Source organism: Nothoprocta perdicaria, unplaced genomic scaffold, assembly GCF_003342845.1.
Source record: "Nothoprocta perdicaria isolate Ctin4 unplaced genomic scaffold, notPer1 scaffold_8, whole genome shotgun sequence".
Taxonomy (NCBI): domain Eukaryota; kingdom Metazoa; phylum Chordata; class Aves; order Tinamiformes; family Tinamidae; genus Nothoprocta; species Nothoprocta perdicaria.
Window position 1 is genome coordinate 9,524,091 of NW_020456087.1, and position 71,509 is coordinate 9,595,599.

At 43.5% G+C, this 71,509-nt stretch overlaps 1 protein-coding gene across 1 annotated transcript; it reads left to right on the plus strand.

Annotated features, from left to right (window-relative positions):
- Positions 1-5,610: 5,610 nt before the first annotated feature.
- GPATCH2L (G-patch domain containing 2 like) lies at positions 5,611-35,776 on the plus strand. The gene is made up of 9 exons (XM_026051877.1): positions 5,611-6,269; positions 11,692-11,756; positions 15,023-15,199; positions 15,745-15,824; positions 17,898-17,965; positions 18,833-18,887; positions 20,745-20,830; positions 29,513-29,604; positions 34,335-35,776. Exons 1-9 carry the CDS (start codon positions 5,611-5,613, stop codon positions 34,505-34,507), a joined length of 1,455 nt encoding a protein of 484 aa, XP_025907662.1. The 3' UTR covers positions 34,508-35,776.
- Positions 35,777-71,509: the final 35,733 nt, after the last annotated feature.

A 71,509-nucleotide genomic window follows, 5' to 3' on the forward strand; every position in this document is an offset into this window, starting at 1 on the left:
AAAAGGCAGCGATTAATAAAGGGCCCTTATCTGGCAGCGAGGAGGAGGCTGGACAATGGGAGGAAGATGGAGAAAATGAAAAACAATAAATATGAAGCGTAAAAGGAGGCGAGTGCTGCTCCCACTTGTTAGATCACAGCTGCATCTCCTGAGGGGGGAAGGCTCCAAATTGCTAATTACTGCCTCTGAAAAGACCTCGCTCTGATATGTTTTCCGCTGAAAGGTTCCCATTAATGAAGCAGCGATGATGCCGTTTCCCTTTGACTTGCCTTCAATTCCCTCTCTGAGCTTCCTCCCAAGCCGGGAACAATGAGGCCCTGGGAGCTGGCGGCTCCCACAGGCCTCACAGAGACTAGGCCGGGGGCAGCGGAGTGAGGGGAGCGGAGCCGGCTCTGAAATATGGAGGGGGGAGATAAGGCAGAGACAGAGGAAAGAGGCTCGCTCCCAGGAGCCCAGGGAAAATTTGCAGTTATTATGAAGGAGATGAGACAGATTAAAAGCCCTTGTGTTCTGCGCTGCCCTTTTATTTAGTGGCTTCATCTCCGAGATGAAAGAAGTTGGAAATGACTTTCTCCGTATTTTGCTGCAAGAAGCTTCACGGCACATTTTTTGACTTTATTCCTCCCTTTGTCTCTTGTCCCCTTTCTGTCTCTCTTTTTCCTTTTAACCCCTGGAAGGTTTTACTGAGAAGCATCATGGGACCATGCAGAGCATTTGCTTGGGTCGGGCAACAACCCCTTCACTTTTCCTATCAGACTGTACCTTTCTCTATGCTCGCTGGAGTGAGAGCTGGGCAAAGAGACAGCAAGGACTGGGCTGGCAGGATCCCGTGGTACTTCCTTCCCTGCTCCTCACCCTGGAAATGTCCCTCACAAGTCGCCTTGCCTCCTCCCTGTCCAGATCCAGCAACAGTTGGACTAAAGGGTGTAGGCGCTGGCAACATCAGCAATGCTACTTCTGGCAGGAAAACAAAAACAAACCCCAGAAAGGTATGTACAAAGGCCAGGAAAGGGTAAGAATCCAGTCAGGGAAGAGTGCTGAACATCTGGTAGACCCAGAGCACTTCACAAGCAAAACTAGTGCTATGAGGACAGGTCAGCTCTTGCTGTCCAGGCTGGGCAACAGCTGCACGAAGAGATTAAATGCAGTTGAACACAGCCAAAGATTGAAAACTTATAGTTACACGCACACTTCAGAAGCGACCTTGTAAAACAGGCCAGAAATAACGTGAGCTGCCCAAAAAACAGATGACTTGCTACCGCCTCTGTTGTATTTCTCCAACTCCTACTCCCAGCTTCTTGATTTTTCCCTGTACTCATAAATGCTCCGCTTCCACACCTTTTCTGTTCTTGTGTCCAGATTGTCAAGGCAGCTTCTGCTGCCACTTTTCCTCTGTCCCCACATCAACCTGTTGTCCCAACCTGCTGTCCTTACTCAGGCAAGATGCTGCTGACATCTGTTGAAATTCGCTCTGAAATAGTGATCGTGGCAAAAAATGCCAGTTGAAGTAAAATTCATACCAGTTGCAAAATACCTTGTTCACCAACAGAATAGTGGTGAATTATTTAGAAGAACAAAATAATAGAGAACAAAAGAAATTAGAGTGGGTATCTGTTGCTGTCTCCTGAGGACATTTGAACGCAGAAATTCTTTTACACAACTGTTTACCCAATTTTTTATCCTGCCTAGAACTGTAGGCAGTATGAAGTGGTTGTTATGAAGGTATAAGAGGCTCTGAAGTAGATATTTACAGAATAACCTTCCTGTCAGGAAAGTTTTTCTCTAATCAGACATTTTGTAGCTGTTTTATATCCTGAAGCATGGAAGAAAAAAAGAAAAAAAGGAAAAAAAAAAAGGGATTGCAGCAGTAAAATAAGATTAGATTTTTGAAGGGATTGGCTCCCTTCAGATCCCAAAGTAAAAAGAGCTCCCCTATTTTGGAAATGAGAAACTGCTAGGGGAAAAACAAAATACTATAATCAAGCAGTGAACTACTGCCATAGAAAGGGTTAAAAAAAGACAAAAGGAAGGAAATTTACAGATGCATCAGTGCAGTTAAAGTAACTTAACTGAAGTCAGCAGTTGAGGAGGAGATAAAAACGATCCACCTAATCGCTGATTTTCTTCTTAAATATTATTTTTCCAAGTAAGTTTCTTAGAGAATTAGAAAGTAATGAAAACATTAAAATGACAGCTCAAAACAAAATATAGGACTATTTAGAGAAATTGCATAAAGAGAACTCAGTAAAGCTAAACAATGAGTGTCCTATAGGGATATAGGAATAAACTACAAATTCAAGGACTTTCCTATGGCTATTTTTGAAATATCTTGACAAACTAGGGAGGGTGCCAGAGGACTAAGAAAAATCAAGTGCAGCACCAGTCTTTAAGTGGCAGAAGCAGGGAGGAAGTATGGATCTTGGCAATTATCACCCTTTCTAAATAACTTCTGTTCCCGGTGAAGTAATAAAACAGAGGTGAGGAAAAACGTAAATATGCAAAGGATAAAAGACCTATGAGTAATAAGCAGCACTGCGGATTTATAAAGAACAAATCATGTCAGACAAACCTGATTACTTTCTCTGATTGAATTTAGAAAATTAGTGAAGAGAATGCCATGAACATAATATATCTGGACTTCAGCAAAGCATTTGATCCAGTGCCTCATAAAACGTTACTTGAAAAAATGAGCTAATATTGGTTTGAATATGAATGCTGCCACATGGATTAAAAAAAAGGGAAACACAAGAAACAAAAGGGAATGCCAAGCCAAACTGGATTGTGGGGTCACGCTTGGCTTTACTCTGATGATTGTCGGTGATCTGTAAAATGGGAAGGATTACAGGAATATGCTGTAACAGTAAGCATGAAAGAAGTACAATTCTTAAAGACAGCGAGTAATACAAAGGACTGTCTACCTTAGGAAATAACAAAACTAAGTTTTGATATACACAGTTAGTAGAAGCATGAGCAGTGAAACAGAGGAATGCTGGTGTCTCATTTACTGGTTGCGTACATCTTATAATAATAATAATAAAAAAAAAAATCAAGCTACAAAAGAGTAAGCATATGGCAAGAGCTGTGAACATACAGCTTCTATTAGCAGCTAATGATCTGTAGAGACATGGTCTGGGACTCCAGCAACGAGAGCTGCCAAAGCACAAATCTTCAGAAAATCAATAAGAAACATCAGCCCTTCAATAGTGGAGACGTTACTTTCATTCGAAAGCAGGCCAGAGGTCAGATAAGCTAGTCACTGATATTTCCATAAATAAGAACTTCACAAACCAACCTGCGGTGACTGATAATGTACACCCACTAAATCAAGGAACGCCTCGAGATTAGAGACTGGGGCAGGCACAGGGAGCTAGGGGCCGGTAACTGCCTAGCTGCAGAAAAGACTTCACATCCACGGACACATTTCTGCTGACAACTTCTACAGGCCAGGCCAGGACGTAGAGCAGTCACCGAGATGACGTATTAAAATACGGATTTGCTCTTCCTTTGGGAAAAGCCACGGCTGTTGTTTCGGCTGGTACTATTGCCAGGCTGCTGAACAGCTCCGTGCTCGGATGGGGCAGGTAGCCGGTGCACGGGGAGGCTCTCCGGGCCACCGGAGCCTGTTTGGCTGCAGACCTGGCCTTGTCCCCTCTGCTCTGCCCCTCTGATGGAGGTGAACATGACTGTGCCATGCGACATGTATGTATATGAGGTGACATGTATGTGCCACCACACAGCGAAACAGGCCAGGGAACTGATCTGGCTGAAAAGGAATGTGCTTCTACAGGGATGTTCTTTCTTTTATTCTTTTTTCTTTTCTCTCTGCTTTTCCAGTTCCCTGAGCTGGTTCATCCTGCAGCTGGAGAAGCTCTTCCAGCTGCACAAGGATTGGCACTGGCTTTCAAGGAAGAAGAGGAACTGGGAAAGAGGATCTCCCAAAGGCAGCTTGCCATTTTACACAGCCCTTGGCCTCCAGAGGCTGCTCCAGAAAGGTGCAGGTCTCCCACTAGGTCTTGCCCTATCTGCCTGCTGTAAGAACAAGTTTTCTTGGATACGCACTAAAATGTAGCTACACTTAGTCCCTTGATTTCCATTCCCACTGAATATTCAGTTAGAATTAGGCATGAGCCCACCCCTGGCCTGGTTTAGGAGCTTCTCCCTAGGCCACTAGTGCTTCCACCCCCTGACTCAACCCAATGCCAAGAGCCGGTTGCGGGTTCCCGGTGCAGCCCCTCATGCGGGAGACGGGACCACTTGTCAGGGCAGGCAGAGGCCCTGACCTCTACCCGAGCACGGGCCGCTGCCCCCAGCGGGGCACCCAAGCTGCAAGGAAGGAGGGAGCCCGTCTGTCCCGGTGCCCTGACCAGGCCCTTTGCGGGAGGAGTTTAATGATTTCAGGACGGCTAGGCTGGATATGCCCTGGGATACGGGCAGGGACACGGGGAGCACCCCACACCGCCATGGCGGCGCCCGCTACGGCGGGGCTCGCGCCTCACGCGGCGGCGGCGGCGGCGGCGCGGCGGGGCTCCCGCCCCCGCCCCCGCCGGCCCCGGCCCCGCCCCGCTCGGCCCGGCCCCGCCCACCGTGGGGCGGGGCGGCGCGGCGCGGCGGAAGTGCCGCGGTGAAGCCGGAAGTGCCGCGGCGAGGGGTCGGTGGAGAGGCCGTTGCTCGGTGAGTGCGGCTGCCGGGTCCGGCTCGGCCCGGGGCAAGGCGGCGGCGGCGGCCCCGCGGGGGGCGGGCTGGGCAAGGCAAGGCGAGGCGAGGCAAGGCGCGGGGCGATAGCCGCTCGCGGCGTCGTTTCGGCCGCCCCTTGCCGCGCTCGGGCCGCAGTGAGGGCTGCGGAGGCAGCGGCCGTGCCGGGGAGCAGCGGCGGCTCCCGCCGGGGAGCGGCGCGGGGTCGGCGCGGCGGCGGCCGCGCGGGCTGCGGGAGCTGAGCGCAGAGGCCTGCGCCTGCGGGGGAGGCGGCCCCGCACCCTGCCCGGAGGCGGGGTACGGCACGCAGCTCAGTGAGAGCCGCGGGCTGCAGGGGGTGGCGGGTTTGTGGGCTGGTCCTGCCGCTTTTGAAACACACCCCTAAGGAACATAGGGCTCTTGTATACATTCATTTATTTATTTATTTTTGGCTCCCAGGCTTCCTGCTTTACAACCCATCTTACTCTCAGTTCTACAGCCCTTGGAAGGCTTCAGCTCGCTTGCTGAGAAGGCTTGTGGCTCGTAATAAGGGACACAGCCAGATCGGACAGCAAACTAGTGGGCTCTTGTGCTCTTAAGGTGCCTAATACAGCACATTGTTTCCAAGCAGAAGATGCAAGTGTGAGGCCGTTACAGGCACAGAACATTTGGGCCCTGGGCTCCATTGGCCCCTTGGGCTAGCAACTGTGCCTCTGCTGCTGGGTTGGAAGGAGGATTTAACTAGTGAAGGAAGGAGTGAGCAGCAGCCCAAGAAACAGCGCTTGTTCTGCATTACTCCTCCGAGGCAGCTCCAAAGGGAGTGTGAACTGTAGTTATTGTTACAATGGCTGTAGTAGACTGGAGCTTACTGATGTGTTGGTAGCGACGTTTATGTTTCATGCTAATTGCTTGTTGTCTTTTTTTTAGTGGACGCTGCTAATGGATGAGTTGGTGCATGACTTGGCCTCGGCCTTAGAGCAGACTTCAGAGCAAAACAAGCTGGATGAGCTCTGGGAAGAGATGGCCCTAAGCCCGCGGCAGCAGCGGCGGCAGCTTCGCAAGAGACGGGGCCGTAAGCGGCGCTCGGACTTCGCGCACCAGGCCGAGCACGCCTGCTGCTACAGCGAGGCCTCCGAGTCGAGCCTGGACGAGGCCATGAAGGATTGCCGGGAGGTGCTGGCGGCCAATTTCAGCGACTCTGATGACATGGCGGTGGTCAAACGGCACCCAGCGCTGAGTGCCGCCCTGCGGAGCAAGCAGCACTCGTGGCACGAGTCGGACTCCTTCACAGAGAACGCGCCGTGCCGGCCGCTGCGGCGCCGCCGCAAGGTGAAGCGCGTCACCTCCGAGGTGGCCGCCAGCCTCCAGCAAAAGCTTCGGGTGTCCGAGTGGAGCTACGAGAGGGGCTGCAGGTTCAAGTCGGCCAAGAAACAGCGTCTTTCACGCTGGAAGGAAAATGCCCCTTGGACAACATCCAGTCACAGCCTTTGTGAATCGGGAGAGAACAGGCCCTTCCTCAGCAAAGTGGGAAGGAAAGAGCGGATGGAGTGTGAAGCTGATGAGCAGAAACAAGGCTCAGATGAAAACATGTCTGAATGGTGAGATCTCACTTTCTTCCCTGTACTTGAGTCAGATGGCTGCCTTGCATATCACTGCTTGCAATCCGGAGTCTTACTTCTGGAAGTTCTTCTCAAAACAATTCAGCCCTCTTCTTTTTTTGAAGTGGGGAAATTCCTCAACTCCTTTTAAACTGTAGATTTTTTTTCAGCAGTCTGTCCCGTGGATGTAGTACCTGACCCAAAACATACATTCTTTCAAGAACTGGCAAGCTGATCTATCTCTGACTCCTGTTGCACAAGCAGCTCTCTGAAAAGTGGGCCTTGCTGTTGCAAAGGGACGTGCCTGTGGCCTGAGCTTTGGCAAGTGAATCTGCTGCTGGCTGTTGTGTTATATGATCGGTATCAAGTGATAACAGTTTCTAATTCTAATTTACCATTAATAGTGCTAGAGAACAGGTCAGATCCCCCCTAGCCCTCTGTGCGAGTACTGTATGATCCTCATTCAAAATGTTTGGTTTGGAGTTCTGAATCTCTGCTCTGTGTGAGGAATAAGTTCCTGCAGGCCTAGGTATAGGAAGGTGTAGTACGAGGATAAAGAAGGTGGGATAAATTGAATTAATACTTTACAGTGAGTGTAGGTCTGCACACGCATTGACATCTTGCATGTCTTTGTGCCCAGGCTTTAATAAATTTGTGGCAGAATCTTGTACAAGAGATGGAAACTCGAAATGCAGGTGTCATCGTCAGAACTCATTTCTTTGTCACTCTTGGGAAGTTTCACCAATGAGTGTGAGCCTTTGCGGCAGGCTATAAAGCCACTTCTGTAAGAAGAGAATTCTCAGGTTGGGAGAGGAACAACTGCTGAGGGACAAATGGAAGAGGCTTCTTTATGAGTGGCTTACAGAAAGTGAGTAGGGGTGTACTGTGAATAGTTAAGGTGAATGGTTATCTTGTAAGAAATGAAGTATTCAGGAACAATTTAAAACAAGAAGGGTTTTTTTTTTAAGGCTGAACAGAGTCAATTAAATGTTACAGACCAAATAAAATACCTGGCTCAGGAAGTCCTTAAAGTGCTGGCTGCTAGAAGCTGGAGGAATGTACTGAGGAAATTGTCAGTCTGTATTTGTCTTGTTCTTAGATTCTTCTCCTCAAGTGTCCACTAAGATAGCCAGTATAAGAGAAAGGACAGGGAATTTGACAAGTACGATTGTTTGATCCAGTCTAATGGTTCATATGTTAGGGTTCATTTAAGTGTTCTGGCTGTCTAGCTCCTGTAGTTTGTTGGAGTGGACAAGCGGTACTTGGTTATTGAGGATTTTGTGAATAATAGCTTAAAGTGTGAACTTCTCAGAGCTATTTTCTGAGAGACTGTGAAAAGCACAGATGTAATAGGACCTTACTGTCCTGATCCAGGGCACCACTGCTGTGTTTTTACCTAGGCAGCATGGTTCAGATAAAACATAGCTTGAGTGGGGCATTTTTAAGAATAGTATTTTGGGTTTTGGGGAGGGTTTTTTTTGCCATGATTTAATAAAAGCATTTTTATCTTTCTTAATATTGCATGCTGGTAGTCCTTGAAAGAAAATGTGCTTTGTAATTCCTGAAGGCTACACATCATGGTGATGGACTGAGGGACCACTTTACTTTATGTGGCAGTATGTGGCAGTAATACAGCTGTCTCTTTTTTTTTTTTTTTTTCTTTTATCCACCAGTTATACTCTGTCCTGTCATGTCAAACCTGCACTTAAATCATCAGACATTGATCCAGCCTTTACTTGTGTCAAACCTGGAAAGAGTAAGCATGCAGCATTTGCTGGGCCCTTACCTGAGGGCTGTGTTGGGAGACTACTTCGTTCTGTCTCTATTGGCCCTTGCTCACAAACTAATTATTGTAAAAGTGTCTGCATCAAATACCATTTACCATCAGCTGCCAAATCCTTGCGATTCTCTTTGGAAATTCAAAGATCTGAGTATTTGACCTCTCCAGCACCTCATGTGTCATCTGTGGTATGACTCACTAGGGAGGCTTGAAGTTGGAGAGAGAAATACATACAGCAGCCCCATTCACTTGCAGCCTGTTCCTCAGAGCACTTTGCAGCTAGCAGCAGGATGAGGCTGGCGACACTTGACTCGCTTTCTCTGTGCTGTAGTTTTCTTTTTCCTGATAAAATGAGAAGCACTTTGCACGGATGTACAACAGGGACAGATCCTGAGGAAGGGAGAAGAAAATTTTGATGCTTAGCAGGAAGAATGGCAGCAATGTCATCACAAGCTGGTGGGAGGGAAGGTGACCTATAAAGCTTGTGGGACTTGCAAGCAGCCTGGGGTTGATCTAGACATTTACAAAGTACTTCAATACTGAATAGGTTTCACTGCTGTTCATGCCTCTGGTGATGGGGAGCATCAAAGTACCGGTGTGTTTTTAGGCAAACCAAGTTACAGTTATTCAGAATTGTTATCTTCGTATTCTTTTTCCTTCTCTTCCCTGACATTTGTTTGTCCTTGTTATGTAGGCAAGAATCTCTGTAAATGCTAAAATATTCAGCCTCCGTATCCTATGTCTGATCAAAAGCCTGCTGTATGAAGTGGATAAAATCCTAATCACTTAAAAAAAGAGAGAGAGGGGGGAAAAAAGTTAGGATATTGATCTTTAGAGAGGGGTAGTTCTGATAGATTCCTTATGGGGCCATGCCTGCCCAGGCCTTTCCTGGAGAAGGAAGCATTGCAGTTTTGTGATTCAAAGTGTGTGTGAAATGGAGCATTTGGAATTGCTTGCCAAACGTGGCAGCAATGAACACGAAGTGAGAGAACATCACGAGGAAACAGTGATGAGGATATGAATGAGGTAATGACCTGACTCAAAGCGTGATACATAAATAATTGTGGAAACAATTGAAACAAGTGATCTTAATTTAAGCAACAATCTGAATAATTGCTCATGGATGACATTTAGTTGAGAAGACTGTTAGGAATAACATGCCCTTGTGTCCCTGACACGGGACAATTTGAAGACAAATTATAGAGCCTTGAATTTCTCCATCTTGCTGATCTATGTGGGGTACTCTCAGAATAGTCTGGATTTAGCTTGAGGGCAGGAAAAAAAACCATAATCCAAGTCCAACATGCCTGGAAAAAAATCATGTTGGATGATGTGTTTATTAGTGGTAGGGGTTTAACTTGCATAATTCTTGACTTTTTCACACTGAGCATTGTCCTGACCGAGTGAAGCTGCAGTAACTTCCCTGGCCTGATGTTGATGTAATCTGGCCTGGCAGTGTAACTTGTGCTTGTGCTGAGGGTGCAGTCTAGATCCTCTACCCTTTGGAAGGGAGCTGGTTTGATGGCTGCCTGTGGTGGCAGTCAGGAGCCTGGCTGAACTGATGTATCGGAGGCCCTTCTCTCAGGAAAGAAAAAAATCTTCCCCTCCTGGAGGCAAGTGACAAAGACAGAGTGTTCAGCTTCCCCTCCTTCTCCAGCCCAGCCTGACCTTCTGCAGCCCCTCGGTGCCTCTTGTTTTCTTATTTTTATAGAAAATCAATACCCCTCGTGACACGAACAATAGCTCAAGAGAAGGAATAAATGGGGGAAACCTGAGATCTCTGTCCATCACCTCTCACTTTAACTCCCCCAAACTATTTAATTATAAGCGTGTTTTGCTCCAGGTGTTTGCGACAGTGAAATTGCTAAATGAGGACCATTTTAACCAAAGATTGGGTGATCAATAACACTCTATAGCAGTAGCTTGTCGGATCAATAGCATTCATTATTTCATGGTTAAGGTAAGTAGCCTCCTTTGCAAGTGGAGGTCATTAATCAGTGCTTACTGGACCTGCAAAAAAGGCCTGTGTAGGAGTCGAGTTTGTGTTCAACCCTGAAGTGTAAAGGAGGTGGTGAGAAAAGCTGTGAGATCCATGAAAGTTCGTTCCAGCAGGGCACTGGCAATAATATATTATCTACAAGGAACTGAAGAACTCTGTATACAACAGGATTCTTAAAATACTGTTGATGTGATCTGGAATTTCAACCTAATGCTTTTTCCTTTCTCAGGCACCTTTCCTCTGAGGATGCCAAAACCCTTATGAAGCAGTCACTCAGTCCTCGCATCTGCTGCTTGTGAGGATTATTAATCCAGGCTTTCAAAAGGGAAAACAGACACGCTAAGAGATTTGCCCAGGGTCATACAGTGAGTTGGTAGGAGAGCTAGGAATGAAACGAATGACTCGTGATTCTCAGTCCTTGGCCTTAATTGCTTTGCTTGTGTATGTGGGAGGATGTTTGGATGACCAGACTTGTAATGGACTGATTTGAAATTTGATGTTAACGTACAGCCTGAAATGTGGAAATGATGTGCAGACTCCTCATCCTCTTAAGTTTTGGTGTATTTTGATAAGAACAATAACAAGCTCCTAGAATGTGTATTTATTACGTGCCTGCAGTTCCTTGGATTGATGATCCTTGCAGTTTTCCCATCCTCCTGCCCTATGCATGGAGGGATGTGCTAATTTGGTAGTGGTGCCTGGTATGACCTACTTCCAGTCCAGGAGAGACGGACCCAGAGATGCTCTCTAACAGCATGGACTGATCAGACAGTAATTCTGGTGCCAAGTTATATCTGATGTTCTCATATCCTGTAAGGCCCCAGTGCTATGGGTGTAGGTAGTAAGCAGTTGCCATTTGTTCTGATATCTCTCAGCTAAGTCAAAAGAAGCATCATCTGAATTGTCTAAAGATTGGTTTAATATCAGCATTAAAGCCATCAGATGCTTGGCTTGTACTTCTGCATATATTCTTTGAGTTTTACAGCCAATTAACAGCTTTCTACACATTAATTTCTAGTATTTTTCGAAGTCTCTCACTGCAGCAAATGCAAAGTGTGCTGTAACTGGAGGCTGCATTCAGCAGCAAGTTGTGCTGTGCCAAGGTATTTAGCTGAAAAGCTGTGCATGTGCCAGTATCTCTTCCCTCCAAAAAAAGAAAAGGTGCTGGGGACTGCAGAGGAGGGTTGTATACCTGCATAACATTTTTGAGAAAAAGAAATCTGAAGTAGAAAACTTCAGAGGGTTTTTCTTTCTTGCGGTTAATTTATCATTAAGTGACCCAAGGACAGACGTTTTAACCGTTCTTCAGTTGCCTAGTGAGTATTCGGCATAGTTCGTTTACTACCCGAGGCAAGTGCTAGTGTGGTAATTACTTTTCTAAAACTTAGAACTAGACTAGATAAAATATTCTACCCTCTTTCAAAAGATGCTGCTTTGCTGAGGTTTAACAGAAAACAATTATGTATCACCCTAAAGCCAGCCATGTATCTGAAATGCAATGTATACAATTTGGGGGAAATATGTACAGCTTTTTGGGTTGAGAGAAGCTAGTAAAATGTGAGAAAGTGTTTTTGTTGTGTATCTATTGAAATTGTAACAATGTGGGGTTTTGTTTTGTTTTGTTTTGTTTTTTTTTGTTCCAGTGAAACCAGCAGTGTATGCAGCAGCAGTGATGCTGGCCTTTTTACCAATGATGAGGGGCGTCAAGGTAATGACTGTCCTGTGGTTTGTGGGTTTTTTTTTTTTTTTCCCCCCCTTTATGTATTGCTCTTGCTCTCTATGCAGGCAGGGAAGGATGTAAGTTTGAAGGGGGTCAGAGAAAGGCCATGAAAAATATGAGGGACTGAGCCACTTAACTGCTGTAAGTTAAGAAAATGAATTGAGAAATACAAAGGTAGGATTTTGCCAGAGCTGAAATACTTTATCAGACCTGTAACATTAAATGCAAGAAACTGTTCTCGCAAGGTACAAAACTACAATAAGAGTTTTAGAGCTCTGCACAATGAAAGTGCAAATTCTATGATCCATTGTTATATATGTATGTATTTATATATACATAAATATATGTGTGTATATATATATTTTAAATTGATGTCCACATACTGTTAATGTCCAGAATCTGTCCTTTTCTCTGTGGGCAAGAAGAAATAATTCTAAAAAAGCACCATTAATATTGACATATAACCTAAGAAAGTTTGCCAAGACAGCAATAATGTGATAAGTTCTCTTCCTTTAAGTACTTTGCTGTTATGTTAGTTGTCTTCAGTCTCTTCAATGTATATTGTAGTAATTCTTTCTTAGGGTTTTTTGAGAGTGAGGTATATGCTGGTTTCACTGGTCATTGCCAATGCAGAGTGCAGTGTATGTGGCACAGGGCAGAAGTAGGTGCAGAAGCAGTTGTAGTACACACATAGGCACTCAATATTATTATATATGGAACAAGTAGAAGGTGACCCTAGAGACCTGTAATTCCATGCAGCTTGTGCCAGTGCGCACTCTCATTCTGTCACATTTCACAAGCTGAGATTTGGATGAGATCTCTCTTGGGAATATGTGAGTGCTGAAGCAAATAGTATCAGTAATTCAGTAGGAAATGCTGCTTCCCCTAGCTTGCTACTGACCCAAGTATGTGTGAGAGAATACAGTGCTAAAAATATGCTCATACTTTTTCAGATGATGTGTTAAGTTGTAGGGCTGATCTGTTATGATCATTAAGTGACTGTAATGTCCTCCGTGAGAGTAGGAATTTCAAAGATCAGCTTTGTCTTGTGCTTGCTGACAAATAGCTTAAAGTATTTCCAGTGCTTCACTTTTCAAAAGCATAAAAAAAATATGAAGTCCTTTGTCCTCTCGTTTTGCTGATGACTTTTCAGGAGGAGCTGAAAGTGGGCACTTACCTATCAGATGATGAAGCAGGGTAGTGATTGAGGTGTTGAATTTTTACTTCATCACCTGAGACAAGATTGCTGCAGGTTGGTTTAGTATCGCTACATATTTGCCCCCAGTCTTACACTTTTTTTTTTTTTTTTTTTTTGATGTTAAACTTTTGGCTGCTACCAGAAGTAGGATATTGAGCACATATGAGAATGTGGAATATATTGACTAAAACAATAATTTAATTATGACCTTCCTTGTTTAGAGAGAGGAAGAAGAGGTTTGACCTCACAGTCAACAGGACTGTGTCTGTTTAAGCAGTTTACACCATAATAGCTTGCTGGCCAAGATGTTTTAGTTTATATCAAAAAGAATTGATGAGTTCTTTGAAAAGCAAATGTTGTTGCATTTTCAGGTTAAAATGGAAACATCTCCCTTTCCTTCTTTCTTAAACATTTTCCAATCATAAAGAAAAAATAACATAGCAAACAACAGCTCTTCACTTTGGTAGGATGGGGAGAACATAAAACAAATTTTTGTTATAGATGTCTATACCATCCTGAACTGAATAAGGGGAAATTTAAGTTATCAATACACTTTAGTGGAAGATAGATTTTTTTTTTTCCTTTCATTTTTTTGAGAGTATATCATGTAATATTTGTGATGTGAATTAAATGGGTTGTCTTTGCAATTCCAGCTACCAGTGTGGTTCAGCGAGGGGAGAATGATCCTAGTTTATAATTTGAATGTAAGTTTTTTTGTAAAGTGAATTGGGGCATCTCAAGGTGAAAAGAACTGTGGTATCAGTACATGATCTTTATTTTTGATGTTTGTCTTACAAAAGTACTGTTTGGCTATGTGTGACCACACCAAGTTCTTAGATCCAAAATCATAGGGATATTGTAGCACAAATTATTAACACTGAGAACCGTCCAACATGACTTAGTTTTAACAAAGGTAGGTAGGATTCTTTGTATTTTAAAACGTATTTATTGGAAGCAGTAAGATAAGCTTACACATCAGAGAAGTAAAAGGCAGCATCAAAGCTTTGGGATGAAACTGGCAGTCCCGCCTCTTGCTGGCTGGAGTCGTTTTGGGGTTGAGGCTATGACTGAGCTGCTCTTCCTGTTGTATATAAATTGCATTGCCCTCACATGCAGCGAGGTGTTTTGGTCTTTTGGTCTGCAGATATAATGGAGTTTGGACAGGGATACTGTAAGCTGGAAGAGTAAGTGGGGTACTCGAGTTGCCCAGAAGTCATGCAGGACAGTAGGTTTTGAGGCAAGGTGAAAGAACTTGTAAGTACATGGGGCTGTTTTTCAGCTCAGATGCAAAAGAATTTAATGTCTCTGGATCTGCTTGCCTGATGTTGCCCTTGGGGGATTTCTGCCCAGGCTGTTTTACCATAAAAATTGTCTGATGCAGGTCAGTGTTGGGCTGCAACTGTATTCATTACAGTGGCTCTGCTTTACGGAGATTTCTGTTGCTACTGCACTAGCTTTGCAGGAGCTTTGTAGTTCTGATAGATGCTAAGGAATTTTAATAGAGCCAGGCACACAGCGTGGTTAGTACTGACTGTGAGTGAGTGACCATTTTGATTACTCGTGTGCTTTTTTAATTCTTTTTCCGCCCTTCTCTCCTGTAAGATGCGCTGGTTTTAGACTAGGAATCTGCCTCACGAGACTGTGTTCCTCCTGCTTACTTTGTGAGCCTTGTCTTCCACTGTTGTGAGGTCTCTCCTGTGGTGGCCTCTAACATGTGTCAAGTGATTGGGCTCTGCCTCTGTGATGGTAATTACTTCAGAGAAAGAGCTCTACATTAGACATTGTGCAGCACTGAACTAAGGTTGATGAGATGCAGCCATTACAGAGTGATAAAGCTGTCCTAGGCAGGTGTATACAGTATATATTGTGTAGATGGATGAGTTGGCTAGTTTAAAGTATTAGAGTGTAGTTATTGCAGATCACTGAAACAGAGTACATATATAAGGATCTTTAGGAAGGATTTTCTGATGAGATCTCAGCTGTTTTTTCTCATCTTTGTGGGGCAGTCTCAGGGCATGTTGTGTTTCTTGTGGATAATTCCTTCCCGTTTCTTTAGGAGATGACGAGCAGAGTGATTGGTTTTATGAAGGAGAATGTGTCCCAGGATTCACTGTCCCCAACTTTCTCCCTAAGTGGGGAGCTGACCACCGATCCGAAGTGGAGCGGCTTGACGCGGGCCTGGACAAGCTCTCGGATTCCACCTTCCTCTTGCCCTCGCGGCCGGCTCAGAGAGGTGAGCTCTGCAAGGAAGGCAGCCTGTCGATGAACTCCGACATGATGCCAAGATATCATTTGTAGGCACTGCAGCTTAAACTCATGTTAGTGGTGTGTGTGCTGCTCTTTCTTTCATTCTTACTTTCATTAATGACCTTTCTTCATGTGTCCCACCTTCTCAATGGAAAGATTGAAAGATATATGACGTTTGTGCGTGTGGGTTTTATAAACTTTATTTGTTGTTTGTCTGTAGAGCAATAAAGTCATGATTCAGAATAGCTGCACTAGTGGAGAGGATCCTGAAATAATCATTATCCTCACATCAGCTGACAGTTATCCTGACATCAGCTGATTCAGTTCTCGAGTCTTCTTTTCTTGTTTTATTTCCCTCTTTTAATGTGTTTAATTTATGAATAAATTGAATGAATAAATTATGGCTGCGTACAAAATGTGATCTCAATTCTGCACTGCATCTACCTAACCAGCTCCCTTTCATGAGTGTTTTATCAGCTGGAATCTCATTGCTCTCCATTTTCTTGTGCGTTTTTTTTTCTTGTTTTTCAGGGTTTCATGCTCGCCTCAATCGCCTGCCAGGAGCTGCTGCCCGTTGTCTCCGGAAGGGCCGCAGGAGGCTCGTTGGCAAGGTATTCATTTTGCAAGATAATAAATTTGTATTAACAATGCAGGTCAGCCTGAAGTAGTGTTTTAAGTAAGTTAGCAAGTGAATTGCTTTCTGTAGAAAGTGGGCCCTAGATGCTTTTTTTCACATGCTCTCTGTTTTGCTTAACTGCTTTGGCTGACTGAAGTAGATTCAGTGACAAAGTGGACCTTAAGGAACGTTTTGAATGGCAAAGAGAATTGATCATTGCTAAAAGCAGGGTGGAAGGATGTATGAGACTGATTGGTAGGGACCATAAATACCAGCAAGCTTTAGGCAGAATACAGGGGAAAGTAATGATGGCAGGACAGGTGCATGCTTATAATCTGAGACTGCAAGACCTGAGAGCTGACTCAAAGGTGAAGGAAGGTTGAATTTTACCGTAAAAAATTTAAAAAAAAGATGTAAAAATTTTACCACACAGTAGTGTGGTATGAATGACAGTAGAGGGAAGGGGGCTTTTTCAGATGCACTTTTAGTGACAGAAGGATTTGGTGCAAAGAGAGAAGAAATGTTAGTCCAGTTCCTGTTTGGTGGTTTGGCAGAAGCCTACTTACATAGGGAGGAAAATATCTGATCATGGCTGGATGTTGGAGTGGAAAATGCTGTCATCCACGATGAAAGACCTTTCTGAGAAGAAAAGTGTCAGCTGAATTGGTTTTACTTTAACTGGGATGTGCTCTTGCTGGTGTTTGTTTACATTTTGAAGTGGCTGCCCTTAGACAGTCTTTGTTAGAGAGGGATGTAGGAGGAGGCTGGGGGCTCTGAGTGCGCTCTCCTGCCTCTCTTCAGTCACACTTGCAAGCTCCTTGTTTGCCCCTTCTTCCTTCAGTCACCTTGCTTGGTTGTAACCAGTGTTTAAAATATGAGTCCTCAGCTGGCAAGAGATCAGCTCTGGGTACAGCTCCTCAGGCCACATGCAAGTGACTGGGCCTCTTGGCAGCACCTCTAATGATCCAAATGAGAAGGATAATATTTACTTGTTTAATTCATCTTCATCACCTTAAAGGGATCTTTGTCATTTGCAGTGGAGGTCACTGCTCCCCCTTCCCCATCTCTAAATTGTAATCATAAATAATGAGTTTCATTCAGAGCTCCCCGCCAGCGAGCTGCTAATTACCAAAAGTACGGCTTGTAATTTACACAGTAATAAACCGTAAATTTAAACATTACGGCACTTTAAGTTAGTAATTTTCCTGCTGTAACAAATAGCCCATTTTTCACCCCTGCTGCTACAACCTCCCCCAAACTTAGTATGTGTTTTGCCTGTGTAGCCTGGCACAAGCTATGAAGAATCTTACCTGTAAAAGCCTTTTATCCTCCTATTCAGACACACCACAGAGTATGTTTTTCTTCAAGGTAGTTGCTATGCAGATATGAACAGCTAATGCTTCAGGTTGTGTGAGTGCATCAGCATCAAGCACGTGAGCAGGGCAGCGTCTTGCGGGGAGGAATGTGCTCCCAGACCAGAGCGAGTCCTTCCTCTTAGGATGTACCTTTTTTTTGTTAAATTTAGAGATATTATCCTACCTTGCTGCTTTCAGAAAGCACAAGCTCCGTGCTTAGTCATGGCTGCATTCTTCTGTGCTCAATGAATCCCCTTCTTTGATTAGAGAAATTGGCTGTTGTTTATGAGGAAAACAAGGTTTTTAGATTTTTATTGGTGGGGTAATGTGATGTCTCAGCTCTCAGCCTGTTTCTCGCCCAGCCGGCTGCAGCAGCCTGTGGGTAGGCATTTCTCTGCCCTTACCTGTGTTCTGAGCTGCACCATTGTGTCACATACCACCTACTAATTCAGTCCTGGGTGCACACCTTTGCTAGTGTCACTAAAATGTCAGCAAACTTGCCCAGCAAATAGAATAGCTTTTTTTTCTTCCATTCTTATTAGTTAAATCAACTCACCTGAGGTTCTAAAATGAGAAGGTAGATAAGCTTAGCTGAGAGTGGGTTGGGAAGGAAGGGATGAGGGCAAAAGTTGTCTTCTAAGTGGCAGTAGCAAGCTGTTATGTCTGCTCACTACATGAGAATCTGCAACTGTTTACCTGTCTTTGTGTTTCAGGAGACCTCCATGAGCACCCTGGGCACTGAGAGGTTAGGCCATATTGTTAGTGACCCTCGCCAGAAAGAGTAAGGCCCTTACCAGTTGTGGTATAGGACTTTGGGAGGGATGGAAGAACTATGGGGCCCTCTTCCTTTCTGGGACTGGAGGGAATGAAAAGCTTTGCAGTAATTTTAAGAATGTGGTGACCTGCTGAATACGACTTAGCGCTTTAGTGATGGTTTCTTCATTATCTTATTTCCATCTCCCCCATGTTAAAGGTGCCCCTGTGTGTGGCCAGTATTCAAATGCTTTTCTGTTTCCAGTCATCTTTTTCTCTTCTCTTATCATATACCCTCATGCAGTAACTATGGCTCTCCCATCAGTCATGAGAAGAGCTCTTTCTGTTAGTTTTTTGAAAACTTCTATGTGGAGACACACTATGGGCATGTGCCCAGTAGCAGAAATTTTGCTCACAAGGCAGCCATGAAATTGCCTTCTCCATCACTGATGTTCTATCTCTCCTCTCCCAATTTGTGTATTATTATTATACTTGGCACCACAAATATGCCATCTGCCCCTTGGGTCCACTAATGCTGTTCATGCTGGACTATTGGCTAGGTAAGGGGGACTCCTCTCCACTGTAATTCAGTGGGTTCAGCCTTCACCAGCCCACAGCATCCACATCTTCCCTGGATCTGAAATTTGTTGTTTTCAGTATGAGTCCAGTTGGTGCTTAATCTCTCTTCTTCTCCCTCCATTTTTGTTCCTCTCCTACTTTCCTTACCTGCAACTGTCTTTTCCCTTGTTCCTTTCTTCCTTGGTTTTGCTCCCACTTCTCCTTTCTTCTCTGCCTTCTTCCAGTTTTTGGTTACCATCCATGGGGAAGAGAGATCGCAGCCAGGTAAGCTGACCCTGCTCTACCTTTTTTATTTTCTTGGTTTCCCTCTCTCTAGAAGGAACAAAGTGCCAGCCTCTGATTTCCCCCACACTGTGGCCCATGCACGTGAGGTAAGGCAGCCCTGTCCCTTCTCATTTTGGTAACTGATATCTTCTGGGCTTTGAAACAACCCATGTCTCAGCATCGTATTGTCTATTTGGACTGAATAGCCTGAGAACTCCTTTTGTTTATCTCCCTATGTTAGGCTTGTGCCAGTCTTCCTCTAGTGTATCTAGAGGGTATGGAAGGGTTAATCCTCTTGACAGGAGGAGCTTAGACCTCACCAAATTCCGTAAGAACGGGAACTCTCTTTAGATGCTTTGTTTTGCTTTGATTCAGACTTTTGCCTGATAATCTGATTAAATGAGATGGGAAAAATTGGTGAGCTGATTGTAATTAAATAGCAACTCCACCAGGGAAATGTAGGAGGTGATGAGTGAAATAGCTGCTCTTTTAACTCACTGAGGCTCTTGCAAGTGGACTTTTACCTTATTAAGTGGTGTCCAGCAAGTCTTACATAGGTTAGGTGTCAGGAACCTTTTTCTCTTGAGATAGAGCTCACCTTCTTCATACCAGCAAGCAAAATCATTTTCCAATTCAGCTGTTGTGTTGTAACCGTTTTCAGCCGTGCACACTCCCTCCTGTTCAATTACAATTTTTTTGGTTTGTGAATTCTAAGGTTAAAAGCCATTCCCTTCAGGTGGCTGTAAGGACATGTACAGCATGTCCTGTTTGTGACAATAATTCCTGTACTGCTAAAGAGATGAATGATAATTACAGTAAGCTTTAAAATGACAAAAATAAATGCTTTTGTTTTTCTCAAATGAACTTGCATCAGCTATAAAAGACTGTTGGTGATTCTCCCTACTGTCCAGCTGCAGTGTTACTTCGCTGATGATAAGCCCACAGTTTGAGGAGGAGCTCTCTGATAACAGAAACTGTATGGCACAAAGTGCCACACTTTCTGTCAAAAAGTTTGAAGACAAAGGCCTTGTACCAACTTTCAGACTTGCAGATAGTGCTTATGTCTGAGAGTCCTGCTACAGCTGTGGATTATTCATTTTTTCTTTTAAAATGCGTGGGTGAGCCTAGTAATACAAGAACACTGGTTAAGAAGTGGTGGTGAGGGGAGATGCATTGCAGGCATCCAAGAGCAGCTATGAGAATGAACTTTGAATTGGCCAATTGAGTAAGGTAACCAGTGCTTACTTTGGTTGGATAGATGAATCCATCTCTGTCCTGTTCCTGGAGAGGAAAACAAAACAAACAAAAAAAACCCCCAAAACTCTTCGAGTTGCATCTTCTGCAATGAGCTGTCTCGATTAGTCATGCTGGCCTCAACACTTGTTCGGTATCTGAAATTATTCTGACCAACCAGTTTCAGAAACTTCTTTTAAGCAGTTTGCAGAGAAAGAACTTACAAAGGGAGTGGGAGGAGCGGTGTACAGTTAACTTTCTATGGAATTAATGGGGAGCTCATTATGGACTGAGCCTGGTAGGCCTGAGTCTCCTAGAAATCTCTGAGATGACATTTCCTGCAGTCACATATTGGAACGTTCTGTGTTTGCACCGTTCATAGCACTGACTGCAATATGAACATGGTCAAAAAACTTCCTTAAAGGGAAGCAGACTTGCTCATAGTGCAGCAGAGGAGTTTTTTGAGGATGCTCTTGGTCAACCAACGTTTGTGGTCATGTGAGGTTCATGAAAGAGGAGTGTGCTGGTAGGGCTGCCTGTGGTGAGAAGAGGGTTGGTTATTGGTGTTATGTTCTATGCCAGTTTTTCTTCTGAAGTCAGCCTCACCCTTTCATGTTTTGGAAAGGTCCCCATACACTATATGAACACCTATAAGGCATAGACCTTAGCAGCTGTGTATGGAGACTGTTTCTTTTAACACTTTGTTTAAATAAACTCTCTTGACTTTCCAGTTCAATCCATTATCTCCTCTGTACTCTCTGGACATGCTTGCTGATGCTTCCCACCGAAGATGCTCTCCAGCACGCTGCACTGCCAGGTAACTCCCTTGCTTTGCTCTGTGGGGGTTGTCTCACTTCCCTCCCATGGGTATCTTCAGTAGCACCGTGCAGTGAGTAGAGTACTCACAGGCCTGGAAGTTAATGTGCTTTTCCTTGGTGAACACCGGAGGCCTGTGTTCAACCTGAGTGTAAAGCAGTCTCTGTACACTAAATACTCAGAGTGTGAAACAGTGTATGTTAGGTGGAACATGCTGTGTTTCAGAAATAAATGTGTTGTGTTGTGTGTTGTGCAGTGAATTGCTGCTGGTCTGCTGTGTGATTATCAGTGTGTGTAGTGGTGGTGCTGGATATTAGATTCGGAAAAAGAACGGAAGCAAACTGCTGGCAAACTAGTGAGGGTGAGATAGTGAGGCCTTTTTGGGGTCCTGAGTGTCTAGCACAGAGATCTGATATGACCATCAAATGCTTTGATATCTCTGTATGTTGCTACAGTTGAAATCAAGGTCTGGACTGGCCAACTGTCAAGATATATTTGAGTCTGTACAGTTTGAGTTAATACTATTTGGGTACCTGGTGTTGGCTAATTCTAAATTAAACGTAAGTATCACCCCTGAAGGTTGCTCCAGCTCTTGCACTGCAGGTGGCTGTCCAAAGGTAAGGTGCCCTTGAGCTTTAAAGTGGAAGGAGACGAAGCCTTGCCTGGGGTTCAGCCCTGTTTATATTCGTGTAGAAGGACTTAATCTGAAAGAACCGCCTCGACTTTCGACTTCATGGTTTTCTTTCACTTGTTAATTAGCAAATAGAGCATGAAAAATGTACTGAGGTTGTATGTGCCTGAAGGAAGGCTTGGCACCCACCCAGCAGAGCCTCTCCTCCCACTGGCTTCTGTGGGAGTTGTGTGATGTCGCACCATGACCTCATGCTGCTGTAGCCAACATGCTGAAGCTGGAAAACAAAGCAAAACAACAAGAAAAAAACCCAGTTTGTAGAAAATCAGCTGTGAGAAAATAAAAAGAACTCAAAAAGACTGTGCATCAGCATGTTGGCTCCTTTCAGTGCTTCTGCCCCAGTTTGCGTATTGCTCTGGGACAAGTGGTCTTGTCAACTGCAGTGAACTTGTCCTTTCTTGAGCCTTGAGTATTGCGCTGAGTTCTGCCCAAGCTCCAGGTGGCACCAACTCGTCCCCATTCACAACACAGGTCTGGCCAGCTCCTGTTTACAAATTCATACAGGTCAAACTCTACCTTTATGATGATCTGTGGAGGCTTTTTTCAAAGCCACTGCTTGTGGATTAGTTGAACAAGGGATTTCTGAAGCTGGGGTAAATCGTAGTGGCTACTTGTTTTTATAACTTATGTTTAGCAGCTGGTGGATATGCTTGGTTCCTTCTAAGTTAGCTGATGTCCTGACAAACATAATTCCTGAGGAGTTGTCAGCCAAGTTGTTTGTCCCATCCCAGAGGTCGCTGCGTTTCGAGAGACCTATAGTTATAGGTAAAGTGGTTCCTATTACAGTGTGAAATACGCTCTAGAATCTTTATGGGGGAAAAATATGATGAGAATGAAAGTGTTAATGTCCCCATGTGGGTAGCCAGGATTGAACTCCTGAGTGCAAGGTGTTTGCCCTAGGTAAAGATGCTGCCGGCAGCAAAGAAGGAAATTTGTTCCTTCGCAGAAACGTTCTCCTGATGATGCTTGTCCTTTAATGCTTCAAGATCAAAGTCCACTAGCAGTCTATTTTCTCATTCCTTGCAGGAGGTTCAGATACTCCAGATACTCAGAGCGCTCTCTGAGTGCTCTTTATCTATCGCCCCACTTAAAATATTCCTCTTTTTCTGTGGATGGGTTAAATTCTAATATTTTGTGGTTTTTCTAAGCTCCCTAGCAGCTTGCATCTCATGCTGGAGGTACTTGCTCAAAAACAGAGGTAGGAAATTTACTCAGAATAAGGTAGGAAAAGAAGCACCAATGCCATGAGAATGATGGGAAATGCCTTGGAGAAGAGCCCATCTTGATGCTGAGGACAACCAGTTCCAGCCTGAGGCCTGCTGTGCCATGCAAAGCTACCTCCCTCTACTTGGTTTCTTGTCCTCTTTAATGAATGCAAATGCATTCAGTGGAGTTACGAGGTGGAATCCGGTCTCTGCCATTGAAATGGTGGGTTTTTGGGGTTTTTTTTGCCTCTGTGGATTTTGGTCCAGTTCACCCCATAGTGCAGTGAATGGATGGTAACTGTAAGCAGAGCTGTTGGCCAGAATGCTGAGCATGGAGCCAGGGTGTTCAAGAAGGGCTTTCCGGTGTCAAGGAGAAGATTCTGCGTGGAGGGTTCCTTGGGAAGTCTTATTTGAAAGGCCGGATAAATTGTACACTACCAAGATTACCTCTCTTGCTTTATGTCTGTGATGAGAAGAGATTTCATTCAAAGTGTATGCACAGCACTGGGAATTTCACACCCATCATTAGAAGCAGTTTCGAGTGTGTGGTGACTGTTATCATTAGTGGTATAATTTTATTTTGTGAATGTGAGTTTCCTGCTTTCTTGCAGCCCTCCCGAGGGACAGCTGGTGTATTAATTTGCTGTATTGCCTCCTGGCTGTTCCCAGGCTGTTTTTTCTCTTCATCATGGAATTTTTAATGGCTCTGCTGCCTCTCGGGAGGCATACAAGGAAGAGTACCTCAGGGATCTCTTCCCTTTTTTCACATGCCTATAATTACTCTCCTTTAAGAGCACAAAGCATTTGCTAATCATGCCTTGTCTGTTAAGGTTTCTGCTTGACAATGCAGGCTGTTAAAAGCAAGCAAATAGAGACTTGCATGGACAGACCAAGCAATCCTTTTCTTTCCCCTCTACCCAGTTGCCACTCTGGTAGAAGGGGATGGTCTGAGCAGAATTCTGTCTTTTTAAACTCCTTCTATTGAAGAAGATTTTGTCAAGACTCAAGCTAGAACATTTAGTTTAGGTTTTGGAAATCCCATGGCTTTATCAATGCTCTGTAGTGTTGGTTGACGGAAAGTTATTCCCTTGAAGCAGGGTGAGAATTTCAGAAGCACCTAGAGCCAACGTTCCCTTGGATTTGGGCTTAAATAGAAGATGGAATAAAATGAGAAAGTAGAAGATAAACTGTCCTTAATGTTTACTGTTTGTGTAGTGCTGGAATTAGAGTAAGGGGTGAAAAAATCAACTGAATGTTTTTAGTGAAATACATACAAAAAGTGGACCTAAGCACCTAATGGATGACGAGTAGATTTTTGAAGATGGAGTTCTTAACAATTGTTAAGAGAGACCTCTGAGCTATTCAGTTGAATCATAAAGAAAATGATTTGGCATGTACTCTTAATTAATGTTAGCCTTAAACGTAGCATTTAACAGAATTTAGAAGAAAAGTCCTTCTCATCTTGCCGGGAACATGGCATAGAAATCTAAAGGGTAGGTTATCAGCTTCTAGTAAACTGCCAGTTGCTGCACACCCTGGCATTGGTGGTGCTGTTAGGATGAAAAGGCTTGCATGTCCTCGAGTTCTAGAAATATGTACATATCTGAATCTGTTTTTTCTTCTTTTTCAGTCTGTGTGGCAACTCTGACATTTTTGCATCTTACCCAAGTGTGTGACTGCCTGCAAATGTCAGTCTTTTCCTGAGGTAGCTGAAGGAGTGAAGTAGTGTTCAGAATTTCATGCAGTCCCATTTGACCAGAACAATATTCAGCTCGTTCTGATCAACCGTTTCACATGTTTTCCTCTTCCTGAAAGCTTTCTATGTAGAATTGTCTTTGATTTCAGCTACTTTAGCCATCTGCCTCCCCAGTCCTTTTTAAACTCCTTCCATTTAGCTGGAGCACCTTCCAGGCTTCTTTTGCTAAGGTTTGGTAATTTACCAGCTGAGGATTTGAGTTCTGATGTACATGCAGTGAGCAGCAGCTGTCAAGTTAGTGTCACATGCAGTTGCTTGGGGCCTAATGCTCCCATTTTGGTGAATCCTAATTCTCCATATGAAAAGTAAATTCCTCTTCAGAGCTGTGTTTACTTACTTTCCTTTTTTTCCCCCCTATGAAGCATGTTGCCGTCATCAAGTCTATATATATATTCAGCAGGCTTGGCAGATACAAGGATTCTTTTTAGCACTGGTATCACATGATTCAATATGAAAATGTAAATCAAAATATATGGTAATGTCTCCTCTGTTTAGAAGCTTTACTTGGGGAAAATAGAAGAAAAGTGAGTTCACTTGTTTGTCACATGCAGAGCTCTAAGGACTGAATTGCTGCATCACTGCAATACTTGGGGAGTAACTGCTGCTGAATGAGGACCTGTGAGATTCAGGTGATTTAAGAAATGAACTGACCTGCTAGAGGATGAAAATCTTCTCTAGAAGCTCTGCAGTGAGGCCTTGCCAGGCAGAAGACACTCCCATTCAGAGAAAAAAATCCATCTGTGATAGCAAGAACCATGTGCATGCATGGGAGCTTTGCCTGCAGATTGCATGAGCAACTTGTAGTGATTTACACATGTGATGTGCAGATCAGACCCCAGTGCCCAGCTGCTGTATAGTTTCAAAGAGGAGGAGGGAGCCTACTCTCACTATTAATTTTGACCTTTGAAGCTACCATAAACAGCCTCAGGTAACACCCCAGGGCTCAGGAAAGGAACCTTTTATTTGGCCTGTGTTTGCTGGGAATGCAGCATCACAACAACAGCTGGGTTATGTGCAGCTTTAGTAACAGGATCCTTGTTAGAAGGCTCTCTCTTAATGTTTACTTTAAATGAGAATAATAGCACCTCTTCTTTGTATGTTGGTAGATTTATGGCCACCTCGTGCTCTCGTTACACAATTCAAGTGCTCTGCTTGCAAGGATATGGTTAGAATAAAGAATATCAGCAAACTGGATGCTGTGAGATTCCAGTGGGGGACACGCACTTCTAGGTGTGTAGGGCATGTACCTTTGCTTCTAAGAGAGCAGCAGACTTGAGTGTCGCAGTCATCTTTGCAGAGTCTTCTCAGAGGCCTCTGCCATGACAATGTGGTGGCTTTTAGCCTGAGTTTTGAGAACCTGAATATAACTTAACAATCTAGAGTTTTTTTAATCGGCTGTGAAGGGGGCCTGGTTGTGTTCAGGCAGGTTCTTGTGACCTGGTGTCTGCGCTCTGTATTCCATTTTCCACAGATGCCACCATTTGCTGATCATAAATCCTACAATTTTCTTATTTTAACCCCGTAGTACGGGTGAAAAGTGACAAGATTCTCTTAGGCCACTGTAGCACAATGTGAGTGTCTGTCAGCTGTCCAGGGCATGCATTTACAACCTGTTTAATAGTACAAAAAAAAGCCATAGAATATGTTTATGAGAATGAGGGAACAGGGGAGGGAAAGAAAATATTGCTCAATCTGACTCATTGGAGGACAGCAGTGAATCCCAGCTTTATGCCCAGCAAAGGCTGTTTTTTCTCCAGTTGAATTGTATGCAGAATCGGGTACCTTAAGAAGTAATGTGTTAAGCATGAAAGATGCATTTATATTTCCTGGGTAATTCTTCACTTGTGATTAAAAAAAGATCCCTGTCAAAAAGTAACTGTAGGTTTTTTTCATATAAGGCCTTTTTTTCATAGGTATTTGATTTTTAATTTGCAAACTTCTGGCAATGAGAGGCTGCAGCGCTTCCTCTGTGTGAGCTGGGTGTATTGCAGCTATCAGGGTAGCTGCACTTCACGCTCTGCTCTTTCTGTGCAGGTGTTCTCTGCTCTTACTCTTCTCAGAGTAGCATTCCAGTCCCCTCTGGGTATTACAGTAGTTTTTTGCATTAGGCTCTAGTCACCTAGTAGATCCAAATATTCAAGTGAGATTGAGCACTGCTTTTTTTATGATCCACCAACCCTAGCTCAGAAATAATCAGTTATTTTCCTTCTGTTGTTTGTGCAACAGTGAAGAACGCAAAGAAGCCTAGAAAAGAAAGGTTGAAAGTGAGGACGAAGTAGGAATGGTCCCAATTTCTCAATTTAGGCCTCTCTTTCATCCCATGAAATTCTCTGCCTCTTATTTCTTCACAGAAAAGCTTGTAACAATGAACTTGTTTATTTTATCTTCCTGTTTCCTCTCAGCCTTATTTAACTTATTCTGAATTATTTCTAAGCTGTTCAAAAGAACTGTTAAAAGTCAGTTTTGGCAGAAAAACTATCATGTTGCAATCTATAAATGAGATATTTGCAGTTCAACCTGTTGATTGCTGTAGCATTATATTGTACCGACCCCTTATCTGACTTTCTTGTTGCTGTTTCTAGGAATCTTCTAATAAGCTGGAATTAACTCTCTTCACTTTTAATAGTGCCCCTACGTGCTAGCAACTAGAAAAATAGGTTGAGGAGCTTGATATCAACCAGCAAGGTGTGTTTCATCTGCTGCACCTTGAATCCCTGTGCTGTGCGTGCCCGGCATCCCGCGTGCTCCCGTGCCGAGGTTGGGGTGCTCCGCCTGGCAGTGCCCCCATGCAGATTTATGGGGCCCCTAAAGGGCACCAGCCACTGGAAAATGACACTTTTACCACCAGGTCGGTCGGAGCTAGTGAGTAATCAATAGCTTCCTGATTTACTCGCTGGACTGTGGGTGATCAATAAGGGATAAACCTGAATGAAATACGTGTTACAGGGACAATTTATGACCTCTGAGGCGCTTGTGTTAGAGGCAGGGCTGCTAGATGCAGCATCCTTGCTACAAGTCTCCAGCTGGAGAATGCCTTGGGTTTATTTTCACTACAGGAAGGGACTCTGAGAAGCGCTTGCCCTGTTTTGATTTTTGTTCTTTTCCTGTGTAGTTTTGTGGCAAAGATGGATGTTGTTTGGGCATGGAGCTGAAAGCCAGGAACTCTTAATGTAGCTGTTACTTTTGTCAGTGGGGCAAATTGCATTAAGTCCCTTGAAAATAATAGTGATCCTTCACTAAGGATCAACTGGCTAGTGTTGGTGTAAGCACATAAAATTGGAAAGTGAGCATTCTTTCGAATAAAGAAATGAGTTGGATTATTATATATAATTATGTAGTCATCTACTTAGTGATCTAATCTATCACTGAGGCAAAGTACAGAACTGAAGTTACATTTAATTGAGCCTGTTTTCCTTGTTTGCCTGGATGTTTCAGAATACACATAGAAATGCACTATAATAATACATAGGTACTCATAATCATGTACAAAAGCAGTTTTAACATACACAGAGGTCACAGTTTAGTCATTTAAAATCATGAGATTTGTATGTCTCTGGTATTTCTAAAAATCTTTAGTTCATCTTTTCAGGAAACTTCTGTCTCTAGTTCTCTTAATATGTGCTCCCCAAAATGAAGGATTTGAAATACTAGCCCTCAGTGAAACTTAATTTCAAAAAATTTACATTTCTGCTATTCTTTAATGTCAGTTTAAGATGACACATCTTGCAGACTTCTTGTAGAAGTTTGGAATTTTATTTGAAAGTGCAAAATACTGGATATTCTATTTTGTCTTCCTTATATTGTTACTGTTTGATACAAATACATACATAGACTTGGTGATATTCAAACAATATCCGGTGCTGTGGAATTTTCTGTGCCCCATACACAGTCCTGTATAACTACAACAGCAAATTTTGCTATTGCATAAATTCATCTTAAATTTCATATTTTAAATTATATTAGCATAGTGGTAATAGTGGTACAGGCATTAGTGGTACAGAAGCATTAAATCACTCAATCTTCAGAATTTCTATGTTTCCAATCTTTACACGATGTAAACACCTCACGATCTTTAAGAGATTTTATTTGCCCTGTAGTTCTGCATTTGGCACACGAGATGCAGATGAGACCAAAACAAAGCAACTCGCCAAAGACTTTCTTCGGTGGACAACACAGGGATTAAACCCCAACATTGCTGCTAAATGATGCAGTCCTGTTTGTTATGGATTGTGTTGGAGATGGTTCTCTGGAGTGTGGCCAAGACAGTCTTCTCTGAATTAAACATCACTTCTTGCTACCTTTGTAATTTGGAGGAATATTCAATCCAGTCCTGGTCATGAAATGTTTCTTCTGAATTGGCAAACTGTTAAACTGGAGTAGTTGTCATTAGCCTTCAGACTTAACAAGTTGCTCCTTTCAGCCAGTTTACTAGTGCAGGAAAAAGTCAAATTGGGCTGTCTTTATTGCACTTGTGTAAGGAAATAATCCTTTTGAAGCCACATGAGACAGTTTTGCATTCCAAACTAAATTAATGAACTCTGCTGCTGTAGTGAAAGTAATGTGCGTGGCTATTTGAAATGTATGTGTGTCATAAGACAACTCTACACCTCTAAGTAGGCTCTAAAATAATTTCCTTATAAGGAAGTAAAGGTTGCTTACTTGCTTTAACTAGCAGTTTTGCGGATGTTTGTAAGGCCTGTGTAGCAATAATGGTAGGTCACTTATCATAATGCTGTTTGATCACAACCTTATTTATACAAAGAGTTACTTAAAAGTAAATACAAAGCCTTTAAAGGCTCAGAAATAAGTGTTGTGATTAGTTTGTGTTTGGGAGCTCTAAAAGGAAGAGGGAGCATAATAGCATGTTAATGAAGAGTTTGAACAAAGCTTACCTGAGAAGCTTTTGATTCACCTTCCCTGTGGGAGAAGGGACTGAGACAGAGGAGGGAGTTGGAGGGTTTTTGACCAGAATTTTTCCAAGGAAAATGGTATTGGAACAGATTTTAGTTTGTCATTTTAATTTCCCTACAGGCAAGCAAATGTGCACCTGGGACCACCGTGCTCAAGGGATATCAAGAGGAAACGAAAGCCAGCTGCAGCCTCCATTTCCAGCCCAACTTCAGGTAGCCTGGGTTTATTCTTTGCTGTGGTGTTTTGGTTTTTGATTTTTTTTCAATTAACATTCAAACCTTGAAAAAACAGAGTTAACAGACTGGAGAATTTATCTTCCATCCTAATACTCTTTACACAAAATTTGTGTCTTCTAGCGCTATATTAACAGCAGTGCCTTCACTTGAAACTGTTTTTTGCACAATAACAAAAATTGCTTACTGGACAAATCTTTGGTAATGCAGTTGTGGTAAGCTTGTGCAGTGCTTAACTGTGCAGTGGGTAATTATTTCTATATAAGGTATTTACATTATTCTTAAATTATGCAGTACTGGGCAGTAAGGAGGTGATCAGTGTAGTCTGTGCTTCTGTTCAGAGGTGATCTCTAGACTGGTGGGTTCTTGTGTGGTCACTGGATGAGGAGACCTACTCCCAGGGGGTCATTCAACTGTTAAGAATGAGAATAGACTTTTTTTCATTCTTCATTTAAGAGTGAAGTGGTTAAAATGCTCTTTTCTTTTATTGTAGATTATGCAGGTGACTGATTACTTATCTAAATCTGAAAAAGTACAAATCTGTAGCACAAAATGGTGTTTAGGAGACCTCTTTCTGTATTCCCACCCAAGTCCACCTCTGGAAACATTCTGCTTGCAGTCAAGTGACCCACATTCTACGACTTGGTTATTGACAACTATTGTTGTAATCCAGTAATGGGAAGGTAGATGAGTTTCTGGGAAAAGCAGTGATGTGAAAAGTGTGTGGACGGCCAAAAGACCTCGTGATGAAGTGGAAGAGCTTTTCATTAAGCTAGTGAGGAGCCAGAATGAAGTAAGAAAGTGCAAGCTGTACTATCCCTCCAGAGATGGTACAAACCTCCCTCAGATGAGGATTATGGATTGAGTGATTGACTGATTCAGGATGCTCTTTCCTAACTTTTGAGTATCCCATGCTAAGATATTTAAGCTTATGGAGTGAAAGGATTGGTAAAGTTGTGTCTTAGGAACCTCAGATCCTCAGTGCTAGAGTCCTGAGTTTTCTTGGTATAAATGCAAGCGTCTCACTGTCTCCTATTATGTGTCCTTTTATTTTTTGTTCAGAATGTAATTTCTGTACTGCATTGCTAGTCACTTTATATTTCTGTGCCTGCAAGTGTCATAATATTAATCTAACTTGTACTTAACTGACTAGGCAAATTGTAGAGTGAATGTTTTCTGGAGAAGGGAACCTAACTCTGGAGTGGAACTCAAGAGTTAGAAAGCAGCTCAGAGACCAGAAATTATTTTAGGAAGGAAGCAGGTGAGGGGAATAGAATATTTGTTACAAATTAATTTCGAAGGCATACTTGTAATTTTTAATCAGAGTATAGTGAGAAGATACTGGCTGCAAAGCTCGTGTATCAAGCTATGGCAGAAGTTCTGCAACATCCTTTAATGGTCAGAAATGCTCTCTTTGCCTAGATCCTGTTTTGAAAATGTCCCATCTGTGTCACTCCTATTGATGGGGTTTGTTACAGTCCTGACTTGCAAGTAGAAAATCTGTGATTGCCTGAAGGAAGCTGTGTGTAGGAAGCTGACCTCCCACAGCCATCTCATAATCCGAGTGGAGGTGGGGCGCAACTCGGACATGCCACTTGGAATCATGTGGAATTTCATACTATTTCCCTCAAACTGGTATGACAGTAGAATTACAAACTTCTAGAGAAATACCTAGCATTATGCTGCAGCACTGTGGGGTGAACTGAAGCCTTCTCTGCTTGTTGGCCATTGGTGAGACAGAAGTAGATGCGTGCAAGGGAGAAAATAAATGCATCCCTGTGCTGAGGTTCCTCTGTCCCTGGGAAGCAGGGCAGCCAGGTTCTCTCGCCTTCTGTTTGCAGATTTTTTTCTCTTCTGCCAGAATCAAGACACTGGGGTGAATCAGAATTGCCCGTGCCTGTGACGGTTCACACGTGCACATATAGCGCTGGATTTCTTTTCCTCTAAATAGTTCCTCAGCTGAGTCCAACTGCTCTCGTCTCACTTGTTGACCAGGTCCTGCTTCAGTGATCTCCTTTTTTGCAACCCGAGTGCCCCATGGAGGTGAAGGACAAAGCCCGAGCTGGCTCCATCAGTCAGCAGAACAAATGGGCTTGCTCTGCCGAACATCGGGCCATCTCGGATTCCACCTCTTTTATAGAGATGAGTGATGAAGAGGGTTTCGTTCCGCTTTGCCGCTGTATTAATACACATCAGGGGCCAGCTCCCAGCACTAAATCACGCCGCTGCATACATCTGTTATCGGACTCCTCACCAGTGTGATGAACAAGACTGCAGATAGAGGCTTCCTCGTGTCATTCTTTATAGGATTTTCCTAAAAGAATAAATAGCTCAAATCTCTGCCAACACTCTCCCCTGTCACTGTGATGAATTTAGCTTCTTTCTTAAACATGCAGCTACAAATCTTCCCCTGTCGTGCTCCCCCCGCTCTCCCCATCCATAGAAAGTTTTGAGCTGAATTTGACTGGAATCATAAGATGCTAACAATAATAAATTTTAAAAAAAGAGTGAAATGTGAGTGGTAGATTTTTGTTGTAGTAAGGGAGATTGGAGGTGTGTTTATTTGGGATCTAAGCAAATTAGGTTTGTTCAAAGTCTTCCCAAATCCTTTAATGTTAGTAGTTATGGGTTCTGATAGAGCATGTTTTGGCAGAAACCCTTGTGTTACCATCAAGAAGCAGATGCTACTCCAGCAAAAGTGCCTGGTCTTCATCGTATTGTTACAGCATTAAACTTCTGCAATTAGTCCAGACCTTTGAGGCTAATTGGACTAAATACGAAACCTGAGATGATTGTTGTTGGAGAGTAGCATTTTGGGTGAAATGTCTGCCTGTTGAGAGCAGCAAAAATGGGTAGAAAGTCCAGAAGGAAGCACTTGGGCTTTGGGAAGTGAACATCATTTTAAGAAATACATTGAACATTGCTATGCACATGTTGAGTGAACGGGAAAGTACTGGCCCTTGCTTTCCAAATTTGGTGAATTTGCAGTGTGCAGGCCCTAAAACATTAAGTTTTCTCCAGATAAGAAACAAAAATCTAGCTGGTGCAAATTGGTAATAGAAGGAGGAGGTCTTGAACAAGTAAGACTGGCTCTACTTGGTTAAACCAGTTTCATTCAACTCAGTGACCAGCAGCCTGTGCCTGGGGAAGAGGAATGTGGTGATGCACGTCCCCTGGCTTTCAGTGATCTATGACTTAGGTGCTTCCTAAGGCACAGTGACACAGTAGTGTCACTGTGTTTAATAGTCTCCGTTTCACTGCAATATGTTTGGAGTAATGTCCCACGTGGCAGAGTGGAGCTTGTCTGACAAATACTAGGGAGAACTTTATTTATACTTCTGTACCTGTTTTCTGGGTTGAAAGTGATCTGATTGTTGTTAATATTTTTAATGTTTCTATGGTCCACTTCCCTATGTATGTAGCACAGCACAGGGTATTCAGGTCTTCCTATTAAGGTACCACAGTGATGAATCTGGAGTAAAAATCAGCCTAAATAGTAGTTTGCCATGCATTCATACATGACGCATGGAAAAAGATAGTTTCTAAAAAGTGCTGTTTAAGCAGCCTCTGGAAGCTGTTCTGTTGTGAGTGTGAGCAGCTTGGTGAATTTTCTTTTTCCTCTGTGTATTTTATGCAGTCAGTCTGTCATGATGTAGTGGCAAGAAACTCATTTAATCCTTTTTATGAGCAAAGAAAACAGTTGAGATGATATTAGTGAGGGTCCCTGTTGTAGTATTGGTGGTGATTATTAATTAATGGACAAAACTATAACAGGGATTTTGACTTATATATTTTTTTCATATTTCATATGGCCTTTGGAGAAAATTGGGGGCATAGAGATGATAAATGCCATTACAAGCCATGTAGCTGTGGCTGTGTGGGAGTGACTCCACCGTTCTGGATGCCGAGGCAGGATCGTTAGGGTTTCAGTTCTACTGAGCAAGGGTTAGGCTTACTACTAGTACTGAGTTACGGTTTTTTAACCCATTTTTGTCCTGTTCTACTCTGCTTATTACTTATATATGCAAGATAGTTTACATCCTATCCTGACTATCTTACCCCTACGTTACTGACCATCCTGCTGGAAGCGCTTTTCGTTCTGTACTGGGAATGGATTCCAACCTAGTTTAGTAGGTAGCTTCATGTTATAATATGGTGCTTTATCACATTGGATATATGCCAATATTCATGGTGCTGTCTGTACTGAATGAAGATAAAAGCTGTATTTTCCTCCGAGTTGTATGACCTGATATCTGGCAAACTCCCAGAAACTTTGACATGCTCAGTATGAGGGTTAATAGAACCTTGGGTGAGGAGGTCAAGTTGTCTGTTAAGAGATTACAGATTTATTTATTTTAAGTAAGGGACTACTAAAGTTCTTGATACACCAGGAACTTTGACTAAGGGCTCTAGTTTGTGGACTGGGAATTTTAAGTTCTGAATGTGGGATTCACCAGGACAAGAATACTAAAGCTATTAAGAACCTATATTTCAAATAAATGCATGCATGTGTGGTAGTTAGGGAAAAGAAGTGCAATCACTCAATAAATAAATACTGCTTAGCCGCAAGAAGCGAGACATGAGGTCTGTAGCTGACAATTACTGCAGTCCTATGAGGAGATTGCCATGAGGTCACTAATTCTAATTCTTTTTTTCCCCTTTCCTACTTTCTTCCTCTCTTCTCCCTTTCCTCCAATTTTGTATTCTAGCAACAGTATCTGTCCACATGGATGCTGCAGACTCAGACCTACCAGCAACACTATCCCCAAGATCTCAGAGCTCTGAGGGGACTGGGAAAACACCAGCAGCTGAAAAAGCCACTGCTGCTTCCTCCACTAACTTTTTCAAAATGCCACTAGAGAAGAGCCCTGGACACAGCTAAAAGGAAGCATTGCAACTCATAAATGCATATTGGATTTTGGAAGTGTTGGGCTTTATATAATCTCCACCAAATGTCTTGTTTGGCAGTAATGGTATCTTCAGTATTGGTACGTGATGCGTGCCAGCACCCAGGCTGATGTGCGTGCCCCACATGCCTAAATAATGCTTGTGAATATGTGTTTAAAGAAAGGTAATCGGTGGTGTTGGGAGCGTATTGGCTTTTAAAACATTCTTGCTATTGCTGTGAGTATTTATTAATGCATTCATCTCTTTCCCTGGTGCCAGCGCATACATGCTGGGTCGTGCACAGAATATCCTGTGTTTTCACATCTTCATCTTGCATCAGCCCATGGACACGTTGCTTGTTTGCTGTATGCAATGCTTTTCAGGTGAAAGCCCTGCTGTAGCTACAAGGAGGCAGAGGCTTCCACCCAGTCCATTGTCAGGCCACAGGAATTCTTGGCTGGGGGATGAGGAGGGAAGCACACAGGTTGAAACATGGAACCTGCATTAACTGAATGTCCTGAATGTCTTTAGTCTTGCTTGTGTATGGCATGTTCTTTCTTGAATCTTCTGTTGGATAAAGAGTTGGGAGAACTACTTGAACATAAATGTGCAGGATGGGGTCATGGAGAGGAACTTGGACCATTGAATATCCTTAGAGTATGAGAGAGGACATGCAAAGCCTCTGTTCCTTAGCGAATAACTTCAAAAGTGACTGCCAGTGTATCCCGGGGCACTTGCTGTTGAAGTTGACCAACCACCTGAGTTCACAACCTTCTGGGTAATGATCACACCACTTCTGTCATATGTTGTCCCTCTCTTCAAAAAGTGTTGTCCGGGTGTCTCCACTACAGATGATGACGTTTCACACTGCAGCATACACAGGCAAGTCTCTCTATAACCCTCCCCTCGCCTCCCTGTTACCGTTTGTGTTGCAGAATATATGGAAAGTGATTTTACCCCCTCTTCCCGTGTCCATGATCACACTATATTTTTATTGAATGACTGGAGCTTATATTGGGCTACATTTTTTTAAGAGTATATACCCTCATAGCGTGTGTCAAGGAGGCAGTGGCTGCACTGGTTCTTAAATCATATAGAAATAGGAGGTATTTGTATGCACAGAGCTCCTCTGCTTTTCTCCCTGCGTGGAGCTTACAGACAGGATCGTTTGAGCATGTGAAATGCACTTTGAATGTGGAGGTGCAGTTAGCACTCAAGCAGATAACAGATTTTTGCATGTTTTTAGTGTTTTTGCAGTGCTCTGCTTTTACTTACTTATAAGTCAAGTAACTGAGAGACAATTTGATTGCGATATATGGCAATGTTTTATTTTTAATGGCAATGTTTTATTTTTAATTCTTAAAATGTTAAATGACTAACGTACACAAAACAAAAAATGAATTACTCCATCTAAATCATGATTGACAAATACAGTTATATACTGATGTCTATGTCTGATCCCCTAATACCTACTTATTCTTGGAGAGAAATCCAAATTGGATTTATGTTTCGCAGCCCAAGCAAACTGTCAGATCTGCCCATGTAAATCCCTCTCAAAACTTTTTTCTTTTTTTTTTTTTTTTTTCTTTAGGAGGGCATGTAGAGAGGGGATTCATTTTAAAACAGGGAAATCCTTTTTACCTTGCTAAAGGAGTGCAGAGGTCAGCTTGGATTACAGGACAAGCTGTGAAGGTTTTATGGAGAGGGTAATGTGCCTGCTTTTAATTAGTCATTGAGTTGTTTTATTTTCTACAGCACTTGGCTCAGTGGTGCTTAAGATGTAGTGCAGGAAGTCTCAGCAGTGGAGAGGCTGTAATCTAAGAACATATAAGAGAAGGTAAACCTGAAGAATGGTACTCGACTGCCAGCTGCTTGTGAGCACACAGAAAGGACAGCAAAATCACACAGAGTCACTGAATGATTAAGGTTTGTAGGCACCTTTGGAGATGAGCTAGTCCAGTCCTCTGCACAAGCACATTGCACAGTGTTGCATTCAGGCAGGTTTTGAATATCTCTAGAGAAAAAGACTCTGCAAACTCCCTGGGCAGCCTGTTCCAGGGCTCTGTCACCCTCACAGACAAGAAAGATTTTCTCAAATGCCAGCAGAACTTCTTGTGTTTCGGGTTGTAGTTGTTGCCTCTTATCCTTTCTCTGGCCACCACTGAAAAGAGTCTTGAAACCCTTAATATATTGTGTACTCTAATAAGGTCCCCTCTCAGCCCTCTCTTCTTTAGGCTAAACGGGCCCAGCTCTCTCAGCCTCTCCTCATAAAAGGGATGCTGGCAGTTCTCTGATCATCTTTGTAGCCCTACTCAGGGTTCTCTCCAGTAGTTCCCCATCTCTTTTACTGGGGAGCCCAGAACTGGACACTACTCCAGATGTGGCCTCACCAGGACTAATTAGAGGGGTAGGACCACCTCCCTCAGCCTGCTGGCACCACTCTGCCTAAAGCAGCCTAGGATCTCCTGGGCCTTCTTGGCCACAAGGGCACGTTGCTGGCTCGTGGTCGCTCTCTAGTCCACCAGGACTCCCAGATCCTTCTCGGCAGAGCTGCTCTGCAGCAGGTGAGCTCTTGGCCTGTACTCGTGCATGGGGTCATTCCTCCCTGGGTGCAGGACCATGTACTTTTCTGGGTTGAACAGAGGCTTGTTTTTTTGATAACCTGCTGATACATTTTAGGCTTGGAACCCTTGTAATGATCTTCCAGACTCTTTCACTGACAGGCAATATCCTCCATACCATGGTTAGGTTTAAGTCTATTCATCAGGCTCATTCAGATTGCTAAGCAGTTCTTGGACATCCATAAGAGAAAGATGTTTGGGCTATTAAGGTATCAGCATCCTTCATGTCATTCTTGGAAAGGGGGTCACCAGACTTCACATAAATTTTCTCTGAGGGCAGGGAAAGATAAATTATCAGATTTTCCTATTGAGGTCAGTAGCAGTGTTCATCTGATTAAGTCTTACTTAAGTTGTAAGCTCTTAGGAGGTCTTCCCTACTTTTAAAGGTTGAACATACCTGTGGCACTGCTGAGGGGTAGCTATAGCAGACCTTTATAAGCCACACTTCCTGCCATGGAAACTTCCTGGAAGTGCCAAGAGACTTTTTTTTTTTTTTTTTTTTTCCCTCCTCCTTCTCAGCTGCCATATCTTTCATATTTCTAGATTAAAATTCATTTGCAGGACAGCCAGACTCTGGACCAAATTTGATTCTCCTGAGTGTCTGACAAGCTAAATGAGTCGCATGTCATGCCCAATCTTGTTATTCCAGGGACATGTATCTAAATTTGTCTTCCTACTTCAGTAGGTTGATTTGAATTTAAATATTCTATAGCATTCTTGTGAACTGGATGCATTATTTTGTTTCTTTTCATCTAAAGAAAGTTCTCTTTCCTTTCTTAGCCCTTCCTATGCAGCAGGTTTAACATTGCCATTTCATGACCTGCTCTCCTTGAATGAGTGGTACTTATATAATGCAATAAAGAAGAAATGAAGGAAATCTGGAAGTAAATACCAGTAAAATAAATAAGATATGTATTTTTCCTGATAAATACTACTTATCAGGGCTGCAGGGGAAGACCTAAATCTGAGAACTGAAGTTAAGTTCCTTTATGAGAACCACTAGTATGGAATTGATTGTACCAGAGCTTTTTTTTCCTTTTACCAGCAGTGTGACCTCCATTTGGGAATAATGTAGGTCTCTATTTTTTTTTTTTTCCTTTTGCATGTATATTCACCACTATGAATCATCATCATAGAAAATTAACTGCATGCCAGCTGGAATTCCTAGCAGCAACTTTTTGGTGGAAAACAGACTCTTTAGTGGATAAATGCTTTCAATTGGTCTTTACTTAAAGTGGTAACATGGAGAAAAGAGGAAATTCAGTGTAACCACCAAAAGCAGAGACAACTACCATTGGCGGGAGCAAATTCATTCCACCTTGCAACTGTTCTTGCATTGGAGGGAGAGGGGAGATATAATTCAGTACAATAATCCACATATCTCAAGATTATTGAATAGCAGAAATTAATAGTTTCCCTTGACTTACATGCTATTTTTTTACTAAAGTAGCTCAGTATGAAGTTATTGCTGCAAAGCAATGCTCAGTTCAATCTTACGCTGCTTTTTTTAAAAAAAAACTTTTTCAGGTTTGTTTATTATTGGCTTACTTTTCAGCCTACAGGATTAGTCTGTTCCAGGTGCAAGAACCTGCATCTGTCTTTGCTGAACTTCATGAGGTTTCTGTCTGTTCATTCTTCCAATCTGTCAAGGTGCCCTCCAAATGGTTCTGCTGCACTCCACCGTATCAGCTGCTCTCTGCAATGTGCCGTCACTTATAACCTTGTTGAGAGTATACTCTCAACAAGGTTATAAATTCATCCAGGTCATTAATGTAGACATTAAATAGTATTGATCCAGTATTGACCTCTGAGGCAAGCCTCTCAAAACTGACCACCAACTAAATTTCAAACTCTTGATTCATCCAGTCCATAACTTCCCAATTTGACTACAAGGCTGCTGTGAGAGACTGTCAGAAACTGTTCTGAAATCAAGGTAAACGCCACCCCCACTGCCGTCCATTCATCTACAGAGCCTGTCATCTCATTGTACAAGGCAGGCAGGTTCACAGGTATGATTTTCTGTTGATAACTCTGTGCTGGCTGTTCCCAATCACCTTCTTGTCCTTCATATTTGTGGTAATGCTTTCCAGGAGAACTTGATCCATGATCAAGAGGTACTGAGGTAAGGCTGACTAGTCTTTCATTCCCCACGTCCTCTTCGTTTTGAGAAGATTATATGTTTTTTTTTCCCCAAATTATTGGAGACCTCTTATAATTGGTATGACTTCTCAAAGATGGTTTAATGACATCCTTTTGCAAAGAGGGCTTCATTTATGTACAGGGGAAAGGTGGGTATCCAGTGGAAGAAAAAGATGGGAGGAGCATGTTTAGTTCTTTGCATGTTTCCCTTAGTTCGAATGAGCTCTAATGAAGCTAAAGGTCCAATTTGATAGGGACTGGAAAGGCTCAAATAAAAAGAGCAGTTTCTGGCCTGAAGGATTTATGATCTTAAGATAAGGTGCAATAAAGAGTGAAGAAAGCAGGAAAACAGTAGTTTGAGAGAAACTCATGAGAAGCTGGGACTAATGCTACTGAATGATAGATTAGCTTCATGATTGTGGTATGCAGAAGTGTATCTTGCCAGCATTCTTAAATAGTGACATTGTGATGATTAGTGCTGTCCTTCAAACTGTAGAAGCTTATGCTGTTCCTTCTGGACACTGCAGACAGCTAATTTGAGGTGAAAAGGGAAATTGGTGGCATGACAGGGGGGAAAAAAAAAGTATAACCATGCCTTTATATTTTGACCCTCTTCCCACTGAAGAATGAAGATGCTACAAGAAAAAAAAATATATATATATATATAATATGAGCATGACAAGCAAAATGGAATTGCATGGAATTTTTTTTGATGTCTTGAGGAACAAATTCCCTATCAAGAGAACATTTCAGTGATGCAGTAACACAAGTTGCTGCCAGTAGTTTATTTAGAAAATACACTGTAATAGGCAAAATATATTATAGGAGACTATCAAAGGCAGAGGACACACTCCTTGTATTTTCACTGTGCAACTGCATTACTGTATCTGTCCTTTGCATTCTAGAGTAGTCTGTCTGTACTATAAAGTATGGAAAATGCTTTACGGTGATGCTTCCTAGGGGATAAAGTATAAGAGGGCACTAGATAATTCTGTCTTGCCTCTAATGTAGTATAGGCCATTAACTTTTACCCAGCACAGGATAGAGCTCAGCATGGAGAGAGAGAAAAGTGTCTTAATTACATGAAAGCATCTTGTTCTTCAAGATACTGCATTTGCTATAGGCAAGTGCAGAGAGGCTGCATGGTCACCAGTGCCTGGATACCCATTCTTGGCTGGTCCTCAGATTCATGTTGCAGAACCAGAGGTAAGACCCAACCTCCTCCTCAACGTGATCATCAAGAAAACTCCTTCCCAGCTGCAAGCCGGGGTGTTGATCTTGATGGCTCCAGCCAGTTCCGAAAGGTCTGACAGCTGACATAATAGAAAATATGGGTCGAAGTGGAAAGTAGAGACTAGGACAGCTTGTTATAACAAGGAAAAAATATTAAAATACATGTGTAATAGAAAAAAGTATTGACCCATGCAAGTGTGACCCAGCAGATTTGTGTTAAAGCAGAACTGCCAGTATTAGGAGGATGAACAGGGGTTTACAAAGCTATTGTGTTTTCCCTGTAACCTCTGAAGGAATTACATGAATAACGTAAGAAAACTATAATGGGTCATACTAAAGGTCCCTCCAGCTCAGTATTCTGTCTGACAGAGACCAGCACTTGTTGTCTAGGGAGTATTGTAGAAAAAAAGGTAACTATATGGTGATACTTCTATTACAGTTCTTGGCCCCAGTGTCCATTGACTCAAAAACATTTATAAATCTTTAAGGCTGGAGGGAACTTTTGTAGACATTTTAACTATAGTATTTATCCTGCAACTGGATTTAATCATATTTCTAGAAGGAGATCTAATCCGACTTTTAAAAACTTCGAGCAAGAATTAACCCATCTTCCTTTTTAATCTGCTTTGTTATTAGATTACCCTCTTTATTAGAAAAATATGTCTATTCTCAGAATAGGTTTTGCCTAAAATCACCATCCAGCTGTTCCTTACTGTGTGTTTTTTTTCCCCATCAGGCTTGAAAAGCTCTATTCTTCCTTTACAATTAAGCTTTTATTTTTTCTATATAACTACCTATACAAAGTCAGCAAGTCCTGTGTAATCCAGTAACCCATATAAGCCATGTTGCATAAGCTTCACATTATACAGCTTGTCACTCAGCTGTTAGTTATGTTACTGCATGGAAGTTCCCAGTATCCCACATCCATCTGCATTTATTGCTAACGTCAGCACTTACAGTATTTACAGAAGCAAGAACAAATCTCTGCTGCTGCTTGATCATCACATAAACACTATGTTAGCCCTTGCTCTCCTAAAATGCTAAAACAATGCTGTAAGTAATGTGTTCAGAGAGATCATTCAGAGTCTAAAGTTCTTATCACTGCTTTTCAATGCACAGACTCCTAAAATGCAAGTATAGTCTTCATTCTTTATGCCAAAATGTAATACAGCTTCCTTTAGCTGTATTACAGCACAGTTTTGTACTGCCAGTTTTTGCAATTTACAGTTCGGATCACTTCAGTGTTCCATCTGCTTCCTTTTGTCAGGAGAGAACCAGGGATAGCTTCATTGTGTCATAGGAAGTCCTTTATGGGAGTGGAGATACTGGGTAATAAAAGGTCTTTCAGCTAGATTTGATGACAATAAAAAGGATCTGGGAGCTAAACTCAAATTCAAGCTGGAAGTAGGTTATGTGTGTTTAACAGTGAGGACTGATAAACTGTTGGAGCAAAGTGTTGTGGGAAGTGGCAGCTTCTGTGTATCTTCAGGCTTTCATTTGAAGACATCAATGGCTTTCAGGAAGAAATGTTATAGCCAGATAGGAGCCACTGAAATAGTCATCTAAAAGTTTACTGAACTTGCATTGAAGGGCAGTCTACATGAAACAATAGTCATTTTAGGTTGTGAACTGCAGAGGGAAAAATGGACTGCTTTTCCATTGTGTTAAGGAGTAGCTCTTTTGAAACATGGAAATATGTTGGCAAATGGAGGAGAAAATCATGATGGATGGTGGAAGTTCAGTGGTGTTACCAAAAAGCTTGTCATGAAATATTCATGAGAAGATGAAACAAGAAAGAATCTGTGAAAACCTGTGTTAAGCAGCACTTCAGCAAGTTTGCTTAGTTTTTTTGAAGGATATTTGATGGTGCAATCTTGAGAGAAACCATGGTCACTCCCTTGAAGGTCCTCCTTGCTGAGGATTCCCCCATTCTTACCATGCTGCCTGTAGCCTCTGTGTGTGCGTCATCGTGTATGTGCTCAGCTTGAGCAGCTGTGTTGGTTCCCGCACTCGGGCATGGGGACTGCCTGCACGCTATGCTGGCGCAGGAGTGGATCTGTGGCCTTATTACCTGACAGGACCCTTGCCCAAAAATGTATATAGCATCTGTCTCTTGCTTGCCGGGCTGATTGCTCCTGCTTCTCTCATCATGACATAAAGGCCTCCCTACAGGAATGCCCCTGTTGTGGACTGTAGACTCTGCTCCGACACTACAGGATGGTAGGTTCCTTCTGGAAGAGCTCTACTGCGCTCACCTGAGAGATGTTGTGCCTGCAGAGAGTGCTCTTCCCAGCAGTGTGTTCTCTAATATTAGAGGGCAGTGACCTTCGAGAGTTTAGCTTTAAAATGCATCAAATTGTACTGCTTTGTTTTAAAATAAATGTAAAATTTCAGAGATGGAACAGTGCCATATTTAAGCCATTGCTTCAAATCTCCAGCTGTGTGCGTTGACATCTAGTGCTGGCGTTTGCTTTTGTTGCCAAGAATAGTGCGTATGAGCCCTCACCGCTGGAAGCTCCTCTAAGAGTGCTGTGAACTGAGACTGATTTGGCCTGACCAGATCTCCTGGGCACCACTGAAGGCTTGAAGTTTTCTCAAATTTCGTAACGCCAGTCAGGTACCCAAAGTAACCATTAATTTCATTCTAGGTTTTCCTCCTCCTGTCCCAGGCAGCTTATCTAGAGATAGCACATGAACAGGTCTACTCTTCAAAAACTTCAGAGAGTCACACTGTACATATCACAAATATTTTATGTGGTCCTAAGAATTAATTGTTTGATAAGGCTTGGATTCTGGATTCTTAGGACTGAGTTTGGGGGTAACCTGTAAATAATTAAGATTCTTGCTTGTATTCCTTTGTTTTAAACATGACATGTATTCCCTGAATAAGGCTCTTGTAAAATCTTTGTTCTGAATATAGAAACTGGAAATAAAAGCAATATATGAAATAAGTGCTTTATGTGGTGTAAAGCAAACTGAACAGAATGAAAAGAGGGGAAGATTGTGACATCAAAGTGGATTTGCAGTATTGGACCATCCATAACGCACATGCTTCCTTGGCTTTGATTCCTCAAATTATAGCTGAAAAGACTATAGGAAGCTACTATGCTTTTCTTTCTTTCAATGCAAACTCCCAAGTGAAGGGTTTGAGATGGTTTATCTTGTCTATTCTGTGTCTTTGCAGTGACCCTGTTTTGTTTCCCAGTTTCTCATGACGTCGTATCTTGACAGTTGTGATGCTCCATGTTTGGAATATGAAACAATTCCAGAGTTTCCCAAGTTACCTTTCTCTTTAGAGTGACATTTCATCCAAGTTACTACCCTGGCTCTGCCCATTGTCAAAAGCGACTTCCTTTAAGCAAGCAGGTCAGACTCAGTAGATATTTTAATGGTAATCTACTCATTTTGCCAACACTAACAACATCTCTTTAAGTCTGACTGGCAATATTTTAACCATGGAGGCAGTGGCTTCAAAGATGAGATGGGCAATAGACTTGGAATTTTCTCCTGTGTTTATCTGTCTGTCAAAGTTGATAGTCACGTACATTTGTAAAAGGAGCAAAACAGAGCTCCCTTTGCATTAGCTGCTCCGGAAGTAAACTGTGCAAACTTAGACCCAAGTTGATCCAACACTTGGAGATCAAGACCTTTGAACTTGCCTCAAGTTCTCAATGTTATATGTCCCTTCCCACCTCTAATTTTTAATAGTGGTGCTTTTTTTCCCCTCTTTCATCTGTTTACTGTATCTCTGAGAAGTGGGAAGTGTTCCTTGTGAAATGTGCTGCTTTTCATTGGGAGCAAGGAAGAAGGAGATCTTAAGATATATTCTCTTACGGGCATAGACCAGACTATGGCTAACGGTCAAAAAAATGCTGTTAGATATCTACAAATCATTATAATTCTCTACCTACCTGCATTGGATTCTGGATAATGAAGTGTTTCATTTGATTTTAAGGGAAGGCATCCATTAAAAACGCTGAAAGGCTCTTGTTCCCATATTCCTAGCTTTATATGACTGAGAATATTCTCAGTTCAGTTTGAATAGTTGCAAATCTAGTGCAAATCCAAATAGCGGCAAATCCAGTAACAGGGCAGGCTGTAGGGGCCTACCCAAATGGTGATTTTTGTCTACTGATGTTTACTGGTGACTTTTGTCAGCTGAAACCACAAGTGAATACAAGGAGACTTGCTGCTTGCTAAGGAAGGATTTCACACATCTAAATATGTGGCATTTCAAATCCAGTGGTGTAAGATTGCTACTAAAGTCAAGTGGTTTTCCAGTAAGGGCAGATATAGATAATATTTTCCTAAGGAAAAAGTATTGCAGCATTTCAAAATGTTAAATGATATCCTTTTCTTTCATTCCTAGTGAGGAGCAGCCAGGAGACACATAAAGATGAGAACAGGAGCAGAGCTTTGTAAGGAGCTGCTACCATTAGGAAGATAACATGCATTTTTTTTGCCAAATGTGCATTTAAAATTGCATCATTTTAATGGAAAAGCTCTAGTAAGAGGAGTTCTGTCTTAAGATGTATCATAGCTGCTTCTTCCCAACCTATCTGCTTCAGCAGCAATGATGAACTGAAGCAGCGGTTCTGCTAAATGGATGAGGGCACTGACACCAGTGTTTTTTGAGTAGCTTTGACATCAGTTACCTGAAGATTTCGCCAGCATTGCCCTAGGGCTTTTCATCATCCTGCTTCACCAGGTACTTTACAAGTGTTTGGACTCATCCCACCCTCCTGGGGAGAGCCCTTCTGACAAAGCCAGAAGCAAAGTGCTTCTCAAGCCGCGCTCCGTGTGGGGAGCAGAAGTGCGGTCATTTCTTTCCTGGCTGTGCGGGTTGTTGCAGAAGGAGCCTAGAAACAACAGCAGCAAGGTGAGCTTCCCCAAGCCCTTTCTCCCTTGCTGCTCCTTTCAGGCACTGTGAAGGTGCGCAGTGCAGGAGCTGAAGCCTGTGGAGTTGGGGCAGGGACCACGTGGGGCTGCCAGAGCTCTGCCCTTGCACAGTGCAGGGGCTCGCAGTGCAGGAGTCCCTCAGAGCAGCACCCGGGACTGCCACGAGGCAGGGGGCATTTGCCACCCACTCTCACCATGTAAGTACAGTTGCTGCTCAACCCCAAGCCACAGGTTTTCTGGCCTCCCTTTATTTAGACGCTCAAGGCAAGTACCTTAAAAATAATAATAATAAAAATTGTGCAAAATTAGTGCTGTCCTGGTATGAAAGGCTGCAATTCAGGTAGCCAGTGTTAGGGAGAGGGTTTTTCTTGTTTGTTTTTACATCATTTAGACTGACTTCAAGCTTTATTTACTGCACAACATCCAAACTGAATTCTGAAGAAGGAAGAAGTAATTTCCTTGTTAGTGTCTTCAGAGTCTCTCCTGCTGTGATATCTTAGAAAGTTAATGAATGTATCTATGCCCTGAGAATTTAAATGTTATTGTGACCTGTATTTTATAGATGGGGAATTTAAATCAGAATGATTAAAGCAAAAACTAGGAATTGTGTCTGAATTCGGGACCCAAAGAGGAGGTACCCAGGGACTGGCAATTTGAAGTGACTGGCTTTGTAGCCTTTCTAGATTCAGGTTTGTATTTCCTGCCAACTTCAGAAGCACTGTGCATGCCTAGACCTTCTCCAAACCCAGCCACAAGGTCTCAGTGCAGTGACAAAACTCTGTGGCCAGGGCTGAAGTCTCCCTCTGGCTTCTTGGGCACCACAGCAAATACAGGCGACGGTTCTCCAGGCTGGTGGTCACTTGCGTTCCTCTCAAGACCTTTGTTTTGGCATTTTTTCCTGCTTTGTTCTTTCAGTCTTTAGCAACAGATGAGTGAACTCCAGCCTTCATCTGCCCAGAGATGTGTGTTTTGTGCCTCTGAATGAAGCTGCAGACACACAGAAAGTAAACAATGTGATCATATGGTCTTACATCACTGTAATGTGTATGCAGAGGGACAAATTAAGGTATAAGGTTATTTTTTCACATTTGAGTACTTGTGTCTGCAACCACTGTGTGTGTATACATGTCTTGTATACAATTTATTTATTCCTAGGCTAAGATTTTTTTTTTTTTTTTTAATTTGAGATTTTTTGTAGGGTATTTTAGCTTCCCAAAATATGCTTTCTCTCTGAGAATCTATGAACGTCCTGGACTTCAAATGAATTGAAAGTAGAAGAGCAACCAAAACTGTTGCTGTGAAATAGCTTGTCTATTGCAATTCAGGAAAGAGGTGAGTGAAAAACTGAGAGCAATTCCTCATTATATACTTGTACTTGAACAGCATAGGACAATATGAATATTGACTCATGTCTTGCACTGACATTATTGTCTAATTCTCTTCCTGAAACACCAAAACAATGACTCTACAAACCACCATACAGAATATCTAGCTATTATTTACCAAATGATAGACTGCCTTTCAGTGCCCAGTTCAGCAGAGTTAAAATATCAGAAGTCTTGGTGCATGTTTTATGGAGGAAGCCCTAGATCAGAGAGCAACTTTGAAACCAGAATCAAACATCTGACTAAGTTCTATTGGGAAAAAATGAGAAAGGTAGAAAATGTTATGACTTAAGTCATTAGAAAATTACTTAACTTTGTCTTCCTATGTTCTGTTTTCTTCTTTGATGCTCAGATCTGAATCTTTTAGAGAAATTGGTGCATAATTAAAAAAAAATGAAAGGCTTGAAAAGATTTGTGTCAGGTATGGGATGACAGGCTATGTGTACCACTGAGTACCTAAATTCTGATGTAAAGAGATGCTATTAACCTGAGTAATCAGAATGTCTGAATTTTTACAGATGGCATCTGAAGATTGGGCAAGTAGCCCTGCTTATGGTATCCCTATTCTTCTACCAAAGCACTGTGGTCCTTCTGCTCTCTTGCTCACACATGGCATCTTTACACCTGTGCTAATGGGCTCTTTCTGATCAAAGTGCATTTTTATTATTGTTCAGCAGAAGGAAACTGATTACACGTGGTATGTTGTTGTGCACATATCTTGCACAACAGTCACAGGTAGAGTGATGGTCTTGCACAACCCTGAGTTAGAAAAAAAACCATGCTGAAGTGTGCAAATTACTTCTAGGTAAGCTGCATCCTTCCTATATGTCCTCTATGTTCTATAAGCTGCATATTCCTATCTGTATTTGTTCAAAGGCAGACCAAGCACTTGTCACAAACAACTGGGAGCTGGAAGCACCAGACCTCATGTATCCAGAACCTGAGTGCCCTGCTACTCTGCAAGTACCTTCAGTGTTTAGGCTCTTGCTGAGACCAACTTGTGCTGCTAGTCACTGAACTCCTGCTGGTAATTGACACTGGGAATACAGTGCTCTCCGGAGAGTTTGTCTGTCATGGAGCTCAAGAGGTTAATATGTAGTTATGTGATGATACTATAATTTTATATGCATCTGCTGATACTGGTAATAGACATTAAAGTGGGCATTTACGTCCTTATTATGGGTCAGTACTTGATGTCATAATAAAAAAGTCTCATCAGAAAAGTACAGGATAAAAATCTGATTATGCACCTTTTGGAGTGTAAATGGCTTTAAAATTCAAATTGTCACCTGATGGGAGGATCAAGAAAGAGTCAGAACAAAGACAAAGGGGCAAAGCTGTGAGTCACAAGGGGCAGGATAAGGAGGAAAGAGAGATACTGGACCTTTACTTGGGCATTTTATATCCATATGAATACTGTATCCCATTACTTAGGCACTTCATGTCATCTCATTAAACTTAAGCCTGAGTGAAAGGTGGATTTTGCAATGTGGTTTGAAGGTCAACAGACTTCAGATCCTATGTTTTTCCACAGAGTCAGATCTGGTGGCTATTGGTAAGCGTAACAGTTGATGTGGATTAATGCAGGGTGTTCATGTGAGACAATGGCTGTTTTTGAGTAACTTCCAGTCATTCATTTCTTACCTCATCTAGCAGACAGTGTCAAAACTACTAGAGCTTCCAAGGCCAGGTAACTCTTAAATGGGCTGTCCTAAGGAACCCTGCAAGTTCACTCTGCCAGCCCAGAGAGGGTGATGGATACTGAGGAGGTCTGAGATCTGGCATCTTAAAGGGATGTCTAGGTTAAAAATCAGCCTAGAAGCACGGCAAGGGGCAGAGCACTGTGCAGTACTGACTGTATGTGCCATTGTAGGGAGTGGGACGTAGATTCCCTCAGGGCATTCACTTCATCGGGTTGAATGACTGTGGGAGCTGAAATCTTGTCACGTGTAGAAATTTGTAAGCATGTTGACCAGATGTTTCAGTACTTTTATTTTATCCAACGGCATCCTAAAGCATTCTGTGTGCAAAGACTTTGCAGTTGGCTGTAATTTTAGGGACATTTTTGTTGGAAATAAGGGGTGCAGTGCCATGAGACAAGGTACAGTTCATCCCTGCTGAAAGGGGAAGTTCAACTTTTCCTTCCATCCTGTCATCTCCTTAAGCAGGCTATAAGCTCCCGCTTCTTGCCTTGCACTCCTTCGATCCTTCAGAGTCATCTCATTCTCTTGGCAGGAGACTAACTCCCCTAAATGACTCGTTTTCTGCTGGTTTGGTCAGTTGCCTTGGCTGAACTGAAGCTCCTGAGAAGCACCAGAGGCAACCTAAGACATGAAGGCAGGTGGGTGGCTTGAGAGAAGGACTGGGAGAGAATGGTTTTAAGAAGAGAACCTTACCCAGCTGGCAGCACCAAGCTGTTAGACATACCCAACCACCCACAGGTCTATGCCCGCTGCCCCACATCCTCTGGGGATTTGGGAGCTTATGGCAGCTTCACATGAAGTCCAAGGCTACAGCAGGTGCTCTGGGGGCTGTGAGGCCACCTGGAAATGCATCACCATGGACCACAGTGTTCTCTCAGGTTTCCTTAGGAGCTGTGATGCCATCTCTAGCTGTGACAAGAACATTTTCTGTAAGATAAATGTGTATTCTTCTTAAAAGGGAATTATAGTTGAAGAGGACTTGTCAGTTTGTTGTAGAGAATCTGAAGTGTTTCAGATGAGGATCTTTCTGTCTTTTAGAGATGGTTTATTTTTCTGTATGGAGTAATAGGTGATGAATCAAGATAATTGAAAATTGGCCTCTCTGTGCATCAGTTTCTGAACCAGAATTTTAATAAGAGTTGTCTGTCCTGCACAATCTTGCACTGAAACATTGTGGCCCACCAACAGCACAGGCCACAGCATTTGGGATGGGGCATAAAGCGATTTTTTTTCAGGAAAACAAATGAAGGAAGAGAAGATAGAACTTGGCCAGGGTGACAGAGCAACCTGTGGCAGACCCAAGAAGCTTTTGAAATTAGCTTGCCTTTAAATCATATTTCAGTGTCTCTGCACTAACGAGATGCAAAGAAAACTCCAAGGGCTGCCTGGCAGCTCAGATACGGAGCCACAGTGATGGGGGGGGGGGCATTCAGCAATTAAAGGAGGCTGGTTTGTGAATGGCCTCATCTCCTGGCTCAGATCCCTTTTGGATGTAAAGGGATGGAGCTTTCCACCCCGCCGTCCGCAATTAGTGCTCGTTATTAAATGCTGACAGTGTGTTCTCCCCTCTCGTGTATCTGGTCTTTGTTTAGGCCCTGGCTGTTGGCGCAGGTTTCTGTACTATAATGTCTTACATTAGCTGCTGTTGAAAGGAGTCCAAGGAGCAGCCTGCTTTGAGGAGGCCGGGGGTGGCTTGGCAGGAGCCAAGAGCAGTAGCAATTCTAAGGGAAGAATGAAAAGGAGTTTAGTTAAGTGGGAGACTGGCAAGGAGCAACGTGGCCATGCACATCTCTGCTTTCAAATGTTTGTTGGGAATGGGGAGCTAGCTGGGTGGTAAAACCAAAGGCAGGGAGGCGAGGCAGTCACAGAAATGGTGTTTATAGCATCAGTGATGTCTTCAGGCGGATAGGTGGTATGTTAGGAAATGTGGGGCCTAGGGGAGGAAGGAGACTGCAGTCCTTGGAGATATCTATGGATTAGAAAGGAAGTGAAATCAGTATTCAAGCTGGCTGTAGAGGAAGAAAAAAAGAGATTGTAAGCTGCAAAATGGAAAGATTTGAATGTAACTTCTAGGTCCCTAGTTGATTAAAAGGGCCCTGCTTACATATGAAGTCTGAGTGGCCTCAGACCCTCCCTTGGGCAAGAGGATTCTTATTCCACTGTGCATGGGTTACGTGGCACCTGGAAGGTCTAAGGTGCAACCTCCAGGCTAAACACTATGACAGGTAGAATGGCTGCAGCTCTCTGCCCCTCTTTGCAGTGCTATAGCAGCATGGGGCAGAGTTTGGCCCTTTTGGAGGACATGTCTTGTGAACTCATCATCATCAGGAAAACCCAAAGTTGGGCTCAGGAGAAAATACGCTCAAAACCACAGGAGATGGAAGTAGTTTGTGTATGAGAGGGCAACACTTTAGGAGCTCCTTGTCTCCTGGAGCCCATCTGCTCGGAATAGCTGCAAGGAGCTATTCTGAGATCAGAGGACCGGAATGAGTTAAAAAGCAAAATGAGTTGATTTCCTCTTTATAAGGCCTGAATACATCCCCTGCCACTTCTCTCCTCCTCCTTTCCTTTCATTGATTGGGGAGAAAGGATAATGGTGAATAACCAGTGCAGGCTCCTGGAACACCATGTGGAAATCAGGCTTGTCACATATGTTCCTGTAGCAGGAATGGATGGGGAGGCCAAGTTTACCTCTTATTACATTTGGTCACTATGTCAGCCCTCGGTGCAGCAGGTCACAGACTGCAGGCCTTGTCCATCTGAGCTACATTCCCAAAGCACAAGCGGCTTCGAAGTTGCACAAACTTTTGCCCTGCTCTGGTCTCTAGGAGTGGAGTGAGAGATAGTCAGGTACTGGTTAGTCACTGCTGGGGCCTGCTGGTGTGATTGATTGTCCCTCAGTGTGTGGCCATTCCATCCTATAAATAGTCTGTTGGAGTTTCCACAAACTTCCCCCTGGAGAAACTTTGATACCTTGAGTAACTATGGCTAGTTATGTAACACTTTTCCTACATAATTTGATAAGCTAGAAATCAGCTTAGACCCTTATCCCTGGAAAGTGATCTTCTTGCTCCATTCACTGCTCCTCCAGCTTAGCTGGAGAGAGGATCTTTATCGTCTTCTATTGCTTAGTCTTTCTTGGTCTTCCCATCCCTCTGCTGCAGCTCTGCCACTTCTCCTCCCCCATAGCCCACATTCAGGTGTTGCTGTTTAAAAGCAATCACTGTCAACATTTGTCATTAATCTGTTTCCATTTTTATTTATAAAAGAAAGAGAGGGAGAGAGAATGGAGCAGCAGCAGTAGCAGGGCAATTGCAGATGAATAATGAAAGGATTCATCACAGCCCTACCAGGATATATATATTTTTTGCAGCCAAGCGAGACGGATTCCCATCACGGCTCGGGGACTCGTTCCACACAACCACTCATCTTTCATGCTGGGGGGAAGGGAAAGGTGGAGACAGTATCATTATGGATGTAACAGGGCTCTGAAGTGACTGGTCAAGGTTGCTGCTTCAGTCACAAGGAATCTGCTTACAGGAATTTTCTCGCTGCCATGCCTGGTAAAGTGGCTGCCTGCTCGCATGCTGCCACTTGCAAAAGGGAGACTTAGAATTTGTTGGCTGGGAAAACTTGGGAAGTGCTCATATCGCTGAGGATGGATGAGGTGGCCAGTGAGGATTTAATGGGAGTGAGAAACTGGTCTTGGAAAGGATGATGGACAGAGTGGGCAATGCAGGGGCCGTTCTTCTCACCTCTGTGTCTCTTGAGCCTGCCTTCGCTTTCCGTGCTGTATCAACAGACAAGGCTCGGCTTGCTCTGCCCCATATTGCTTTGCAAATCTGTCCTGTTGAGCACAGACTTTTTGTTCTTGTCCATTTTAAGAAGAGGAGGTGGAGGAAAACTGACCAAACAAGGAGTACTAAAGACTCTGCAGTCCCGAAAGTCTCTGTGATGCCTGAAGAACTGCCTTAAATACAGGAATATGGGGAGAAGAGGCCAAAACCATCCCTGGTGGATTGAGGTGTGCACTGACTTTGAAGAGATCTTTTGTCTACCTGCCAAGTCCAGGGGAGCCAGACCATACTCATCCTGTGAGGACAGTACTAATGCTCATTGGGGTCTGCATGTCTGGGCAAGACACTGATGTAGTGATTTTTTCCTCAGAACGAGAGTCTGAGTCTCCCACCTTCTTGTGCATATGGGGAAGTGATCCTGAGTGATGCCTTCACCACCCAAAGCGGAGCAGGGCCAGGCTGAGTAATCCTCAAGTGGGGAAGTTCAGTTACCCTGTCTGTTCCTAGGCCTTGGGTTGGTCTGGGTCCAAGGAAAGAGCCTGACACTCAACTATATCTTTCCAGCTAAGAAGGAAGTAAAGCAGGTTGATTTATTAGGTAAGATTTTCTCAGTTATAGGTGTTGCAGAAGGACTATATTGCTGGTTATTAGATCCACTTCCAGTCGTGAATGTGGATGAAGCAACTTTGGTGAGAAACTACAAAATACCTTGCCCCAAAGAAGTGTGTTTTCCATAGGCCTGTTTTCATCCTGGAGTGTATCATATGCTGGAAAGGCAGTAACATCAGGGCCTTCCAGTGTTAAAAGGAATCTCTTTTGAAGCCACTGGCTTGAATCCCAGCTGGATAGGAGGATGCAGTGCGATGTCACAGGTGAAGCAATCCTTGAAGAAGGAATACAAGCAGATGTGTTGCTTTGTTAGATTTTTCACCTTGGCAGGGGAAAAAAAAGAGATCTGAGCTTTTCTTTCTATTCCAGACCCTTCATTTAGTGTTTTCTTCTTTCCCCCACAAAAATCTCTCTCTTGTAGCAGTAGAGAGACAAGGGAAAAGGGACCTGCTTCTCAAGCTGCCACTCCACTTCCCTCCTCTGCCTGGGAAATGTGACATAATGTTTTGAAGCTTAGGCTCAGTCTGTATTTTCTGCTATTCCTTCCCTCCATCTGTCTCCCTTTGGGAAGCCTTTTGGTCCATTTCCCCATATCCTGGCACGGGATTATGACAGATGATCGTGAGCTGGAAATCAGTATTCAGTTTGAATACACAGTCCAGCTCTATTAGACAGTGTGCCAGGGCTTCATTCTCCTCCCCAGACAGGCATAGGGACAGGTTCTCTGTTGAGTATGATAGGTATGTGTTTGGATAGTCCAGAGGAAAGACATTTATACATAAGCTGCTTGCTTTTCCAAAAGAAAAATATTTCATCAACTATGGTCCATATACAGCCCTTGGTTACTGACTTCTTACCTTTCTTTTGCAAGATCTTATTTATTCTTCACCTTTAGTAAAATCATCTCACTCAAGGCAATGTTCTTTACGCCAGGCAAGACCTTGTTAATGCTACTAGTCACCTCCTGGCCTTGCTTAGATGTAGTCACATGCTTTGACATTGGAAAAAATGGAAAGTCAGCTTAGTTGCACCTAGAGCATACACTGATAGAACTGGGTTGAATGGGTTTGCAAGAAGTCTTGTTGGGCAATTCTGAAAATGCTGAGTAATATTTTTTTTGGGAGAGAGAGAGAGAGATTACAGATGAATAATGGTTAGACTGCTGTGTCACAGCCTGCTTCTAACTAGTATTTTCTGGGGAGATATCAAATAGTAATGTGTTGTATAGTAACATGTCTGTGGAGGAAAAAGTTCCCTTCTGACTATAACCAGTTTAGCTTAAAAGGAATCATCACTGTAGTTGCTGCTCCTGACCTAGAGACATTTTCACTGCTTTTGTTTTGTTTTTGTGAAAATGGTGTGTTTTATCAGCCCTGGGCGAGTGATAAATTTAGAGCTTCTATTATTTGTCCCCTCCAGCTATTCCCTTTCCCTCCCAAACACTCCTACTCAAACTAGGATCTAGCCAAAGAGTTTTTTTCTGTTATTTTTAGATGTGGTTGATGTCACTGCATCCCATTGTAAGTTGCATTTTCTGGACCCTGCTATGTACCCAGTCATCCCAGTGCAGGCAGTGGAACAACTGCACAAGTTTAAATATTAAAGAAGAGGAGCCAAATTCCCTATCACGGGATATCACTACTGTATTTCATGTTTAAATAACAGAGCTAGATTTTCTTCGGCCTCTAGCAATTTGTAAAATATTGCAAGCAAGAAAATCCTTGTTCTTGATGAAGGCTTGTGATGCAGCATAGAGTCTTTTGCTGGAGCTGTCTCCTCCCACCCATGTAGGCATTTCTCAGATGGAAATATTTAACACCCTATTAGTTTTGGATGTGGTCTTTAGTATATTGGTCATCTCCATGTTCCCTAATGGGTTTTGAGTGTATTGACCGGTCTCCTTCACTTGATGTCATCTGCAGCCTTGCAGGTGGATTCTGTCTTCTTGCAGTCATTCATAAACATGTTAAACTGGACAAGCCTTAATACAGACCCCTAGCATATTTTGTTGGTAAGTGACCTCCAGGTAAATTAACTACTTGCCTTTAAGCCTAATGATCATTTTTTCCCTGCCTTTTCATACCATTTCAACCTGATAGCCAACCCATCTAGATGCTAACATCCCAGCTAGAATGTGATGGAGAGTCACCTTGCAATGGTATCAGGCAGCTCTCATTTGTACCTCAGTGGGGCACAGTGCGGTAGCCTGCAGCTGAAGATCCTGCTGGACTTTTCCGTATTTATGTGCTTAGTAAAGATATATAGTCAAAGTTGTCAAAGGGTGCAGCTGAATTAAATGCATTGCTTTGACTATCATTAGTTATCTAGGCAAAAACAAGTTAAAAAATGAAGTTTTAGAGCCTATAAAGCAGCTATGTGCAATGAGTCAGTTGTTCTATTCTTTCATCTATGTATTGTCTTCTCAGAGGGACAAGTACTGTGTTCAGCTCCTGAAGAGGATGTTGTTTCTCTGTCAGCAGTGCTCAACTGCCTGGATGAACCGTGCCCCAAAAGTGACTGAAATCTATTAGCCATGTTCCTGTTCATTCTGTAAAAGCTCTTATCTAGGAAAAGGATCAGAGAGTCTCAAAGCCGCTTCAGATTTTCCTCCTTAGAGACTTCTGAGGTGCAAATTGTAATTCCAATTGAAATATGCCGTATGGGACATTGGCTGTTATCTGGGGCATTGCTTATGGGGACAGAACTTCCAAGATCAACATTACTGACTAGAGCCAGAGCAGTACCATTGTGCTTGGGGAGGTCTACAGGTCAGTCCCTTTGGATACTTCTTTCCTGAAGTGTCTCCTATGACTTTTTTCCTTTGGGATGCAATGAGTGCAAAACAGATTTTTCCCTTCCTGATTCCTGCACAGAAGTTTTTTCTAAAGTTTTGCAAAATGAGAGAGTTGTTTCAGCTCTTATTCTTCCACCATGGGATAGCCTTGGTAGCCTGCAGGCTCAACTAAGCCAGGACAAAGGTTATGGTTCCATCTAAGGATGCATTCCAACTCAGGGAATCTCATGTGAGTCCTGCTGTCCTTATGGGCCAAGCCCTCTGCAAAGCGTTTGTCATATGTTTTGGTTAGGGGCACATGTCTAGTTCAGAATCAAAGATGTCAGACAAGCTACCAAAAAAGTCGCTTCCTCCGACACATTTCAATCTGAAGACACAATATCAAACCCATATTTAGCATCCCAGTTTGCAAGATGGCAGGAGAGGTAGAAATGCAGCTACTGGCCACAGTGCCTATTAATGGAAGTTACCTTTTCTCGTTACCCTTTTTTCTGTTTTGTTCTGGATGTCCCACCAGAAGGTATGGTAGAAATGGCATAGTAAGGTTCAGAGCCCTCCGAGGACAAGGTGAAGCCTGCTCAGAGGCGCCTGTGCTGTACCTCCTGTTGAGGGAAGATGTTTGGGATTTTTCAGTGGTGCTGAATACATGTGGAAATTATTGGAAGCAAAAGTGTCTTCTATAGACTCACATGGGTATTACTGAGTACTGCAGTCTTCCTAGATGAGGGAGTCTCTCCCACACTCTCTTCCATGTCTAGCACTGGAAGCTGCAGTGAGCGCATGTGAACAAGGTGTCCCGATGTGTCAGCTGTCAGGCCCTGTATTTCCACGTTCCCTTAGGAGTGCAGGGAGGGGAGGGAGAGACTGACTGCTGCTTGGTGTGACCTTGCATTTTGGCTTTTTCCCCATTGTTGTTGTTTTTGTTTGTTTGTTTTTTATTCTCTTTGCACGTGCCTCTAATTGATCTTGAAAAGAAGGGACAGTTAAAGAAGACGTTAAGGTGAAATGAAGCCATAACTGTGACTGGAGACTTTTATTAAGTGTGGCAAAGTTCCCTAGGCTGCGTAGAAATTGTTTATTGATTTTGGTATGGCTGGGTGCTCTGGAATAATCGCCCGCAGAAGCGGTAGAGAGAGAGCATGGAGAGGAGAATGCTTTGCCTGGTCTCTGCTGCCTCCTGCCCTGCTGCTCGGCCTCCTCCCGGGGCTGGTGGTGTCTTCTTTAACCTGTAAAAGCGCAGCCACAACTTGGTTAACTGTTGGTTAACTCAGGCAACCACCTGGTTAACTCTTGTGGTGCCCAGCTCTTGCAGCCTGGGGCTATGCTCTCCTCTAGAGCTTGAGAAACGCCAGATGAAGGATAGGTGGGGAAACAGGTAGCTTTGATGTGTGTATCCTACAGGCAGGTATGGTTTGGGTGAGATTAAACTGCCCTTTGACTCTTCCACCTGTTGCTCTTTCAGACAGGAACCTGCCTCTGTTGCTCAGCCAGGTTGGTCGTCTCAGCCTGATTCACCGGGGGCTTCTGTGACTGGGTAAAGTTGAACGTGCTCCTGTTTTTCACTAGTGTCTATGAGAATGTTGGGCTGGGTGTTCTCTGTTTGCTCTTACATGGACTGAAACAGCAAGGTATTGGGGAAGTGCTAACTGGCTCTGTGCATTAACCAGCCTCACTTTGCTGCGCCTGTCTGTAAGCCCTCCAAAGGCTGCTTTGCTTTCCGAGACCCTTCTGCACCAGCGCCCTGGCAGACGCAGGTCCTGCTGCATCCCCTTCCCGAGGAGGTTGTGCCCGCTTTCCCTGTTGCGCTGCTTGTGCCTGTGGGCACGGAGTTGAGTGCTGTGACTAAAATAAGCCTCTAAAATACATTGGCTCTTCAGTTCCAGTGGGCAAAATTTTCAGAAAATCATAGTATGAAGATTTTTTCTGCTTTGCATGTACATTATTTTTTTAATGAAAAAAAATAAGGAAATTAGTATTAGTTTAAAATTTAATTTCCTGCAGACCATAATGTTCATTGACACACAATATCTCTAAAGTGTTGGCAGTTTAACTCCTGTATAAAAGATTTTCAAATGGGATAAAAAATACAAATTTTTCATCCACCTAGAGGTTCTCTGACAAAAATGACCTCGAACATTAGTACTAGGAACAGCACTAAGAGCTTCCACTCTTATCTTTTTATACTTGCAATAAAGTTCAGAATTTTGACTTACTGTGTGATAAGGACAATGAATTATGCTGATGTTGGTCTGTGTACTTTGGCTAGAAGTAGAAGAGAACCCATGCCAGTCTGCACTGGTACTTCAAAGCATATACTCTGTATGTGCATCACGTAAACTTCTGTAATGCTTAGTTGCTTGAGTGAACTAAGATGACGGATTTATTTTCTCACTCGGATAAAAAGGGGGATGGGGGTAAATGCCTTTTAGTTAAAGCTGCAAAACCTCCTCTTATGGCTTGAGTTTCCTGCCTGCAAGTTCCTTCTGGTGCGTGGTGTAGCTTACTTCTCCTGTTGCATGTGTCACAGATTTTGAGTCCCCATCCTTGAGAAGAACATGCTGGCTCTAAATTCCTTAGTCCAGCACCTCAGACTGAAGGAGTTATTTTTAACCTGCCTTGACCTCTGCTTCAGCAAGAATAAAATAAGAAGTGGGCAGAATATGACACAAATCAATAGGTTATCCCAACAGATGTGATCTTTGGCACAGTTTTGCCTTGGACACTTGCTGCAGTAACAAAGATAAATGGTGATTTGTTAACATTGTGATCTAGGGATTGGTTGGTTCAGTGGATCGTGTGGTTACCTCTGACCTCTGAGTCTCCAGGCTCTGCACACCAAGAGATGAAATCCCATCCTGATGGTAGGACAGGAAAAAAGGGTCCACAAGGGTTGGGAGATTTTGGTTCAGTGCTAATCAGAGTGCTCCATGCAAAGCAAACTACTGTGACCGTTCGGCGTGCAAAATGTGTATGGTAGCGGCCTTTTCCAGCAGGGATTGAACAGACAAGACAATCCTAATTTAAAAAAAAAAAACAAACAAACAAACAAAAAAAAAACAGTATAAGAAATAGAGCAACTCAGCAACTCTAGTGACAGGGAAGTAGTGGTCAGCTTCTGGGTGCTGAGCCTCACATTGCCTTTATGGAGTAGCATTGAAGCACTCAGCTGCTTTCTCTTAGCTTACCTATTAAACAAGACTTGCATTGGGCATAATTTGTGTTAGTTCTCAGCAAAATAAATCAGTTTTATGAAAGTGGCTTCTGTTTTACTTTTGAGTCAGTTGAGACAGTTGGTGAGGGTTAGCAATGTGGATCTTTAGGGGGTTGCAGGTTCTCTGAAGGTAACTGACTTAGGTTCTCAGATGTGCACAATTCATCTTGCTTCAGCAGTCCATGATAGTTTATTTTCCTTGGGATGGAGACAAATTCTTCCAACAGAGGCTCCTTCAGGACTTCTATAAGCGTTGGTAAGCAGAGGTAGAAGAGTTTCCATCTCTGTCTGTCCCCGTGTACGTCTTAGGCTTAAACAATATCTGTGGGGAATTCACAGATTCACTGTCACTAGCATCAGCTGAATCTATCGAAAGGTCCCATAGGGACTGACCTTTCATGTACGTGGGCACATTCATTCGTCACAGGTCTGCAGTGAGGGCTCTTGAGGTAGCTACAGGGTAGCTCTGAAACGCTTCCCTTAGCCCCTGCTCTCAAAGGCACTCTCCCAGGTTGAATGAATTTTTTTAATGGGCCCAAGCCACAGTGAGTTCTCACCTCCCTTGCCTTTTGTCTAATTCTTTTTCACAAAGAAGCAGTATCTAATTTTGGCCCGGGATCTTGGCCCTGGATCATGTTATGTTTTTGCCTGCAGGACTGGCACCCTGCCCTCAGGTGCTTTTCCATAAGTATCTCATCCAGCATGGAGTACGCAAAGCAGCTTCACGCTCATGTCCACTGTGGGGTAGGAGATCTAGTAACTGCCTTACTGAGACATGCAAGGTGCTTACCTATTATTCTAATCTTTACCTTGCTATAGATCCCTGGTGATAGTAGAGTGGTTGATGGGCCTTGGATGTGTTAACGTGTGGAGTGACACCTAAACTGACTCTGCCTTTAAGCCTCGCTCCGGATGTCCAACTATGCTGTGCTATCATTGTTGTCTTTACCTACCAGGTCTGTTGGCCTGTCAAAAAAAGGAAAAAAAAAAAAAAAAAAAAAAAAAAAAAACGGAGCTGGAAAGAGAAACCAGCAGCCTAACAAGACCTACTTTCCATTATATTTTTAGCCTCTGATTTTATTTTTTTCCAGAATAATTCTGAATTAACTGTTTCATTGTTTTGTTCAGGTTGAGATCAGGCTAACTGATCTAGAGTTCCCGGCCAATAACCCTTTCGTCCTTTTCAATATTTGGGGGGTTTCTGTTGCTTCTTCAGCCTCTCACCCCAGTTTCATGAGATTTGTTTTAAAAAAAAATGTACCAAGTGAGATCACCGGCAGGTTCTTGGTTTAAGTTATCCAAGCCTTCCGATGGGCAGCTATGACTTTCAATAGGTATTTCTGCATGTTTCCTTTGACTGTGGAGAATGAAGGTTTTCCTTCATTATAGTGCATGTGCCTCTGCACTATAAGGCATATGGGATGAACCACCTTGTTCCTTCCTTTCTCGGAAAAAAAAAATCTGGCTACAGATTTCTGCCATCTCTCCAGTTATCCAGGCGTAGACAGGGACGACCTTAATGATTAGCTTTCTCACTTTAGTGTTTAGTTTTATGAGGAGACAGCTCTTTGTGTGTGTTATTGGGAAATGACTTTGTATAAAGATGTAATGACTGAAAGGCAATAAACTGCCCCAATATTTTTGTGATGCAACACTGCTCAGTGCCCACCTTGTTTAGCTCAGTGCACACTTTGTTTATTCAACAGGACTTTGTCTAGGTCCTTTGGAAAGAGCTCTTGAGTTTTTGTTGGTACGAATCTTCTACTGGGGTTTATTCCGGGGGAATTAGTTTCTCATGGAGAGATGCTGGGGAAGTTGGTACCCTGACCAGCAGCTTGCATTCAGAAGGCTCGGCTGTCGTGAGCTGAGATGTCACTGGTACCCTGAGGAGTGGTGAGCCTTTCTCACACTGATGCTATAGAAGACCTTGATGTCTCTGGCAGTAGCTTGTCTTGGGTTTCACCTACAGTGCCCAGGAGTTAATTTTGTTTCTTTCTGAGGGTACTGGCCTCTGGTGTGCTGTGAGGAGAGCTGTCACACAGAGACAGTCATCGCAGAACAGGTGGGAAGGGGTAACCTGGTCTTGCGGTTTCTGTATCTGCTCCCTGCACTGCAGGAATATCTTCCGGGAGTATCTTCAAGAAATGAATGTCTCCTGCAGTCTGTAGAATCACTCAGTTTCAAAGTAATTCAGGTGGGAAGAGACCTCAGGAGGATTCCGGTCTAATCCTTTGCTTAAAGAGATACTGAGTTGATACAGGGTTCAGATGAGGTCACTCATGGCTTTATCAGGGCTCAAATAGCTGCAAAGGCAGGGCCTGCACAGCCCCTCTGGGCAGCCTGAGTACAGCTTGTTACCGGCCTCCAGGCAGTGAGTTGCTCCTCTGAGCCTGATTATACAGACAGCTTTTTACCCATTCGATAGTCCACCCATAATGTTTCAAGTTGCATACAAGGAAAATCACGAGATGGTTCTGAATGCTCTGTTAAAGTCAAGGCAAATGGATCCGCTCCTCTCCCCTTGTCCACTAATTCAGTCATTTTATCACAGAAGGCAAACAGTAGGCCAGGCAGTATTTATCCTTGGAATGTGGCAGTCTCCTTCTCCTTCCCACATTCAGAAAAAATATTCTAAGAGGACTCATTGCATGTTTTTTTCCAGGGACCGAAGTGAGAGTGACCATCCTGTAATTTCCATGAATTTTTGACCTCTTCTGCAAATGGATTGGGAGGAATCCGGACCCGAAGGAATGGCCTTATGGAACAGAGAGAAACCCATAGCTTGCAAAGGCTGCTGCTTTCAGCTGCTTTCTCTTAGCTCAGGCCAGCACAGAGCAGCTGGTGGGGAGCACAGATGGGGAGAGAGCTCCCTGGCTTCTGGCTGCTTCAGATGTGCTCACAGCAGCCACGAAGTGAAGGGCTGAGATGGGAAGAGTGGAAGTGGGATTTCAGAGGTGCAATTTCCCATGTGCGAGCTGAGACAGGGGATGGAAGAGAGAGACTCACAGCTGCAACACTGAAGTGCAGGGGACGTGGCACCGACAGGCAGAGAGCTCAGTGCACAGAGCACAGGGTGAGTTTTACCATAAACTGACTTTCAAGCAATGGCTGATGGTGTTGGGAATTTGCTACTCACTGTCTTATGACAGGCTCTAGGAAAGCAAGTTTATTTTACTAAAAAGAAGGTTGTGAGGGATTGGGTCAAGTGTGTTTGAAAACGTTTCCATGCAGTGCTGCCCATTGCACTCTGCCCCTTGCTGAGGGAGATTTGCTGTCATGCTTGGGCTTTTGCCCTCACGTCTGTTCTCTTTCCTCTGCCTTGAGGAGGAAGTGGACCAGTGTTGCAAGCCAGCAAATGTCACTGGTATTTGACAAACATATTTACTTTACCTTCTTCCTTGAGAGAAACTCAGATCTAAATAAATGAGCATTTTTTACCTATTTTTTTTTTCCATGCCCCAGAACTGGCAAGCTGGAGCATCAGTCTCATTCCTCTCAGATACATCTTTCGACATTATGACTAGTGATCCACAAGCAGCTCAAACAGCAATTGTAACTGAAGCTGCAAAGTTCCTCTGGATGTTGAGAGGTCTCTGCAGAGGCTTCCTTCTTGCAAGGAGTCTGGAGAGATAATTCTCCCTTTGGCAGGGCAGGGAGGCAGGAGATAAGGATGAGGGGGGGAAAGAGGTGGCCCCTAGGAGCACCTCTCTTGCTCTGCAGCTGGCCCCAAGGCAAGAGGGCAGGTTTCGGACCAGTGTCAGATATTGCTTTGTTTTGTCAGCTTGCCTGTCAGTGCAGTGGCTGCAGGTGTAAAGGAGCTCTGCTGTCTCCTTCCTAGTGCTTTCCCAGAGGAAGAGGGAGAGTTGCATGTGCTTCCTCCTGATACTGGGGATGCCCAGCAGCATGGGGCTTTTGGTGCAGAATGAGACCCTTACATACACTGACATGTCTAGGCGTGCAAGTGCAAATACTTCAGCTTCTGCAAGTGGTTTTTGTTGTTTATTGTTTTTTAACGTAAAGAGTCTGAGTTTGGCTTATGCTGTTGTTCTCCATAATCCCAGGTTTTGTGGCAAGACAACATCTGCCTGTGTCCTGCAGGAGCAATGTTCTTAAGGTAGGCTGGAAGTTTGGGATATGAGTGGCTGAGTGGAAGTGTTGGAATTCCTTTAGTGGAGGTATCTCCTTAGGAACTGAAATGGAAAATCATAAGGAATGTGGAACTCTTGAAAATGGCAATGATATCTGTGAAGAGCAGATATGAGGACAATATGGGAAACAAAGCAAGCCAGGCTGAAGCCCTTCAGTTGCTGTTGCTTTCCAGAGCAAAGGAGAAGAAGGAAAAGAGAAAAAAAAAAAAAAAAAAAAAAGGTGGATGGATGTTTCACATATTTCTGAATGCTTTGGAAGCACTGGATCCTGCCATATGAAATCCCATTAGCAGTATTTGTTTACAGATGGAAGGGTGAAAAGGGACTTAAAACTGGTCAAAGGATAGCGATCATGAGTCATGTAATTTTTGGGAAAGAAAGATGTGGTCTTCTCTGCCACTGGGACATGAAGTGGGACAGGGATCAGCCTTCAGCCTAGTATGATTAATTTTTTTTCACACATACATCAATTAGATATACAAAAGAGGAAGTAAACAGACCCTTAATTAAATCTGCAGAGGATAGTAAATTGGGAGCACTGCAACCAGTGAATACAGTTCGGAGATGCAGAGGAATCTGGAAATTAGAAACAGAGAAGGAAGAAAAGGTCCCTGCCAGGACAGATGCAAGTGAGAGAAAATAGATGAGCACGATACATGGGGAGGAGAAGCCTAAGCAAACCTAGTGCCAGTAGAAGGTGCAGTCATGTGAGAGCCTTCATTTGGTGCTTGCAGCCTGGTAAGTTGGTCTGCACTGGGGAAATGCAGTGCTCCCCTCTGGACTCCCAGAGACTTGCTTGAGTGTGGACAGCCAGACTGTCACCAATCCAGGTGAAAATCCAGCTGTTGATGGGAGAAAGCCAGGGTCAGGATCGGAGGTGCCAGGCTCTTGCTATGACTTTGGAATTTGCTTCCTGTGTTTTATCAATTTAGCATTTGAGGGACAACAGGGAGTACTAGGGTTCCTGGAGGTTAATATTCCTCCTTTGTGCTATTGAGGAATCTGCCCTGTTGTCAGCCTAGATAATGTTGGCCCATTGCTGCAAGTTATGCTTCCTTATGCTCTTGACATTCCTGTTCAGCGGGGATATGTGATAAACATGCCCCTAAACCTCCACCAGCCACAGATGCCTACAGCTCTGAATAGAGAAGACTCTGTAAAAGCATCCCTCAAAGACAGAGTCTCTGTGTCCCACTCAACCATGCAGGATGGGTGCCATCCTGTGGGTGCCTTTCCAGGGCAGCATTGATCTTGACAGGCTGAGAACTGCTTGTGTGAAGAACCCTGATGCGCTGCTGCTAAATCCAGCCAGTGCCAAGCACTGGAGGTGGCTGCTCCCGTGCTGTGACATGAGAAATGTCGTGTGCAGGAGAGGGGGTTCACTGGAGATGGCGGGGGAGTCTGTAAAGGTCAGAGAAGGGTGAAGCAGAGCAGGGAAGGAAGCTTATCAATTTTCCCCTTGATGGCTTTTTGTGCCCTGCAGGGCTTTCCAGCCTGACCCCTGCAAGCTGGGTTAACATGGCCAGCACAATTGCTCTGCCTTTGGGTAACAAGGCAGACTTATCTTGCTACAGCCCCTGAAGCCCACACCTATCTCCTCATCTAGAGAGGCAGAGGAGGGAGGACTAGAGAGAAGAAGGTTTTGGGAGTTATACCTAAAGGAGTCATCCTGCACTTGTTTAAAAAAAAAAAAAAAAAAATGGCAGGGTAAGATGTAAGTATGGAAGTTTTCAGACAGGTTCACACCAGTTATCTATCTGCTTCTCGGGCCTGTATCCCATGATCATTGCTGTAAGATGCTTGAGGACAGTCAGTTCTGGAGGATGGAGTGTGGTTGTATCATACTGCAGGTACGTATCTGAGTCTATTTTTATTATAGCTTAATCTCTCTTTACTACTACCTGGTAGGGGTGAGTTCCATGATTTAATTTGCCTCATATATTCTAATTGAAGACTTGCTTTTCATTTTCAGTGAAAGTTGTGCCATGCTTCTATTGCAAGAAAACATGTTTGGGCAGTTTCTCCAAGTACTTTTGTCTGCCAGTTTTCCACTCTTGTTTTTGTTCTCATCTTACAGAAGATGTCCACGGCTAACCAGCCTTGGGTAGCTCTGCTTGGAGGCACAGATCCCATGTGTTATTATGGTCATATATAGGGGAGAGAAAAGAATTACTGTCATCTGCAGACTTCCCCATACCATTTTATTTTTCCGTTTCCATGCCACTCATAAAATAATACACCTCAGTAGTCTTAGCATAGTGTCTGATGCAAATGAGCTTTTAATTTGTTCTTGTGCTGAAGACTAGCTGTTCATTCCTTACTGATATTTTCAATTTCATGCAGTTTCTCATTTGTGACAGATATCTCATTCCACAAATGCTGGTTTTGAAGAGTGCCCTAGAAGAGGTCTGAAGGTCCAGATGGTCAGCTGGTTCTCCCCAACACCATTTTTTCCCTAGAAGTCCACTGAATCTAAGCAAAGGAGCAACTCTGGCTACAGAGAGAGCAAACTGACTTAATTGTAAGTTGTAAATTGGGGTCATAATCATAACTCTAGAATGCATGGGGATCAGGCCTTGAGTGAGGGATTCACTCAAGGAGATGCACATCAGTGTGGCCTTTCATTCCTCCCACACATCTGTGTGTGAGTGAGCTTAGTCCCTTGCATTAGGGACCTACCCAGACACTCACTGGAAAGTTATGAGTCAAACTCTTCTTGAGCATCAGGAGATGTTTACATGCTCTGACCTTGGCTATATTCGGCTATACAGGCCACTGCATCCCCACCTGTATGACCCTGGGTGGGCGCTGGAGCTAATTGCCTTTTCACTCTTCAACCTTTAAGTCTTCTTTACACTAATTTGTCAAGGAGGGAAAACTCTATGAATTAAAAGGAGATTGGTTTTGAGGGAGACTTTAGCCTTGAGAAGTCTTTGTAGAACTGAGGTTTCTCTAGCACTTGTGGACAGCAGCACTTGGTGTATCCCATTATCCTGGTGCTCCACTGTGCCCTCATCCCAGCATTCCTGGTTTCCCTGCAGTACCCAGCCTTACAACACTGCTGCTATTCTCTGCACACTGGCATGTGCTTCCCAGGTGCTTATACCCTCCTGCTTCTGAGGCTGACCCTGCGATGACAGCTGCCTGGCTGCCTATCAAAGGCTCCATTTAGAGCTGGCTGGAGAGCAGACAGAAAGCTGCAGTGTTAGACCCCGAAATCTGACACAGTGCGGCTTGCCCGCCTTTCAGTGGGTCCTTGACAGCCTTTCAGCTCGTGTCTGTCAGCCCCCCTGCCAGGCACACAAGTTCACTTCCATCTTGGAAGAAGGGGAGAGAGAAGTGACATTTCACCGAGTGGCGGGCACGCCGGGGGATGTACGGAGATAAGGCAGGATCACAGAAGCAGCTGAAATCCCCAGCGGATATTGCGTTGCTGGCTGGATTGACAGGTTAAAAGTATTGCTAGGACAAGTCTCTCTGCTCCCTGTCTCCCAGAGGACCATGAACTGAGAACAGCACTCAATCCTAATGAATCCTGGCCTACATTGGGCCTGGTTCAGCTCTGGCCTGGCACAGGAACATCCATGGGGAATTTGTTTCCAGCTTTCCTCAGGAGTCATCCAGAGAATGGCTTTTTAAATAAATAAGTTAACAAACAGCAGCAGTAAATGAACAGAAACACTGATGTGGCCAGGGATGAAATATTAGCATTTTTCAAATCCGTTTAGCGAGGACAGACCACGGGCACTGATTCAGGTCCTGGTGTTATTGGGCTGTTTGCGAAGCACTAAGCTAACTTACAGCCAAAACCTGTCAGATTCTTCCTGGAGCTCAGGAGGGCAAAACTCATCTTACACAGCAAACCAAGTCTAGCCTGAAATCGTAAGACCTTTGTGTTTCTTTCATTCCAGAGTACTTGTGACACGTCAGTCAGAACACAAGCTCCATGCGGTGTTTTGACTACTCCAGAGCTGCAGGCTGGAAAAAGGAAGAGTTTTCTTCCAACACCACAAAAATGCTGCATAGACAACAACAAACTGAAGTGACTTGTTCAGATTGCCACAGGATTTATGGTGACTACAGGTGATCATGATGCTCTGAAAGGGCTCCTTGTAGCATTGCACTAGTGAGCAGTAGGCTCAAGCAGTACCAATTCACAGAACCTTCCAGCTCAGAAAATTACCTGTTTCCTATCTGGTGTTGAGTTTACCGAGAAAATGGTTTGTCCAAATGCTTTTATTTAGCCTTGACTATTTTGCCAGCTTTTATGGGATGCAGCATAAGGGAGTGTGGCCGGAGGCAGCTGTTTAGCATAATTTTTCCACCTTTAGAGAAAAATGTGATCATGCATTTGGGGAAGGAGGAGGTTGAATGGACAGCCTTTTCCTTCTAGGCTGCATTTGCTGCAGCCTGGTCTGGGCCAGTGAACTGTTGCTGTCTGTGTAATGTGAGTCTTAGTTTCAGTCCAACATTGACTAGAGAGAATCACAAGTGCAGAAAGTGAGATTAGGGTTTCTAATCTGGGTAGAAACAGAGATGTCAGCCCTCAGGAAAGGGAGAGCAGAATGGAATGAGGATCTTCCCATGAAACTTGTCTGGGTAGTCATAAGGGAAATACTGGTGATTTACCAGTGTGTGGCCCAAGGTATTTCCTGTAGGTCACAGCTCAGTTCATTCCTCCAGGAATGTGAGGGGGCCCTGGAGAGAGGGAGGGTGCTGGGAAGGGGGCAAAGGGTGCCAGTTGGCTCTTGTTTCTGCCAAGTCAGCAAAAACAAGCCAAACCCATAGAGTGTCTATAGTGACTGACCAGGGCACCCAAAAGCTGTATTGCCCACAGACGGAGGGTGCCTGAGGCTGGGCCCCACTGTGGCCAGGAGGGGCACAGAGCGTGGGCTGCAGTGTAGCAGTGGGAAGGGAGAAGCTGAGTGCCAGTTTTTGGAAATTCCGTCAAGGAGTAGTGTGCACCAGCTTGCCAGCCTCTCCCCCTCCATCCTTTGCCATTCCCTGCCCATGCCCACCTCTAGCAGGTAGCAGCACTGCCTTCGGTTTATGCTGTGATCTCTGCCCTTTCTCCCAGCTCCTGCGATTCAGCAGAGCCTACTGCCTGTTGGTATTTCCCGCCAACGGATCTGCTCCAGTACCTGGAGCCTGTTGTTCCTTTCTTTCCCGTTTTTGTGCAACCACTGTCCCATTCAGCAGCCCTATTGCTCTGTCCTGCAGGCAGCAGTGCCCCTTACAGTCCCCTCCGAGAGGTTAATAAAGACCTGCTGCCTGAGTTACCATTACCTTTTCTAAACAAAAAATACAAACAGCATGTAAGCAGCATTCATTACCTTGCACGCCTTCAGCTGCTTACTGGATACACATCCCCCTCCCTCCCACATCTCTCTCTCTTATTTTAATATGTTTTTTTTAATTTGTTTTGATGAATGAGTGACAACCCTGACACCCGATTCGCTGAGATTAATAGAAACGACACAATATTTACGTCGCGCCGACGAGCAATTATCCTGCCATCTATCTTTGAGATTATCTTTCTGATTGAAAACTACTCATCCATGTAATCGGAATTATTTGGAATTAGAAGGGAATTTATGGCCCCTCTCACTCTTCCTCCTGTTTGCCTCTGTCTCCATCTTTCTTCCCCCTCCTCTAAGAGGGGTCCTTCCTTCCTTCCATCCATCCATCCTTCTCTCTCTCAGCCTTGTGGATGGAGCTATGTGTTTCCCTGTATGAGAATGGCTCTTTATGGAGAGAGGGGACACTGGGCGACACTGTGACCAGGCAGGTGCTGCAGAGAGTGAGAGAGCAGAAAAGATGGGGAGCAGGAGAGTGAAAGGCTCTTGAGAAGGCCAGCACAGGGAATAGACCTGTGGCATGGGGCTGGCTCTGCAGGTGTTACTGCAGGGCCTCACTTATCTTCCTTCTTTATCCCGTTTTCCAGTTCTTCCCTTACTGCTCTGTTTTGAAGATGCTGTCATTGCGTGACTGCTCGGCAAATGTGTTCCCTGTGCTTTTAGTTTATCTAAATGCTTATCTGAAAATGTTTTTCTCTGCGGAGGAGAGAGATCCATGCTTGCGAGCACCTTCTCGTGCTGTGAACCTTTCTGTATCTTCTGCTGGTATTCCTGCTACTGCAAAGGTCCCAGGAGCTTGATGTCCTCTAGCGTGTGTGATGGTGTCTGTCACTGAGTGCTGGTGTCCCCTGATACCACTAGTGCCATGTGCTGTCTGCACAGAGCTTGTAGGAAATATTTTACTTGTTTCCCATAGCTTTAAGGAGCTGATACATGGGACAGGACCTCGCTTAGTATTGGTTATTGTGACAAGCTCTGCCCTTTGCAATCTTTCAGAGGGAGCAATCTTTTCCATACTTTGTTATTTGCTTTGGTTTCCTTTGCTGGCCTGAGATGCAAAGGAAGTTGGCTAGTCAACATGTCTCAGGTCATGTCTTCTTCTGAGGTGGTTCTAGGGCAGGATAGCAGAATTTTCACATGCTCCCGCTTCTCTATGGGAGCCCGTCTCTGAACACAGTCCTCAGTGAAACATTTTCCACCTTTCCCCGCTCCCATGAGACAACAGAAGTGGGCCCATCAGGATATGAGACACGCAGAAAAAATCGGCATCAGTCAAAGCTGAGAACTATTCCTTCTCTGTGGATCTACTTTAAAAATAGTACTCAAATCTTTTACAAGTGGTTGTAGCAGCAACAGAGAGAGTGAAGTGGATGTCAGGGGATGTCAAGCAGCAGAGATATTTAAAATGGATCGAGAAGTACCTGTATCCTTTAAAAAACACAACGTGAAAGAATCCTTGCTCACATGAATCCTGATTGAGAAGTGAAGCAGTGCAGGTTTATAAGCAAGCGCCACATGCTGAGAGAGACACAAGCTCAGTGCTGAAAGAATTCAGCTTGAACACAATTGCAGAAATTGCAGTTAATGTGCAAGCCAGACTGACAAAGATATTTGATGCAGACAGCAATGTAAACAGTTAATACCAAATGACACAAGGATATGGAGAGAGAAATGTGCTTTGAGGTACAATTGCTCAGTCGGCTCGAGAGATCTAGGCCCAGATGGGAATCCTAGATCCTTCCGCCCAGAAATACCCAATGTTGTTACTAATTAGTATGGAAATATTTTTCTTTCTTTAGAGAGGGTTGTGGAATTGCCAGTGGGATACTGGGGGATGGGTGGATGCGTGTGTGTGGGGTAGTCTATCAAGTAACTATTAATTAGGTTACTTCCCACTGCTGTTGACATGCTGGGGAGGGGGGTTGTTTGTGGGCCAAAATTAAAAAAAGATTAGGGGAACAAAAGGCTGGGAAAGAGAGTGGAAAGCACGAGTTAAAAAAGCTGTTGGATGGGACAAAGCATCCAGACTGAGAGAAGAGGTATGTGTAAAAAGATATCCTAAGATTCCCAAAGCAGAAGACACAGAGAGCAAGTAACCAGGTTATGGTTAGAAACAAGAGAAACTCCTTTGAGACAGCAGCAATGAGTGGTGGATGCAGCCACTTGAGAACTATGTGGGATCTGATCCTCTCCTTTCTTGTAACTGATTCTGTTGTTCATATTTGCACAGACTTGGCACCAAAGACTCCTCATGTCAGAGTAGTGATATTTTATGCCAACTGTCAGAATGAAACAGAAGAGAATTAGGATGAGAAACTTCTTCAGTTGCAGCATACCTTCCTTTCCTGGCTGTATCTCTTTAGCCCCCTTCCCTAGGAATGGGATCTGAATCAGCTTTGATGAATAATCATAAAAATAGAGATTGGAGATTTAGCTTCCTATACGAAAATATTAAGTGTCCATGGCTGAAGTATTATCAAGGTCTCCTTGTGGTCTGTACCTCTGTACTTCTGATCACAGTGTGCACAGTCATGGGAGAGCCCAGATACAAAAACCAGCATGAAGTAGTTAGCCAGTTGTAGCCCTGTGTCTAAGCAGTAGGTGCTGCATTTACAGTTCTGAGAGAGTGCCAGAATAGGAAAGAGACAAAAAAAAAAAAAAAAAAAAAAAAAAAAAAAAAAAAAAGAAAAAAAGAATGTGGCAGTATGAGTTAGAATAAGTGGAGGATCTATTCACAAAGGGGAAAGAAAACTGAGCAAGTGGGTTACCTAAAAATATCAGTGCAGGCTCCAGGCTCCTGTGCAGAGGGAAGAAATCAGTGCAGTTGTGATTATTCAGAGAAAGTGTTTGGGGTTTGCAAAGGAGGAGGAGGGAAGGGTTAAGACAAAGACATAGCATTGATTCTTCCTACAAGACCAACATAATTCTGACCTATATATCCAGAGTTCTGACTCTAGCAAACATACCTGTCTGCAGCATTTTCCTCTAAAAAAAAATTGCCTACTTGCCTGTTTGATTCTGAGCTTGCAGAGGACCAACCTACCTTCCTTGAAATAATACTTTACAGACATGCAACAGTATCTGGGTGGCAGTCTATCCTC

Coding starts and splice junctions, on each gene's coding strand:
- GPATCH2L (XM_026051877.1), top strand. CDS start 5,611: ATGGATGAGTTGGTGCATGACTTGGCCTCGGCCTTAGAGCAGACTTCA. Junction 11,757..15,022: donor CAATGATGAGGGGCGTCAAG/GTAATGACTGTC, acceptor CCGTTTCTTTAG/GAGATGACGAGCAGAGTGAT. Junction 20,831..29,512: donor CCAGCACGCTGCACTGCCAG/GTAACTCCCTTG, acceptor ATTTCCCTACAG/GCAAGCAAATGTGCACCTGG.